Genomic DNA, 61,619 nt, shown 5'->3' with positions numbered 1-61,619 from the left:
TGCACTGATAGGTTAATCGGTTAACCTAAATTGCCCATAGGTGTGAATGTGAGTGATTGTCTCTATATGTCAGCCCTGCGATGAACTGGCGAAATGTCCAGGGTGTACCCCGCCTTCACCCGTAAGTAGGGATAGGCTCCAAGCGACCCCCGTGACCCTAGTGAGGATAAAGCGGATTCAGATAATGGATGAATGAATGGCACCAGGGTGAGTTCCTGTGCAGTTGTGATTTGAGTTGAACAGTCTCAGCTGTTTCTGAGCCGGGTGGTTTGGCCTCTGATTCTTCGGAGTCTCCTGCCCGATCCTTAGGATGCACCACAGATGTATGGTTTGGAATGCCTCCAGCTTTTGTTCGATGGTGGTGGTCATCTTCCTGCATTCTGATCCATACAAGAGGACACTGAGGATGTTGCTCCTGAAAATTTTGACCTTCGTGTCGATGCTGAGGTTGGTGGATCTCCAGAAAGACTTGAGCATTGTGAAGGCTCGGTCGACTGTGTTGATCCTGGTGTTAATCTCCTGGTCACAATTGCCATCTGTTGTCACCTTGTTGCCCGGGTAAACAAATTCCTCCATGTCTTCAAGTTGCCTTCCACTCACCATGACTGGATTGTTGGTTGTGACACTTCTTCCCTTATTGAGGAAGACCTTTGTCTTTCTGTCAATGACCTCCAGTCTTATGGTGCTGGCTATGTCACTGAGCCTCTGTTTTCTGTTGTATGTCTTGGTGCCTTTCACTAAATATTGTCCCTCAAGACAATACAAAAGAAAATGTGATTCTTTCAAATAATTCTCACAATTCACACAGTATCAGTCATCTAGAGAGTCAATAAACAGACACAACGGCCAGAGGAAGGATTCCTCTTCTGAACAGTGAAACTAATGTCATTTGAGTCTTTGTTTAATGTTGAAAGTTTTGAATAACAAAATTTGACAGTCTGAAAAATGTCTTATAACCATATTCAAAGCAGCCAAGTTCTAGTCTTGAACTAAATATTACTTTATTTACTTTACTTTAGTTAGGGTACAAGATGACTGTAAAACTTTAAAAAGTCATTGTGTCAGACATTGTGCGTGGTTAAAAGCCAAAAATGGTTTATGGTCTATGCAAATACTTTCCAGTGAAAAATAAGCAAACACATGTAATCCAAATACAGGCATCAATATAACATATAAAAGAAAAAAAAATATATCCCTGAATACATGAACATGTAAATGTACATCTGAGCCCAGGGTGTTCAGAATAAAAGAATGAACCAAATTACATGAGTCAAATTAGTTCCTACAAATTAAACAAATTATCATGTAAAACTCAGACAGAATGATAAATGTTCACTCAACATTTAGATATTAACAAAATGCTTTCCTCATTCAGGTTTTTTTTTTGTTTTTTTTTTTGTTTTTTTTACCATTTGTTAGTTTGTCCTGAGAAGTTGGACTCATGTTAACCTATTTTACCTGCATGACAGAACAAGCAGGAATGTAATCTGTGTCTAGGGTTACAAGGATCGAACACCAATCTGGTAAGCGATGATATCAAATGGCAGTTCGCACAAAGCAACAGATTTTTTTTCTATTACTAAAGCTCTAAATCGGCCTGACTTGAAAACACAGACACATTTAGTGGGTGTAGATTTACTTAAAAAATGTGACATTACTGGCGAAATTTGTCTCATATAGAAGGAAGTAGTCAAATAACAGGAAAAACAAGGACCAAAATATTATACTGAATCACCAGATAATTCCAGTGTCCAAAAATAAACCATGTGAAACCCAGTGTAAGAAAAGCAAAATATATGTCTAAGCTTACAGAGACGACGACCCAGCAAGATGTAAAAATACTGCCTCAAATGAAGGTGAGCAGACATAATTTCACAGTAAAAAACACAACATGATCCAACTCTCTTCCTCACTGGCGAATGATGGCACACAATTTATGCCGTAGGGGAACACGAGTGAAGCCCGGGACTGAAGTCAGATCTAGTTCATCTTCTTTCACCCCAGGTGGAGGGGTGAACTGAAAACGCTGCAAGAGGGAAGTGAAGAAGAGGAAGAGTTCCATCTTGGCCAGACTCTCTCCGATACACATCCTCCAACCTGCATGAAGACAAGTAAACACAGTCACATGGTACACCTTCATATTACGTGTAATCAGAAAATCAAACTTTACCAATGTAGATTACCTGCAGAAAGGGGCAGGAAGGCATCTCTCTTGATAAATTTACCCTCCTCATCCAGGAAGTGACCGGGGTTAAAAGTGAGTGGGCTCTCCCATTGAGTCTCATCATACAGGACGGAGGTAAGAAGAGCAAACACAGTGGTCCCCTATGGACACAAGAAGTCAGTAAGTCTAAGACAAAAGACACTGGTGTTATAGATACACTGAACAAAAATATAAATGCCCCACTTTTGTTTTTGCTCCCATTTGTCATGAGCTGAACTCAAAGATCTGAAACTTTTTCTATGTACACAAAAGGCCTATTTCTCTCAAATATTGTTCATAAATTTGTCTAAATCTGTGTTAATGAGCACTTCTCCTTTGTCCTTTGCTGAGATAATCCATCCACCTCACAGGTGTGGCATATCAAGATGCTGATTAGACAGCATGATTATTGCACAGGTGTGACTTAGGCTGGCCACAATAAAAGGCCACTCTAAAATGTGCCCTTTTACTGTATTGGGTGGTCCAGGGGGGTCAGAAAACCATTCAGTATTTGGTGTGACCACCATTTTCCTCGCACAGTCTTCTTCATGAATTCTCTGAAACAGCTTTGGAGATGGCTTATGGTAGAGAAATGAACATTCAATTCACAGGCAAAAGCTCTGGTGGAGATTCCTGAAGTCAGCATGCCAATTGCATATTCCCTCAAAACTTGTGACATCTGTGGTATTGTGCTGTGTGATAAAACTGCACATTTTGGAGTGGCCTTTTATTGTGGCCAGCCTAAGGCACACCTGTGCAAAAATCCTGCTGTCTAATCAGCATCTTGATATGCCACACCTGTGAGGTGGATGGATTATCTCAGCAAAGAAGAAGTGTTCACTAACACAAATTTAGACAGATTTGTGAACAATATTTGAGAGAAATAAACCTTGTGTGTACACAGAAAAAGTTTTAGATCTTTGAGTTCACCTCATGAAAAATGGGAGCAAAAACAAAAGTGGGGCATTTATATTTTTGTTCAGTGTATATGGATATTTTTGTGGTTTAAGACAAAAACAGCTGACCTTCTTGATGAAGTAGTCGTGAAAAGTGACGTCTTGACTGGTTTGGTGAGGAATGGCCAAGGGAGTAACGTCTGCCAATCTCTGAATCTCATGGATAACAGCGTTAGTGTAGGGCAGGCTTTCCCGATCATTTACACGGACCTGACGACTTCCGACCACTCTGTTGAGCTCCTCATAGACCTGGTCTGAGACACAATGTTAGATAATTAACCTTTTCATGCACAGTGGCCACTCCAGTGGACAGTTCTTCTCCAGCTGTTCTCTTGTATATTCATGGATTTTGTTGTTTTTAGTTCCATATCAGCCAACACAGTGAACACTAATGCATCATCTCATACACTGACATTCACACCATTACCGTAACTTTGCTGTTCTTGATAAACCTGAGCTGTAGTAATATGTTTGAGTGGAAATCAAGTGCTAATAAAAATTGGGAATATGATAAAATGTGAGAAAACATCAGATTAGCTTCATTAAAAATGTTTTCATTTTATAGTGTTTCACACAGTTTATCACTTTCTGATATTGCATTCTTTGCTTCAAAAATTAAACACATGGTGTCTGGCGGAGTGGACATTTTTGGAACTCCACGAAAAATTATGAAGGTAGATTTGTTTCTTTATTGCTTTAACCAAAAAAATAATAATTTCAATTAAAAAAAAAAACAAAACAAAAAAAACAACTTTTCAATCAAAGAAAAAAGTATTCAAATTAAATTTTTTGGATTGTAAATATATATATTTTTTCATTCAAACACTTTTTTTATTGATTTTTTTTTTTAGTTAAAGCAATAAAGAAACAAATCAACCTTCATAAAAAATAGGTTCAATAAAAAAATTCAATTGCATGGTTTTTCCATACCTAAAGAGGAATAAAAACACTCAGGAAAAAAAATCTAGACTAAGGTTCTCATAACTGTGGCTATTTCTTAAGAAACCTGAAATTTCTTAAGAAAATAAGTGCAATTTTAACAATATTATGCCTCAACTTACCATCTGAACATGTGCATTATGGATCGGATCTACAAAGACACTAAACACTTAGTAACAGGCAGAAAATTGTTAAAATTGTGCTTAATTTTCTTTAGACATTTCAGGTTGTTCATATTTGTTCAGGTTATTCACATTTTATTGTTACAGGATAGTTGGGAAATGTAAATATTTTCATAATTTAATGTTATTTTTTGCAATAAAAAAAAAGACAAAAATTTGAAGTTGTCATTATTTATAGGCATAGTGTAATATTATTTTTTTCACATCAAACCAAGAAAAAAATATGAGGTCATTATTTTTTGTAGGTTATTATGTTATTATTTTACTTGAGATCATATTGGTCTGTATGTGGAACCTGAACTAAAATGAACCTTTGGCATTTAGCCCCTAGACCACATGTTTGAGACCCCTGCTGTAGTGTATTAAAGAGATGCCAGTATTAGTTTGTGCACTAACTGCGCACATTTTGCTTTTTTTTTTTTTTTTTTTTTTTTTTTTTTAATCAAAGTACCATTTAACTGCAAAAACCAGTTAGACTGCATCATACTATAAAGGGTGTTTTTGTGTGTGTGTGTGTTTCCCAATTCGCATCCAAACAGAAGCACACAAGTAAAGGCTTGTAACTCTAGATATCATCGCCTCAGTTCTGTCCTCACTTTGTATTTGTGGATATCTAGCCATGAACAGCAAAGCCCACTGGAGTGAACCTGCTGTGGCTCTAACACCAGCACGAAACAGGCTGCTCACCGACACTATCAAGTTCATTTCAGTGAAGTATGTGTCCTTAACCTGCGCATCCTGAAATAAAGCACACACACGTTATTGGACACTATATTAACAGTCTATGTGCAACTTCTCTCTGCCTTTGATTAAAATCATGATACCTCGTCTTTCTGCATCCGAACCAGAAAATGATCCACAAACCCACGGCATTTGTCAGGGTTTAGGGTCTCTTGTAGGGTCTTCACTACACTTCTGACTTCTTTAACATTAGTCTCAGCATTATTCAACATCTGTGTCCGGTCACTGATCCAACCAGTCAGTTTGGGAAACATGTTGTAAATCTGTAAAACAAAGAAAAGCCAGCAGAGAAAATATTAATACAACCCCATATATACTCAATAAAAACTCCTTTGACAAGTGAACCTACTGATGGAGATGCAGATATTCTGTGTCACATGATTTGTCATTGAAATAAAGGTTTTCTATCTGCTTGAAAATCCGTTACCTGGATTAATTTAGACCCAGCGAGACGGACAGACTCATCATTTCTCTCCACCATACTTGTGAATGTGGGGTCATCGTACTCAAATCTGCTTCCATACACGATGGATGCGATGATGTTGAACGTTGCATTGTTTATTGGATCTGCTGTTTCAAAGGGTTTCCCTGTAAATACAGCAAGAAACTCTGAAGTCCTTTACAACATGAGCAATGAGAATTCTGTAAGAGAAATTTTCTTAAAAAAAAAATTGATGTTCAACCATTAAACTGTGCACTGCACCTCTCCTAATGGTAAAGAAAATTTGTGTCAAATTTGAAAAGAATCAGGTGAATAGTCTTCGAGAAATTGAAGTTGGACAAAAATCTCAGATGGAAAAACACAGAATTACACTTATATACTAAATATGCTTTACTTTATATCAGTGGTTCCCAAACTTTTTCGGCTCATGACCCCATTTTAACATCACAAATTTATGGCATCCCCAGACATTCAAAACAGATATATTTTTTTGAAATTTATTTGTTTTTGATCATGTAATAGTTTGCTATACTATGTTCCAAATAAACGTTAATTTTAGGTGACATTTAGTCTATATAATGTATATTATTATGGATGGAGGCAGTAAATCCAGGTGTAGATTACTGCCCAAAGTGAGAATTTTATTTTCCTTGGTCAGGATATGTACAGTCAGTCCAGCATGGATTTACAAGGCTGACAATTAATACTGAACAAACAAGAACTCAAACTATGAATTATGAAAGAGCTGCAGCATCTGAAACTGACCACAATGAACATTTGACAGATAAAGTGCTTCATTTTCAGCTTTGAAGTTTGTCATGTCTTTTATGGATTGGGATTGTCTCTCTCAAGTCACCATATATTCTTTATTAGTAGGTTTTTTTTTTATTTTTTTATCAGTTACTAGAAATTTCAGGTGACCCCATTTGAACTCCAAGGGACCCCACATGGGGTCCCGACCCCAAGGTTGAAAAACACTGCTTTATATGCTAAACATACTTTATATACTATATATACTTTGCTTTATATACTAAATATACTATATATGCTAAATATGCTTTACTTTATATACAAAACGATTTGACCCCACTCAATGAGCAGGTGGGGGTATATAAACATTCTTTCTGTGGGAGCCTGACCTGGACTGAAAGTATCTCAGCTAAACATTGTGTGCTTTATGACATGTAGATTTTCCTCTTGTATAAACTGTTCCATCTAAACAGTACTGTGACGGCCAGCGGGTGGCCTTTATGGTGAAGCCCTTGCTGCTCATCACTCTTGTCCTGTCTGTCCAGGAAGCTGGGGGTGTTGTTCCAATCAGGCCCTCATCTGCCTCACCTGGGTGAAGCCCATAAAATGGCCGAGAGCATGGTCTCCTTACCTGACCATAGGCTGTCTTCACTTAGTTTAGGTGATTGATCCACACTGCCACACACCACATGCACCTACATCACTGCTTTCACTACTGACTTACATGTTCATGTTATTTTTATTTAATAAATCTTTGTTAAGCTGTTTGTACCTTGTGTGGTCTCCCCTCTTTGTTGCTGCTCCTGAGCTACAGTAGTAACAGTACAGAGACCTACCTTTTAGCCAACAACTAAACTGGTTGAAGAGTTTCACCAGTGGTTAACAGACGCTGAAGATGCCTCTGTGTGTATCTTGACAGTTTATGGAGTATCGTTGTAATGCATCATTAAAGAGATGCCAATATTAGTTGATACACGAACTGAGCACATGTTTGAACAAAGTACCATTTAATGGCAACAACCAGTTAGACCGCGTCATACTATAAAGGGTGTATTTTTGTGTGTGTGCTTCCCAAACTGGATGCAAACAGAACACTTCAGGTAAAGGCTTGTTACTCTCAGTGCTATTGCTCAATAATGTGTTTTGGTTGCAGGCTTCAGTTCTGGGTTGATTTAGGTCCAACAAGGTGGATTGGCTCATTGGCTCTCTCCATAATATTTGTGAATGTGGGGTCACTGTACTCAAATCTGCTTCCACACATAATTAATGAGAGGATGTTGAATATTGCATTATTTACTGGATGCGTTGTTTCAAAGGGTTTCCATGTAAATGCAGCAAGAAACTCTGAAGTATTTTACAACATGAACAATGAGAAACCTGTGGCACAATTTTTTTTTCCCCAAAATTTGGAAAAAAAAAAAAAAAGTCAAAAAAATTAATATTCAGCCATTAAAGTGTGTAATGCACCTCTCCCAGTGGTAAAAAAAAAAAAAAGAAAGAAAAAAAAAAAAAAGTATGTTAAATTTGAAAAGAATCAGGTGAAGGGAAGAAATTGAAGTTGAACAAAAATCTCAGGTGGAAAGACAGAATTACAGGTATATAATATATATGCTTTACTTTATATGCTGAAATACTTAATATACAAAATATACTTTACTTTATAAACTACATATACTTTTCTTAATATACTATATGTACTTTATTTGAGGTACCATATATACTTTACTTTATATACAATATACAGGGTGGGGAAGCAAAATTTACAATGAACATTTAGTTGTTTTTTCTTCAATTTTTCGTCAATTGTTTTGTTTTTCTTTCGTCAATTGTTTTGAAACCAAACATATATTGATGTCATAATCATACCTAACACTATTATCCATACCTTTTCAGAAACTTTTGCCCATATGAGTAATCAGGAAAGCAAACGTCAAAGAGTGTGTGATTTGCTGAATGCACTCGTCACACCAAAGGAGATTTCAAAAATAGTTGGAGTGTCCATAAAGACTGTTTAGAATGGAAAGAAGAGAATGACTATGAGCAAAACTATTACGAGAAAGTCTGGAAGATACTATTAAAGAAGAATGGGAGAAGTTGTCACCTGAATATTTGAGGAACACTTGCACAAGTTTCAGGAAGCGTGTGAAGGCAGTTATTGAGAAAGAAGGAGGACACATAGAATAAAAAACATTTTCTATTATGTAAATTTTCTTGTGGCAAATAAATTCTCATGACTTTCAATAAACTAAGTGGTCATACACTGTCTTTCAATCCCTGCCTCAAAATATTGTAAATTTTGCTTCCCCACCCTGTATACTTTACGTACTAAATTTACTTTACTTTATATAATATATATACTTTACTTTATATACTAAATATAATTTACTTTATATACTATATATGCTTTACCTGATATATTATGCATACTTTACTTGCTTACTTACTTTACTATGCACTAACTGAGCACAGGTTTTTTCCAAAGTATTTACCAGAGCCAAAAACCAGTCAGACCATGTCATACTAGGAAGGGTGTGTTTGTGTTTTCCAACCCAGATCCAATCTCAACGCCTTAGGTAAAGGCTTGTTACTCCATGTGCTACTGCTTAATAATATGTGTTGGTTGAAAGTATCTGCTCTGGATTGATTTAGATCTAACGAGATGGATTTACTCATCATTTCCTTTTACTATACTTGTGAAAGTGGGGTCATCGCACTCAAATCTGCTTCCATACACGATACATTAGATGATGTTGAATGTTGCATTGTTGTTTCAACAGGTTTCCTTGTAAATACAGCAGAAACTCTGAAGTATTTTACAACATGAACAATGTTAAGGTGGTGGGTATTGTATTTTCAAGCTAAAATATGAGTAGGTGTGTAATTAGAGATGAGTAAACTGTCACATTGTGAAGATGTTATTTGGGAGACAACACAGTTTTAAACTTTCAATTCACAGTTCATTTTTCATATTTGTATATTAGTTTTCACTCTAATTTAAAGCTGTAAAAAATAAAGGACCAAGAAAAAACAGGCCCTTCCTCCTTAGCTGTTATTTCTTTCTGCATCATAACACCCTGTAATCAATCTTCCTTTCTATTTTACTCCTTACCTTGGTGCTTTTCAAGTATTTGGATCACGTGGCTGCACTCCTCTGTGATTTTATCCTCCGCAGCTGATGTTTCCATTACAAATTCTCTGAGAACGGTGATGGCAAATGTTCTCATCTCTTTCCATGATTCTCCATTGGCAAAAGCAATCCCTATAGAATATTAAATGAAGGTCTGAAAATACCTCATGTATAAGTTATTACAAATTACAAATTATGCTTGTCACTAAGGAGAATAGTAGTTTCATGCATATTGCATGAGGGAACTCATACCATAACCCAGGTTTGTTTCGTACAAAATTGGTGAGATATCTCGGTTCCCAAACTCTTCTCCATGGTTGACCAGAGCCTCTTTGACCGTCTCGTATCCAGCCAGCACCACCACTTTATTGATTCCCATGTAGATTGTGAATACAGATCCATATTCCTTAGAAAGCTGGAGGGGTAAAACGCATTTTTGACAATTCAAAAACATTTACCAACAACTGAACATTTTAGGTAATCTGCTCGAAGTTTGGACATATTTTCAGTATGGACTACAACCGCTGCTGCTGATAAACAGTTTTGGCGTACTCAGAGAAATGTCCGTCGGAAGTCTTGACCTTACATGTGGAAATGTCGTGACGTAACTAGTTATAGATGTAACAAATTAAGACGGAATTGAAATTCCACTCGATTTTTGCCAAAATGATTATAAAGATAGTTTTGCAGCACCTGGAGGGTTCAAATTCAAACTTTATGAACTATTAGGGTCCAAATACACAAATGTACCAAAGACGAATAAAAGTGGGTTTAGCAAAATATGACTCCTGTAAGTCAAATGGGAACTACTGCTACAGACTGTGTGCACTGCTGGCTGTGGCTGCCTGTGAAAACATCCTTTGGTACCTGTTTGAGGATATTGAGTGAATCATCTCAGCCCTGAGGCCAGTCACCAGTTGTCACATGGAGATTGAGAAAGAGATCTGAGCCAACAAACGTACGTTTATTGCAATTCTAGCTAAAACACTATTGAATGTAGTAACACACAGCATGGACGCACAACCATGCACACTCACACACACATAACATGCACTTATGGCATTGCACACACACATGCACACACCCACGTCCACACATCCAAACAGACTAACAAAATTTCTGTTACCAAATGTTCCTTCCTGTTACCCAATGTTCATTCCTGTCACTAAATATTTTTTTCTAAAAAAAATAAAGACAAACCACCGTTTTGTTTTGTTTTTGTTTGTTTTTTTCAAGTATGTGTGATCCATCATTTATCCAATTATTTAATGAATTACATTATAAACATTTGGATAAATTTGAGGTCTGGGTCTCCTTAAACTGAAAAAATGGCATTACAGTTTTTAGAAAAATACAACTTGAGTGCATATATAGTGATTTCATAGTCACAAATATTAATTATTTGAACATGTAATGAACCATTTCTTTAAAATAAACACTTTGTTGAGAAGAAAACACAGGAATTAGTTGACGTGCTTTTAGGTGTGCTTTTTAAATGTCACATGAGTTTTGGTAACAGGACTGAGAAAAATGCAACCATCTTCTACTTAAAACCCTTGTAAGAAATGAAATAAAGTTGCTTTAGATCGACCAATACACATGTTGAATAGTTAAATATGTGTGTTATTAGATTCAATGTTGGAAAAAGATTTTTTAAAAATTAAGTTTCGTTGCAACAAGCAAATGTCACCCATTCAATGGAATGGCCCAAATATAAGAAAAAGACTTTGGACCAGGTGCTGAACTCACCTCACATAGGGTCTCATATGGTCTCTTGAGATCAAGCTGCAACAGGTTTCCAATCAGAGGCAGGCGCCTCGGTCCTGGAGGCTCCGTCCGACCTTGCTGGGAAATGAAGTTACTGAAAAGAAGGTAAAGGAAGAGCAAGACAGCGACAGCACCCAACAGTGTAGTGGGACTGGAGGAGAGGATGGAAACCAAAGGCCCAAAAAGACCCATTTGTTCTGCTCTTTTTATTGCACTTGTCTGACTGTGCAACAGTTCAGCAACAATGACAATATGAATGTCCCAGGATGTGCTGTAACAACAATAACCCCGCCCATTTGGCCTCTGACTACCTCAGATTCTTCTTCTCGGAATACTGACATCTTGCATAGACATGTATGAATCCTGTAAATTGGTGCCTTTGAACAAAGACTCTTCAGAAAAATTCATGTTTATTTTGCACAGCATCTCTGGTTTCAGGTACAACTGTATTATAGTTTCTAAAGCATTAAAATGCATAAGAGCCACAGAAGAGAAAGATATTTTCAGTTCTTCATCATGCCTGAGGATTAATTTGAGAAAGGAACAAAGTTAATGAGGTGAAAGTGTGAGGGTGCAGCCTAGTTTGGCTTACAGTACTGTGTACAAATAAATACTCTGTCAAGTACGCAGTTGGAATAATCCTGCCATTGAGCATTTATTTCAGTCAGGTTTTCCCCTTACTTCCATCTTTTATTTGTATGTTACTATTTTAAAAGTCAAAGCATTAGTTTGACGCAAAGGTTTGTTTAGTTATCAGCTCATCCTAATTTTATATATTTTTGCTTGATAGCCATGTCACTGTTTCATAGCAAGTGGAGATGATTAGACATGACAACAACATGGCCAAATTTTTTTTTTTTTTTTTTTCTTTTGATGGTGGGAAACACTTCATTAAAAATAGCATCTTTTACTCACCAGCTGTCCACAGGTACTAAGATAGGATAAGTTAAGATGAACTTTATTGATCCCATAATGGAGGAAATTCACTGGTTAATGCAGATAAAGTTCAGGGCAAAGAAACTGTGTAGGCATCACAAAGATACTGCAAAAAATAAAAATTAAAAAAACCAAAATAAACAAACAAATAAATAAATAAATAAAAATTCTACATACATATTTTCATAAGATTTCAAATTGCACAGTGTGTCAGACAATACAGATGGGACAAAGAACACTAGATAGATAGATAGATAGATAGATAGATAGATAGATAGATAGATAGATAGATAGATAGATAGATAGATAGATAGATAGATAGATAGATAGATAGATAGATAGATAGATAGATAGATAGATAGATAGATAGATAGATAGATACTCTATTCATGCCAAAATTTCCAGAAATGTACAGGTTCCAGCAGTATCACAAACTTAAAAACCATGTTAAATGCTTCAGTATGTATTTGACAGATGTACAGGATGCTGGTGGTTGCCATGGAAACACCAGCATTTGTCTGCCCCTGGACTAACTGACCTGCTGACATGATGTCTGACTGATAAATTTGTCCGGTTTCATTTTTATCTCTATACATAGTTGAGGTATTTGTTCTGATTACTTGTATGATTTTTTTTTTTAAAATTATTATTCCTTTTTTTTATTGCAGCCTGGAAGTATTATTGTTTTACTGTGAAGACGATTGAACCTGAGATGAAGTTATTAAATTGCCTTTAAAAGTTCAATTATATCACCTTGAATCCTTCCAATGTTTTAAAGTTTTACATCTTTAATGCTCCACGTATCCATATATGCTCCTTTTTCTCTGTATGTTCATTATTATAACTTGTATTTACACCTCCTGATTCATGTGCAATGAATAGTTTTCCCAGTAAAATCTTTGTGTGAACAGCAGTGTTATTCATTGTAGCATTAACAGGTTCTATCAGTTTCATTAATAACACAACAATGAGCTGCAGTTTGTTATTTTAGCCACTAGAGAGCAGTCAATCAATGATAATATAAATCTAAAGAAAAACCACAACTTTAACCCATAAAAACCCAACGCTACTTTTATGACAGGTTCCAAATGTTTTTTCTCTCTATGTAACTTTTCTTAAATTATTTATCACCATTTATCATAATAGTATCCTCTGGATTTTGCATTTTTTCAGTGAAAATCATGTATTTTCTTATATTTAATTTACTGATCAAAAGCTCATATTGAAAGTGAGGGTTATTATATCAGAAACAGAGAAAACTGAGAAAAAAAAGTGACTTTTTCAGCAAAGATACCAATAACTGAACATAAACATAAAGTGTCTCCATCCACTGTCATTGATCCAACTCCATGGGTTTTACTGGTGAATCAATGTTGTAGAAGATGATGACGTTTCCACGTTCACTACGGAGCTTCTGAACATCCAAATGGGTCATATCTGATGACCATGAAAAGACGATAAAAAGCATTTTACAACAATTATTTTGATATATTGATGAGATTAATGGATCAACAGGTATTAAACATTTTTGATCAGTGAATGATTTTGGTCAAAGGTAGATGTTTGGGTCTTTATGGGTTAAACATAGAAGCTGACTCAAAAATGTGCAAACAATGAAAATAAATGAATGAGGTGTATTGTAATGATAAATTATTTAAGCAGAAACATAGGATATTAAAAAGTCAATTAAACCTTGATATGGAAAAAAAAAGTGTAATTGAATTATTTTTCAAACCTTTGGAAAAAAAAACAAATGAAAACATAGAATTTAATCCATTATGATGAATTATTAAATCCATGTTCTGATGGTCATTCATTAAAACACGAATCATGAACGCTGATGTTTTATTTTATTGAATATGTCACAGTGGATGAATTTCTATTACAATGAAGATGATGGTGGTTAACTTCATTTAAAATGTATTCCAGATGGATTAAGTGATTCAACAACCAGTAAAATGTTAATCCCAAACTGTCCACTTCAGTACTGTGTCATTTTATTGAACTAGAGGTTAGTTTGTCAATGTACATGAACTGGACTACAGTTTCTATTACTGCTCCCTCATACATCATCAACCTGATTTGAATAAATTACCCTGAACTTTCAGGTGCGGTGGAAACGCAGTTACCAGGAACTTTTTTACCCCAAAAAGTTCCCGGTAAATAAGTTCCTGGTTATAAAGTTCCTGGGCCTTTTGGTAGGAAAGGGCCTATATAATGATCTGAGATTTGTTTTACAGAAATCAAGGATGTACAAGATGATAATGTGTTTAATACAGCTAATGTTCAATTATTTTACATGTAAAGATAAGTGAAGACATTAAAATAGCATCAGGTGACTTTTAAGGTCAACAAGTAGACTTTTATTTAATAGACAAATATATGGATATTTATTGGTAAATACAATATATGTCAAGGACAAATGAGCAAAAATATTCGGCATGTAAAATAGAAGTATGTACATGTTTACTTATATTTGTAAACCAGAGTTATGTATATAAAATACCAAAAATCAAAGGAACTGAGAAACAAGGTTCACCCTGCACTGACACTGGAAGGGCACAAAAAATATGTAACAAATCCACACAGAGACACAATCTTGTTAAACAAGAGATTTGACAGTGGTGATAGACTTATCAGACCTCGTCACATAATGCAATTCAGTCCAGAATTGGAGAAATGGTGGAATTTACACAGGAAGCATTAATCTACTATAAAAAAAAAAACAACAACAGGACTTACTTAAAAGACGGCAGCATATATATGTGTATATATATATATATATATATATATATATATATATATATATATATATATATATATATATATATATATATATATAGAGAGAGAGAGAGAGAGAGAGAGAGAGAGAGAGAGAGAGAGAGAGAGAGAGAGAGAGAGAGAGAGACTGCACAAAAACACAATGAACATTAAGACTGTACAATGAAAGACGACTCTGGTAGACTCAAAGCACAAGAAACTCATCTTCATTTTGGACATGATGGGATGGGAACCTCATCTGGATGTGGCTTTGGATATCTTTCAGGTTTTCCCACAATTCAGCTCTTCAGTGAATGACAGATGGAGCTTTAGGATCATGACTAGGGAATACATGTCTAATGTTTACACAAAAAAAGTCATGTTTCAGGAAAAATATTGCTGTACTGTATTAATAAAAGCATAGTACATAGAATAAAGTACTCTTCTTAAGAAGTATTTTCAAAAAGAAGTCAGAATATCATGAGAATAAAGTTGTATTTACATGTGTAGAAAATCTCTTTCAATAAGCTGAAACATTGATAGATCATGTATCAGAATGTAATGAAGCCGTTTGTTGGTTCAGCTGAAAACTCTGTTTATTAAATACAAATATCGGCTGGACTCAAACTGCTGCTTTCTGTCTTAAAATCTGTGACTCCATAAATGTGATGTTTTTTCTTGAATTGTCATTGTGGTTGTGACAGTCTGTCATCTCAGTGATCAGCCTTCATTCTGATCCGCCTCACGGTGACCTGGAAAAAACAAGGCAGCAAACATGTTCAGATTCATGTGTGTCTGACTCAGTCTAAAATCCATTGAATCCACTGAGTAAAGAAGTGAACGTACCTTATAGTAGTAGAAGAGTGAAATATCAAATATGAGCAGAGCAGGGATGAAGACCATCACCCTGATGATCAGATGTGACACAGAGACTGAAACACATTAGAAATAACCTTTAAAATAATATTTGAGGAACATGTGTTTGTCACTGTTCTGCTGCTCAGAATGTGGAAAGAACTGATCCGATCAATAATGACGTGGAAACAACTGGAACACATTCACATCTAAGAAGAAACTGTATGCAACATGTATCGATCAAAATGATCAAACTCCTCAAAGATTCAACAGAAGTTCTCTTTGAGTGTTTCTATAAATCTGTTATTTTACTATTTGATTCAGCCAATGAGGTTTATCTCAAGCTAGAGCTTCATTGCTGAATCATCAAACAGAGCCACCTGAAAGAAAGTGAGATTATTTCCTCTGTTGGTCCAAAAAGCACAAAGTTTTATTAATTCATAGACTGATTTGTTTTCGGTTGGAAAAAAAAAAGCTTTTCCATATTGACTGAAATGTATTTACTTTCACTGAAAATCATTAAACAGTGTTTTGCTGAATTGATGTAACCCAGGCTATTCTGTAAACTTAAATCACATACTTTCTCTAAATACCCCGTACTTCCTCTAGTATTGTTTTCTTATGCACCTTGACCCTGAACGCCTCACAGGTCTAGGACAAGAATCCTTTTTAATTTATCCTGCAGTTCTTGGCGAATGAACACATGACAATAAAGAAACCGCATGACAGATATATAACGAAACTTTGTGACAATTTATAGCAGTAATCTGTTGGTTCATACTGGACAAAACTGTGTGAATTGTTAAGTAGGTCCGTGAAGCCGCTCTCTGCCTTGACTGAATATCCAGGTAAGTTAGCACTGGCATTTAGCTTAGCGTACAGCTTGATTTAGCCCGGTTAATACATTTATTAACTGAATGTAAGATGTCATATGGAAATCAATATGTCTAACAGCAGTCAAAATATGGAACTTGTTCTGATATTAAGCTGGAAAAACGTTGTAAATGAGTTAAGTTGTGGTGGAGCTAAACTAACCAAAGCTAATTTGCTGCTGTCGAAGCCAACATGGCGCCCAGTGTTTAACTGCAGTGGATGTGTTGACATGACTGATAGGTATTCAACCACTCTGAATTAATGAAAACACAATCAAATGGTTGCAGGTATTTTGTACAGGTACTATACTGGAAAAGAATGTAATGTTCTATTTTATTAAACTCAATGTTGCATAGTGTCAAAGAGAAATTGGTGGTATGAGGACTGTCTTAGTGATCATCTGTACACTTGTGTGCAGGCTGTTTTTGTGGATTCTCTCCTACGGATAGAGCTGCTGCCTTCCCCGGGGTGCAATCATGAGGATATACCAGGATGCCCATCTTTTCCATGGAGGGTGGTAGGATCTTAATCAATTAAACTTAAAAGAACTAAGAATTTTAACTTTGAAACTGAATATCAGACACTGTGACACATTAAAATCATGAACGTTGATCCTTAAACTGGAGGAGTACAGTGTTAGCTAAATCAGGAGCGAGTAGTCAAAATGAAAGATATGGACATGCACTTAGGCAGGGGTCAGCAACCCTGGTCCTGGAGAACCACTATCCTGCATGTTTTAGATGTTTCCTTTTTCCAACACACCTGATTCAAATGATGCCTGTCATCAAGCGCTGCAGAAGTCTGATAACGACCATCAGGTGTACTGGAAGAGGGGAATATCTAAAACAGGGGTCACCAATCCTGGTCCTCGAGGGCCGCAATCCTGCATGTTTTAGATGCATCCCTCTTCCAACACACCTGATTCAAATGATAAGCCTATCATCAAGCTCTGCAGAAGCCTCATAATGACCGTCAGGTGTGCTGGAAGAGGGAAACATCTAAAACATGCAGGATACCGGCCCTCGAGGACCAGGATTGGTGACCCCTGATCTAAAACATGCAGGATAGTGGCTCTCGAGGACCAGGGTTGGGGACCCCTGTTTTAGATGTATCCCTCTTCCAGCGCACCTGATTCAAATGATCAGCCTATCATCAAGCTCTGCAGAAGTGATAATGACCGTCAGGTGTGCTGGAAGAGGGAAACATCTAAAACAGGGGTGCCCACTCCTGGTCCTCGAGAGCCACTATCCTGCATGTTTTAGATGTTTCCCTCTTCCAACACACCTGACAGTCGTTATCAGGCATCTGCAGCGCTTGATGATAGACTTATCATTTGAATCAGATTTGTTGCAAGAGGGATACATCTAAAACATGCAGGATAGTAGCTCTCAAGGACCAGGGTTGCTGACCCCTGCACTAAGGAGACATTCCTACAGGAAACAGCTGTGAGCTGAACTTGTTACTTTAAATTACAATTTTCTTCCAAATGTTTTATATTTAACCAGTGTTGTACCATTGCTAGGGAGAGCACAGGGAGAATTTTCCTCTTTATTCATAAATATTCTTAAAATACATTTCCATACCGTTTTTAATCTTTGTTTATTGTGTGTGTTGGAGGTCCTGTATGGTCTAATGAAGAGTTGGCATTACCAATCTTAGATGAACCCAAGGTCTTAAGATAATGATTTGTGCACTTTTGGGTGTCAGATACGTGAAACTCCTTAGACATAGGCTAGAGATACTTTAGAGCTTCCTCTATGGAAATAGCAGGACCTGGATGTGACCTACACATGTCAGACCTGAGTAATAGTTACAGGGACATTAGTTTTTATGTAAATGAGGTATACATTAAACCTGGATGGACTCATTTTAAACCTGGGTTAAACTGTGGTTAGAACTGATGTCAGGTCAAATGTTTGTTGGTTCAGCCCAATCTCTGAGAGGTTCAACTGAACTGTGTTTACTTGATATCAGTTTTAATGATATGGCTCTCTTCACACCTAATTCACACTGCTCACGTGGAATATCGATGAACCTGGTCATGTGACTTACTGATGCTTTGTGGGTGTTTTGTGTGTGAAAAGGTTTGTGTGATTCTCCTGACGTTACCTCCAACAGTGAGATAGAGGGCTGGGCTCTGAGATGAGGAGAAGCTGTGGTTGAAAACTTCCAGGTGATAAACACATATGTAGTCCCCTTGATGGGCGTAACCCATGGCAGACAACAGGAAGTGGGCTGAGTGATTGACAGCTGGCAGGGTGCGGTTCTGCGCCTTCTTGGAGTTAGACATCAGCTGGAAGGAGCCTCCTGGGTACTGGGGTTGGATAGAGCATCTGATGGTGAAGTCATACCCCATCAGCAGCCGAAACCCCTGCTTGTAGACCTCAAAGAACCCATCAGACAGGGAGATGTTTGGCTGAGGCAGCAGATCTGGTCATACACAGGGACATGATTGGACCAACTACCACATATAATCAAAAACAATCAGTCATATAATACATCATCCTCAGTGAGAAAGATGGATTTTATCCAGATTAGTTTTGGATGTGATTAATACTGATCAATGAAAACATGGTTGAATCTATTATTTAGGTGACAGCTGCTATTAAAAAGGAATGTGTGGGTTAACAATGACAAATGTGGTGGTTTTAGAGTCTCACATGTCAACATTTAGTCCTTTTTGTCCTAATTGGGACTCAGTGAAATATGTTTGTGTTTTCAGACATTAATTTGAGTTCTGGATGTTACAAAGGTCAATATTTTATACATTTTACAGATGAAACATTGACCTGAGACAAAATTATCAACTGATTAAGGAAATTAAAATATTCATTAGATGTAACTTTAAATGTCAGAAACAGAACCATCTGGCCACTGAGAATTCAGTTTAAGACACAGTTTGTGTCCATTTGTACCTGAACAGACCACGTCCACTCTAGATGATTCATTATAGGAATCATCTAGTCCTACACAGTCCCTCAGTCCAGATGTCAGTTTTACACAGGAAGATGAGACAAACCACGAAAGTCTGTTTGAAGAATCTTTTCTTCTCTTCACTGAAACAGCAGATCCACAGTCCAGATGTTGACACACAGAAGATCCAGACTTCAGGTCCCAGTGTTGATAGGGGTCTATTACTGGTCTCCACTGTCCCTGGTGTTGGATCTCCAAAGTACCAGCACAGTGGCTCGGCTGTCCCACGAACCTGACACTACCTGGGTCTGAGCAGAAACACAAAGAAATGAGTCAAAGAAACATAGTGTCATATGAAAGCCAGGGCCCCTCTGTACCTGTACAGGCGAGTCCAGTAGCTTTTCCAGTTGAGCATGTCTTCCCAGATGAGTTGGACCTTCTACAATCCAGGACAGCAGACTCATTGCCTTCACACTGGAGCTTGCTGGTCCAGACTGGAGCCTCCCCCACTCCATAGAGCACCCCCTGGAGGAGTGAAGGAGCCCCACAGCCCAGCTCCCTACAGACCACCTCTGCATCATTATGGTTGAAATCCTCTTCACATACTGAGGACCAGGACTGCTTAGACTGGACCTCCAGTCTGCCTGAACACAGACTGGAACCATTCACCAGTCTCACAGAGTCTGTGGACACACAGCACAGAGACATGTTTAAAGACACAAAACACCATCAACAGATCTGCTGAGTCTGAGGTTGGAGTCTTTTAAAGCCTCTTCTCAGTCATTAGTGACACATGAACTAAATACAACTCATGGATCATTTCAATCAGACCCACAACATCCTCGAAGAAAACAGAATAACAAAGAACACAACAATATAAAAGGCAGTTTTATGTTGAATCTGGAGATTTGGAGGTGAAGGACACAGTGAGTCTGTGCTGTTGTTTAACTGGATTCCAAAAGAGGGCATTGTCTACATTCAGACTGGACTAAAGCAGACATCAGGGCAACTGTCACCTCAGTGACAGATTAGAGTTAGTTTAACATTAGTGCTTGTGACAGAATCATCATCAAATCAGAGTAAGTCATTTAAGGAGATGGTTTAGTGTCAGTAATGTTTTCATTGTATCCTCAGAGTCCAGCAGACCCACACATATAGCTGGAGAAAGACCATAATTATTGATACAAAGTCCTGTTCAAAACAAATGGACTCAGTCCTTCTGAGCTGTTCAACAGCCTGTTGGAAAGCAGCATCATGTGACCACATTCATGGACTTAAACTGAATTCAGCTCCATGTGTTTGATGTTTCAGTTTAACTGTCCATTGCGTGGACCTTCTCTTACGTGATTTGCTTGGCAGCTCAGATAAAGCATGCCTTAATGGACCTTACTTGAACCACCAAAATACATCAGATCCTCCCTGGCTGAAGAGTCAACTATTTCTATGCCTGCTTTGCAGGAAACACATCTATACATCTATATTTGCTTCTGATGTCAGCAATGCACTATGCACATGAATGAAGGACTTTGTATGTGTCAGCCCACAGACTGTCAGAGTGGGCCTTCACCTATCTACTACCTGCCTGTCTCTCACCAGTGCACCACAAGGCTGCAGGCTGAGTATGATGCGCTTGTTCATTTATACATAAAACTGCATCTCCAAAGGCACACCAGCAGCTGTATTTTCTCAAGAAGACACACAAGAAAAAAATCTTTCTACCATCTGTTAAAGACATTTTATCTTTGCAACAGTGAGAGTGTTTTAATTCACTGTGTCACAGCAAGGTATGAGAAATCCCCCAAACAAGTCACAATACTTTAGGGTTAGGGAGCACACCCCTTGCACCACCTCTTTTCCCAGCTTCCATTTGGCCAGTGTTATAGGGCCTTCAAAACCCACACCACCATGCTTCAAAACAATTTTTTTCCAGGGCCATCTGACTCAGAAAAACTCAGACAGTATCATGACCATCTACCAGTGATGTAATCAGTATAGTTACCTGAACAAGTGAGGAACATGGTGAAAGATTCAGAGAAAACAGACATTGATGTAGCACAGTCCCTCAGTGTAGATGTCATCTCAACACAGGAGGGGCTGATCTCCCACAAAGGATAGGATGAAGCATGTTTCTGTCTCACAGAAACAGCAGAGCCACAGTCCAGTTGGTTACATATTACATCTGCTGCCTTCAGGGTCCAGGGGTTATGACGAAAATCATAAGGTACATATGCCATGTCTCTCCAGACTTTAAATTGCTTCACCTGTACTGTACCATTACAGCGACTGGCTCCTCCCACCAGTCTGGCATCACCAGGATCTGATCAATACAAGGGAAAAATAAATTAGCTCAAAGTGACTGAACTGATAGAAGTTGATGTAAATCAAAGCTCCACCTCTGCAGGCGAGTTCCAGAGCTTTTCCAGATGAGCAGTTTTCCAACACAGAGATTCCACAGTCCAGGAGAGCAGACTCATGGCCTTTACACTGGAACATCTTCCACAGAGGAGCCACAGCTTTTCCATAGACCGTCCCCTGGAGGAGCAAAGGAGCTCCACAGCCCAGCTCTGAACAGACCACCTGGGCATCAGGAAGGTCAAAGTGTCCTTCACACACTGAGGACCAGGACTGATTAGACTGGACCTCTAGTCTGCCTGAACACAGACTGGAACCATGGACCAGTCTGACAGAGTCTGTGGACACACAGATGGAAGAAGACTTGGAATAAAATTAGAATCTGCTGGAATTGGAAGTGGACTCCAAGGTAATCTAGCGAGCTGCAGTAGACCAGGGTATGGCAGCTTTGACTATATAGTGGATTTTATTGGACTGTAGTGAGCTTGCATTCATACGTGTTTGTTTCTGTTTCTTCTGTGTGTGTGATATGATGTTAAATCATCTTATGCTTCTACACATACGTCATGGACATGGATGTTATTTACAGATTGACTGATTCTATTGATCTGTTTGTGTGTGTTCATATTTAATCTGAGTTGAAGTTGTTGACCGACCAGCAGAATCTGAGACTCCACAGAGCGGGGGTGTCAAACTCATTTTAGTTCAGGAGCCACATTCAGCTAAATTTGATCTGCAGTGGGCCAAACCAGTAAAATAATAACATAATAATATATAAATAATGTCAACTCCAAACTTTTCTCTATATTTTAGAGTTAAAAAAAAGTAAATTTACATTATGAAAATGTTCACATCTACAAACTATCATTTCAAACAATGTGAATAACATGAACAAACTGAAACAATAAGTGTAATTTTAACAATATTATGCTTCAGTTTATCATTTCCACATGTTCATTATAACTTACACATCACAGCGGGTCTACAGATACAACATTTAGTATCAGGCAGAATATTGTTAAAATTGTACTTCTCTTAAAACATTTCAGGTTGTTCATATTTGTTCAGGTTATTCACATTTTTTGTGAAATTATGCTTTGTTTTAGTGTAAATGCATGAAAATATTTACATTTACAAAGAGAAAAATGTGGATTTGTGAGTATTTATTATAGATTATTATGATACTGGTCTGACCCACTGGAGACTGAATTGGTCAGAATGTGGAACCTGAAATAAAATGATTGTTAATTTCTTAATATCTATTTTTGCATTTCACAAATTCATCCCAAGGGCCAGACTGGACCCTTTGGCGGGCCGGATTCGGCCCCCGGGCCACATGTTTGACACCTGTGCCACAGAGAGTCTGGAGCCTATAGTGACAGTGTAAGGGTTATTGTGAAGTATTAATGCACTTACCTAAACACTTCAACTCCAGGGATAATGTGGACCTGGAATTTCTAAGGCAATCATGAAGTGAAGAATTACTGCAGTCAGATTTGAACCACCAGATCTTTACGTTCATCCTGCTTGGCCTCGCTACTTGTCCTACTGCAACAGCAGATCCACAGTCGAGTTCTGCACAAACCCTGTTTCCTAACTTTAAGTTCCAGTAAAATCCATCAGCTTGTCTCCAGTATCTATCCAGTCGTTTCACCTGCAGTTTTCCCTCACAACGAGTGGGTCCTCCTACCAACCTGAAGTGCACAGGCTCTGTGTAGAGATAAGACAGGAGTTCAGTCCAGAACCACAACACACTAGCGAGACCACATTCACTGGACTTTTAATACAACCTCAATTCCAAAACAATTGGGTTGCGTAGAATGTAAATCAAATCAGGATGCAATGATTTGCAAATCTCTCAAACCCATATTTTATTCACATTCGAACATAGAATACATTTCAAGGGTTTAAAATGAGAAAATGAGAGATGAAATGACCCTGTTGTGAGGGTTGGTGTATCTTTACACATCTGAACGCCTGCTTTTGTACTGGATGTTTGTCTGGTCTGCGTGTTATTCTTCAAATATGACAAAGCTCTACATTCCTGTTGTGATCTGTACAACTGTAAATACTCATTCTAATATGAGACAGTCTCATGGTGAAGCCGATCACTAGTGATAAGCTACTCAAGTATCTGAGGTACTGTCACTATGGAGCTCCCCACCATGTACTATTCGGCCTGCTGTAGATCTACTGAAAGAGCTCCAGCCACAAAGTGATCTCACTGAATGGCTTTGTATGTCATGCCAGTTCTTATGGCATTTGGCGTGCTATACGAATGAATTTTCGACCTTTCGCATGTTATTCAACGCCCTTTGATTGCGTGTCAGTTTACACCAGAGGTATTCAAATCCAGTCCTTGAGGGCTGGTATCGTGCATGCTTTAGATGCGTCCCTCTTCCAACACACCTGATTCAAATGATAAGCTTATCATCAAGCTCTGCGGAAGCCTGATAACGACCTTCAGGTGTGCTGAAAGAGGGGCATATCTAAAACATTCATTGCATTCAGTTTTAATTTTGATGTTACACAGCATCTGAATATTTTTGGAAATGGGGTTGTAAACTTTAAGAATTTATTATCAGTGGAGCATCTATAAACTGATCATCAATGAATCCTCTGCATTGTGTCCACTTTGTTCAGATGAAAATCACCTTTACCATAATGTTCAGGTTTCGAATTAATTTCAGAGCACTCCTTTATGTATTTATTACCTGTCGAAGTGTTGTTCTTTTTAGCCAGGAGCCCTGCAGGGAAAAAACACAAAGTACATCAATGAACATATGGCAATATTCTGATTAACAGAACAGGAAACTCACAATCATCAGGTTTGATCTAAATATGTCACACCTCTGTGGTTTGACTTAGAAACATTGTCTAAATAACAAACCAGCACGTTACACTGATTAAGGTTATAATACAAATACAAGACATTATTGAACAAAAGTAAATGAATGAACAATGAGAAGCTGAAACAAACACATTTAGTTTGATAAATATCAGTAAAACTGGAGGAATCATTAATAAATCAACTGAAAAATCCCAGACTTCATTAAAGTGAGTGTTGTTCACTTTATGTTTGACAGTTTATTTCAAAAAACTCATTGAACCAGAATTGGTCTGTCATTATTAAACTAATATGTTGATCATTTTAATCATTTGAACCCAAATTGTGTTCAGCTGAACAAGTTCTGTCAGTGCATTGTGTAACATCAGTTGATGGACAGACTGTTTAACCAGTCAAAGAGCTGGAATAAGCAGCTGCTTTGACAAACAGGGGCTGAAGGAGTAATGTTGGTTGAGGCCGTTCATATACTGCTCTGTGTTGAGAGGAAACATGTTTGTGTTTTCGTCTGATCCATTAATCCAACAAAGACAAGTTAAAGACATAACCTGAGGCTGAAGGAAACCATAACAGACATTTTCACTATTTTATCACATGGCATTGATAAAATAGGTTAATAATAGTCCAATCCAGTAGCTTGTTCTTCTAAATAATGTCTGACATCACTATATAAACAGACAGGATTCATGTAACCACCAATATTTGATTGGATTTACATTTATTTTTTACACTCATTCGTCATCATGACAGTCACATGACCAGCAGCACACGCTATGATTTATATCAAACACACACATGTCTGTAACCATGAAGATAATCCTGTGTTTGTACATTTATATCATTTCTTAGAATCAGAATATAGGTGTGATTTCCTGTTGTGAGACACCTCTCATCACTTGAACATGTTCCAAATGAACGTATCAGGTTTGTGAATCATCATCTTCTGATATGGTAGAAACCAGTGACCAGTTACTAATCACAGGTATTTTTCACTGAGTCTACATCCACCAAATACAACTGTATTAGAATATCAACACAAACTGGAAGAAAAACACAAATTAAACATCCAATCAAACACTGACAAATGCTGAGCAGGCATCAGTAAACCACAACATCAGCTTTTCAAGTCACCATTAAGCATCCAACATCCAAACATTATCTGGTCTGGATCCTCACAGCCCAAAACAACATCTGATCATTATCTTTTATATGACAAACTCATTAAATGGACCAACTAAACCACAGCAAAAACAGTGTTTCCACTGTAGGTGCTGTAATGCATCACTATTTACAGCGTGTAAATAGAGCGTGATCATCAATAAAACCACAGACAGACTCAGACTTCAGTGTGATCCATGATATTCCTACCTGGGAGACACATGGATATTAAAGCCAGGATGTAGCCTGCGTGAACCATGTCCAGTCAGATGGTCTTCTCTTCTCTGTGATCGTTGTCTTTACTGTCTCTGTCTCTTCTTTTATATGGACGCGTGTCACGCCCTCCCTCAGTCTTACCTCCTACCTGCTCAGTGTCACAGACGCTGTCAAATATTTCATCACATCAAACGTGTTGATACAAAGCTTAAATAAACTTAAAGTAGCGGCAATATCAGAATAAGTAGCTGAGATGTTAACAGTACTAATGCAGCCTATAGGTAATTAAGGGTGTAAGAAAATATCGGTTCTGCAATATATATCAATATTTCATTTAACAATACTGTATCGATACTAAAAAGAATTGAATCGATATTTTTTAGGTATTTATTCAAATGCAGATATTGTGGAGGTTCATTTTTGGGTTTTTTTGTTTTTTGTTTATTTATATTTTATTTATTATTATTTCACACTTATTAAATAATATTAGATCCTTTGTTGGGATTGCACAAAAATAATGTTCTGATGTTAATTCTGGACTAATAGAATATGAACATTTGAACAGGATCTTAAACTGTAATGTCTGTGAAACATAATTTAAGTTTTAAGACAGGAACATTTTGTGGTATAGCATTAGATCCTGTTGTGATCAAATAAAAATGTGTTTAGTATTTGTGCATATTTCTGGTGTAATTCAATTCTTCAAAGAAATAATCATTTAAAAAAAGAAACAAAAAAACCCCCCTTTTTAACAGTATCATGATATATCGTGATATATGGTATCATGATCCTACTAGTATTGTGATTTGTATCGTATCGCCAGATTCTTGCCAATACACACCCCTATAGGTAATAGGTGCACAAATCCAGTCATCCTCTTGACAAGTGGTAACATAAACTTATTGAAGAACACAACAAGCATTCAGCAATGTTTATCGTCTTTCTCTTTACAAAGCGAAATATGCATTTTCTATGTAGTCATTTGAGGAAGATAATATGCTTTTTCTTTAGAGCTGAAATGATTAATCAACTCGAATCCAGTAAAAATGTATGTGATAAAAATTTTCTTAAATCAAAGCTTTGTTTCCTTAATTTCGTTGCCGCTAAACATTAGTTCTACTATTGTGTTTAACACAGATGCTTATTGTGACGCTACAATCACCACAAAGTTGTATGTTAGTTCCATCCTAAGTTGTTAGTAAGTTGGATACAAATTTGTCGAAGACTCCAGTACACATGTTGTTTGTAGATGTCGTTTAGGTTATTTGTTGTTTCTATCTATAGATATTTCTATATATGTTTTTTTACTGTTGTTATTGTTGTTATTTCTATAGACTTTATTTATATCCTTGTACTTTTTGTGGTTGTTCTTTCAGCTGGTTCTAGAATAAAGGACAAGTTGTCATTTTCAGACATGTCTTTTTCACATTTTTACAAATGTTTCCAATATTAACATAATCATTTGATTGAAATTATGAAAATCATTGATAGATTAACAGATTACAAAAGTAATCGATGGCTGCAGCTCTACTTTCTACCCCTCGCCCAGCGGCCACAAGGATATTGTCCAATGGTGTCTGTCCGTCTGTCTGTCCATCAGTGTCGACGCAATTACACTTCAACAAATCCTTCAATTGCTGTCATTTTTGATATTTAGGTGCAATTTGTGAAGAGTTCTTTACGTGTCAACCTTGACCTGTATTCTATCTTTTTATTATGTTTTTATTGTGTTTATTTTACTGTACAGCACTTTGGAAATCTTTGTGTTTATTTAAATTTGTGCTTTATTAATTAAAATGGATTGGATTAATTTTCAAGGTAAAATCAAGGTCAACGTTCCAAATTTGGACAGGAATGTTGACCTACATTTTTCAGGAGTTTCGGGGGCAGTGATTGAAAGCTAGTTAGCGACAGGAGTGAAGGTGCATCATCAAATGGGGCTGAGGGGTCTATACAATGTTCCACATGGGTCTTGTTAAAAGATTTTGGAAATAACATTAGTAGTGCAGATCCCATTCAAATCACAAGAAGCAAAGACCTGCATCATCATTCAGACTAGTTCAGTTCAGACCTGAGTGAAAAACTCAAGGCAACTGAATTATGAGATGTGTTTTTTGTTGGATTTGAAGACATATTTATTTATTTATTTATTCATTCATTCATTCATTTAATTAAATTCAACCATTATTTAACCAAGAAAAATGACTCAATGAGAGTAACTCCTGTGAATTCCAGCCATTTTTGCATAAAACACGTAAAAAAAAAACCCCAGTCTTACAGAATTAAATTGAGAGCTTTTTATGAGCCATTTATAGTACAGACATGGTCTAGGCCACTTTTGAAAAGTAAGAGTCTGAAATTTCACCCACAACAATCAGCATCACTGCAACTGGTACTGAGTAATAAAAGTCTTAACAACATTGAAAAAAAAAATATATCTAAAAATTACGCTATAAACGTAAGCTTAGTGATTTTTTTTTAGAATAAGTGGGAAATAATGGATGAGTGATGCAAAATACAAAACGGTGCAGCAGTGGACTTATGGATGTATGAATGAATTATTTCACAGGAGTGAATTAATTGGATGTTTTACAAATTTATAGGACTGATTCTGTTAGACTTCTGTGTTTTGGTGGAGAACTATGAGACTTCATTGGTTAGTTGTATTTGTTTGTTTGTTCTTGGTCTGTAAACAAATGCTTATTGATCCTGTTGCTATGCTTGAATGGTGAAATAACATGCATTGTTGAAATTTCAAGAAGTTAAGCTTTCCAATGATTTATAATATGGTTATTCAAAGTCAAACCCAGTGTTGTTTACAAGAAAAATAATTAAGGACATTGGGCCCTTAGGCGAGTTTCAAGGGGTCAGAGTTTTTAAAGATCTGTTTTGCTAGAATGTCCTAACAAAGACAGCAGACGGTCTCAGGACAGAAATTTTAGCCAAAATAAAACATACATAAAACACAAATACAATTCAGTACTAAAAACAAATAAAATACCACTGGTAATTAAAAAGGTACTGAATGTATAAAGGTTCCTCAAAAGCATGTCAAAGCAGAGCCCTTTTCAATCAGAAAAACATCTAGCTCCAGATTTCTCATTTTTCGCATTTATGTAACTCATCAAGGTGATAAAAAGACTTGAGCCAATCACAGTGAGCCTGTATGTACAGAGAGACAGGAACTGTGTCATGATAAAAATCAGCTTATTCTATTTCAGTACCCTGAATTTCATAACAGGATGCTGTGATGTCCTGTTAATCTAACGCCTTAAACACAACTACAGAGCTTCCTGTATGGAAATAATTATGTTTTATTCAAGACACAGACTCTGTGAAAATCTGAATCAGCAGCTAATCAGATGTCTATCACAGCAGGAATACCCTTAATGATGCAGAATTTTAAACCTTAATATAATGGAAACGTGAGTTATATATAAATTCAAGAGTGGAAAAATAAATTGTAAACATGTTTATTTTCCTGTTAAGTTGGACATTTTTATGTTGGGTTGATGGGGACTCCGTTTTGGAGCCACTAGTTGTCTTTCAAGAACTGCAGGTAATGACTTCATCTTTCAGTCACCAGAGGTCTCCAGCACTGGGCTTCCTCAGTTAAAAGTTTTTATGAAAATATATCAAAATCACACACTAAGTCCAATGAAACATGAATGATATAAAAAACCAACAGGTCTTAGTTCTTATTAGTCCTGAGAATGTATGATAATTAAAAAAAAAATGTAATGTTAAATGGTAGAAACAGTTGGATCTTCAGAGTTTTTTTCTCCAACTTCAAATGACTGAATGTTTTATTTTAGACATATAGCAAAAGGATGGGGAGTAGCCAACCAAAAACTAAGCAGGGATGCAATAAGACTAAACAAAAAAGGGATGTTGAGTTGTGGACTGTTCACAGCCAACTGAGCAGGAAGCTCCAGGGGCCTCATGTATAAAGAGTTGCATGGATTTCATACTGAAACCTGGCGTACGCTTAAATCCAGAAAAGTCTGCACGCACAAAAAAATCCAGATGAATAAAACTGAGCGTACACCTGAATCCAAGCACACTTCTTTTATACATCCCAATCAGCATGGAATTGAGCGCATACGTTGGAGTACCTGACTCCACGCCTACATTTAAATATGCAAATTAGTATAAACGGGGCCTGTAGGTGGGATTCCCTCTGGGATTCCCCTCTCTGCATGATCAGATGATGACATCAAGGTGGACACGAAGTGGAGGCCAAAACAGGCGAAAGGAGAAAAGAGGACGAACTCAGCCCGTTTGTGCGGAGACTCGCTGCTATTGTGGGTGACACTTTTCTCACAGGGCTGATGCGGATCATCCCCAAGTTAAACATATATTTAACATTTGTGTAAGTCACACATTAGTTCATTCTACGGGTCATACAATAGTCTGATCACAGCCAAACAAGATAAAGGTTCATGCGTAGTCATGTCAGGATATCAAAGAGGAAATCAAAGACTTTAACTCATGTTTAATCAATCAAATTATTATTTTCCAACAATGAGGCAGAAGACGGTGAGATGCAGTATCATCCTCCTGTCACAGAGGCTTCCTGTTGCCTCCCTGGCGTTAGCCGATCCTCTGGTCCACCAATAGACAGCTGCTGATGCCTGTCCGACCGGCATAGGTCCGTGCTGACCAGTCACCAGAGGACATTGAGAGGACGATCGGCGTCGTCAGTGAGCGACTGGACTGACTAATAAATGTTCTCACAGACATGAACACTACATTAAATGCATTTATCAACTAACTAATTTTGTGTCCTTGTCTCTCTCTATGGTTGTTGCTTAATGTTCTCCCGGACAGGATTGCCATTGATGGGTCCAGGGTCTGGTTGGTTCTGGTTCTGGTTCTGGTGGTGGATGTGCTGCTCTGGCAGTAGGATGACATGCTGGTGTGTTCATTGTTCATCTGTGTATCTCTGATGTGCCCACAAATCAGAGGAATGACCTTTTTCACATTATTAACAGTTTCTCAGTGTCACCTCTAAGTGTCGCCAAAGGTTCCAAAGCACTAGAAACGTGCGTACGCCAGCTATGGACTTGGCGTGGAGGACCGCACATTTCCATGGTCATTTCACTCTTTATACATCTGAATGTGAGCGTGGAAAAGGGCGTGCGCCAGGTTTTTGTGCATACCCACGCTTTATACATGAGGCCCCGGCTCCTTTTAAAGTCTACCTGACTAATTATAGCCCGGTGAGGGCACCATTGCAGCTGAAAATGATAATCCCAAACAACCTGTGGCCAAGGTCCTAACCCAGAGGGAAAAAACAATTGTGGGGTAATCTGTGCTCGTAAAACTTTAGAAACTACAATACAACTGTACCTGAAACCAAAGATGCAAAAGGACATCAACTTATCTGAAGCTGTCTTTGTGTTCAGAAGACCAATATACAGGATTAAAACCTTTCTTTGCTGTTGTAATCAAGATGTAAAAGCTGCTGCTTCTCCTTTAAGAGTTTTTGTGTAGTCAGAGGCCAAAAGAGTGGGATCATTTAAGGAGTTGTTGCTCAGTCAGATGAGTTCGATCAAGAGCGGAACAAATGGGTGTTTTTGAGCCTTTGGTTTCCATCCTTTTCTCCAGTCCCACCACACTGTTGGGAGCTGTCACTGTCTTGCTCTTCCTTTACCTTGTTTCCAGTAACTTCAGCTCTCAGCAAATTGGGAATGAGCCTCCAGGACCAAGGCCTCTGCCTCTGCTTGGAAACTTGTTGCAGCTTGATCTCAAGAGACCTTACAAGACCCTGTGTGAGGTGAGTTCTGCTCCTGGTCCAAAGTCTTTTTCTTATATTTGCATTTTTTAATGTAGAAACGCATCCAAATGTGTTTGAATTGTTAAAAAAAATTAAATAAAATTTCCCTCCAGATTTCTAAGGAATATGGTTCTGTATTTACAATTTACTTGGGAAGCAATAAAGTGGTGGTGCTGGCTGGATACAAGACGGTCAAAGAGGCTCTGGTCAACTATGCAGAGGAGTTTGGGGACCGAGAAGTCTCACCAATTTTTGATGAAATAAGTCAGGGTCATGGTATGAGTTCCCTCACACAGTGTGTATGAAACTACTATCCTCCTTAGTGACGGGCGTGCATATTTTGTAATTTGTAATAACCTATACATGAGGTATTTTCAGACCTTCATTTAATATTCTACAGGGATTGTTTTTGCCAATGGAGAATTATGGAAAGAAATGAGAGGATTTGCCATCACCACACTCAGAGACTTTGGAATGGGCAAAAGAGTAGCAGAGGATAAAATCATAGAGGAATGCAGCTATCTGATCCAAATGTTTGAAGAGCACCAAGGTAAGGAGTAAAATATAAGGAATGATTCATTACAGGGTGTTATGACATAGAGAAAAGTAACATATGAGGGAAATGTACCTCATCATAATGTTTAACTTTGCCGTAGAAATATTTGCTATATGAAAACACAAAGCACTGTGATATTTTATCCAGTGCACAGATACATTTTCCTTGATCCTAAACAAGGATGAAAAACAAACGGTGTAAATTTACCAGTTAAATCAAAGGTTTATGGGTAACATGTAACTGTACTCTGATAACCAGTCCTGTTTTGTGTTCTAAATCCAATACACATAATTTTTACATTGTTCATTTTATGATTTACTTCAGTCTTTGTAAGTTTCTTGCTGTATTTACAGGGAAACCATTTGAAACTACGTGCCCAGTAAACTATGCAACATCCAACATCATCTCATCTATTGTGTATGGAAGCAGATTTGAGTACAATGACCCCATGTTCACAACTTTGGTGGAGAGAGCCAATGAGTCAATTCGCCTTGTTGGATCTAAATCAATCCAGGTGATGTGTCTCTTTTATAAGCAGATAGCTCCATATCTCCATGAGAATGCTGACTTTACCTTTTCTTTGTGTTACAGATTTACAATATGTTTCCCTGGTTGGCCAGCTGGATAAAAGACCGGAAGCAGATGTTGAGAAACATTGAGCTAGATATTAAAGACGTCAAAAATTTAGTGAAGCCTCTACAAGAGACCCTAAACCGTGACATATGCCGTGGGTTTGTGGACCGTTTTCTAATTCGGAAGCAGAAAGACGAGGTATCGCAACTAGGGGTGTAAGAAAATATTGGTTCTGCAATATATCGCGATATTTCATTTCACAATACCGTGTCAATATTAAAAAGTACTGTATCAATATTTTTAGGTATTTATTCAAATGCAGATATTGTGGAGGTTCATTTTTGTTTATATTTTATTTATTATTTAACACTCTTTTATTAAATAATTTTAGTTCCTTTGTTGGGATTGCACCAAAATAATGCTATAATATTAGTTATGAACTAATAGAATATGAATATTTGAACAGGATCTTAAACTGTAATGTCTGTAAAACGTCATTTAAGTTTGAACACAGGAAAATTTTTTAACAGTATCATGATATATCATGATATATTGTATCGTGATCCTAGTATTGTGATTTGTATCGTATTGCCATATTCTTGCCAGTACACACCCCTAATCGCAACCACTGTGTTTTTTGTTTAATTAAAGGCAGAGAAAAGTTGCTCACACACTGTAAATACGGATATCGTAATAATATGTGTATGCTTTGTTTCAGGACTCACATGTTAAGGACACACACTTCAGTGAAAAGAACATGATATTCTCAGTGACCAACCTGTTTGGTGCTGGTACTGACACCACTGCAGCTACACTCAAATGGGGTTTACTGTTCATGGCTAAATATCCACAAATACAGGGTAAGGACAGAACAGAGGCCTGCAAATGAACATACAAGTAAGCATTGACACCCACAAGGAAGCTACCATGTTAAAGGAGTGATATTTTGCTTTTTTAAATGGAAATATGCATTTTAAAACCTTTCCCTGTGGTCTACATAAACTAAATGCTGTACTTGGGACTGAATTCTTCATTTATTAAACTCCACAGGTTCAGTTCACTTCAACCCTATTTCTGAGCAATGACACCAGAAAGGTTGTTTTGAGTGCTGACCCCTTTAAATGCAAATGCCCCACCCCCTCTAGGTTATTGGCTGTGCTGCTCTGTCCTGTTTAACCACTTGTGTTCATTAATAAAACCAACAACTGAACATGTTAGGTAATCAACTCGAACTTTGGACATACAGTATTTTCAATATGGACTACAACTGCTGCTGACAATTATGTCGTACTCGGAGAAATGTTCATCGGCAGTCTTGACCTTATATGTGCAAATGTCATGACATAACTACTTATAAAACGTAAGAAATTAAGCAGGAATTGAAACAAGTTGTAGAAATCTACTTGATTTTTGCCGGAATGAATATAAAGATAGCTTTGCAGCACCTGGAGGGTTCAAATTCAAACTTTATGAACTATTAGGGTCCAAAAGCACAAATAAATGTACCAAAGACTAATAAAATTTAGCAAAATATTTAGCAAAATATGACCCCTTTAAAATATGTGCTAGGTTAGTGCACAAACTACACAGTACGGACAAAAAAGTCCTGAAAAAAGGTAAACGACACGCACATCCAAAATAGGAGGTGTGCAGGATCCCAAAAAATTAACCATGAAAAAATAAAGGAAGGTCCACACAACCTGTGAGCTCCCAAACCATTTATTCAGCTACGTGATGTTTCGGGCGTTCCGAAATGTCACGGGCGTATACCATGATATGCTATCATGTGTTGCATGCTGTTTTCAGCCTGGGCTTAAATATTGTCAGAGTAGAGTAGAGCTGCAACCGATTAATCGGCTCAAAGTGATCCAAAAAATCATTTAACCACAAGTCTCCTGAATCAAAGCTTTGTTTCCTTCATTTCTCTGCTGTTAAACATTGGTTCAACTGTTGTGTTTCACACGGACACTTATTGTGATGCACAAAGAAGCTTCAATTTAGGAAAACTGCAATAGAATACTTCCATTCAATCAATTCGAGTCGATTAATCAAATCGTTAATTTTTGCATTCACTTTAAGCACCTAATTGATTAATCAGTTGCAGCTCTAGGGTAGAGGCCTGTCTGACATCATCAGGAAGACTAGAAACCTGAAATTTTCCATGTTTTTGAGAAAACATTCACCAAAAACTGGCTTTTTCATTGCAGTTAACCTATGAAGCTGCAGCTGGGAGCAGTCGATCGTTCCCATTGACTTTTTGATATAACAATCACAGCAAACTGTCTGCATGCTCCATTTCAGCATCTGCCAAGACAGAAAGGCTCCGTCACAGTAGACTGTGCCCTTACACCTCTTCATAAAGGGATATTACTCTTTGAGCATTAAGGTAGTTTTTCTCTAAAGGTATACTTACACCTTCAGGCACATGTTTTATGTCACAGTCACATGGTTTTACTTTTATTGCTTACAGAGTTAATTTGTATTTTCTGTTACACAGTCAATTGTACAGAAAGTTCTAGATATAATGAAAATATGGGTAAAAGAGTATTCCATAAGTAGTAGTAGTAGTAGTAGTAGTGACCCTAGTTAGGATAAAGTAGGTTCAGAAAATGGATGGATGAATATTCATTATCTAACATTGTGTCTCAGACCAGGTCCATGAGGAGCTCAACAGAGTGGTAGGGAGTCGTCAGGTCCGTGTAAATGATCGGAAAAACCTGCCCTATACTGACGCTGTCGTCCATGAGACTCAGAGAATGGCAAACGTCGTTCCCATGTCCCTTCCTCACAAAACCAGCCAAGACGTTGCTTTCCAAGGCTACTTCATCAAGAAGGTCATCTGTTTTTGATTTGATTTGACTTTATTTTCATTGCGGTCACAAGTACAAAGCAATGAAATGCAGTTTGCATCTAACCAGACATGCTTAAGCAGTGATTAAATATTATATGTTACAAAGTAAAATAGCACATGATACTGTATTTTACATATTATACAGTGTATACAGGAAGTGTGGTATGAGTGCTATAGTATGCGTCTACCTGAATGTATAGTAGTGCAATGGGATAATTACAATATATACAGAATATATATGTACAGAATGTATATTTACACACAGAATATCCACAGAGAGGGGGGTGTTGGGTTGTTGGGTGGTTGGTGGGTATGTGTGTGTGCAGGGGGGGTTGGGGAGTCATGGGGCAGAGTTCAGCAGGGAGACAGCTGTAGGAGAAAACTGTTCCTGAATCTCGTGGTTGTAGTCTGTAGGCTCCTGTAGCGCCTCCCTGAGGGCAGGAGGGCAAACAGTCTGTGTGCTCGATGGCAAGAGTCCTTGGTGATGTTTTTTGCCCCTTGTGAGACAACGCTTCCTGTAGATGTTCTCAATAGCAGGAGTTTTTGTCTTAATCCATAAAAATATCCATATACCTATAATACCAGTGTCTTTTGTCTTAGAATTAATGACTTCTTGTGTCCATAGGGGACCACTGTGTTTCCTCTTCTTGCTTCTGTCCTGTATGATGAGAGTGAATGGGAGAGCCCACACACTTTTAACCCTGCTCACTTCCTGGATGAGGAGAGTAAATTTATCAAGAGAGATGCCTTCCTGCCCTTTTCTGCAGGTAATCAACATTGGTAAAGTTTGATTTTCTGATTACACATAATATGAAGGTGTACCATGTGACTGTTGTCTTCATGCAGGTCGCAGGGTGTGTCTCGGAGAGAGTCTGGCCAAGATGGAACTCTTCCTCTTCTTCACTTCCCTCCTGCAGCACTTTCGGTTCACCCCTCCACCTGGAGTTAGAGAAGATGAACTGGATCTGACTCCAGCTCTTGGTCTGACCCTCTCACCTTCACGTCATGAATTATGTGCCGTCGTTCGCCATTGAAGAAGACAGTCGGATCACTCTAAAAACTGCTGTACTAAGGTCTGAGGTCTGCTTTAAATCCAGCAGCATGGAGCTTCTGCACTCAGCACTAGTTGAAGCAGTACCTGTATGCTCATTGTCTTGATAAGCACAAGTGTAGCCAAAATCAAACAGCTACAACTTGGCATGTATAATTCTTTTGCTTTTCTGTTACTGTTTTTTCAAATACTGAAAATATATTTTAATTTATTGTATTTGCCTTCAGTAAATACTGATGTTATTCAATCACGTCCAGTTACAATAAACTCTGTCCAATAAAACTGGCAAAACTCAGTGTCAGTATTATTGGTAAATATCAAACCCTAATAAAATGTTGAAACATCTACTATAAACAGTGGCAGCTGCAACAAAGAGACATTTGATCTACTGCTGATGTATTTGTCTGACAGAGGCAGGTATGCAGTTACAAACTTATTACCCTGTGGTTCCAATAGGGTTATGTTGAAAAATTAAAATGCATTTTTGTTGGCCAGGACTAACTGTGTTTAATTTTTAAATAATCATGGGTATTAAGTTTAATTTTATTCAGTATTTAAACAGAGTATGTAACTCACTTTACTGCCTATATGCAAATGAACTATCTCATCTGTAGCCTAAAACTAGAGCCTTACTCTGAAAGAATTGTCTTAGAAGGGCTGAAAATGTCTTGGGCCAAATGGCATCTCAGGCATTTTTTTAATCCTGTATGGGGCAAAACATAAACAAGCTGTACACAATGACAGGTTCATAAAATGACTTGTTCTTTAGGTGCAGCATCTCTGGTTTCAGGAATGCTGAATTGCATGCGAAATACAAGTGACCTATGCTGAAGGGTAGAATCCCAGTATGATTAGACCAGGGGTGTCCACTCCTGGTCCTCGAGAGCTGCTGTCCTGCGTGTTTTAGATGTTTCCCTCTTCCAGCACACCTGAAGGTCATTATCAGGCTTCTGCAGAACTTGATCATAGGCTTATCATTTGAATCAGGTGTGTGGGAGGAGGAATACATCTAAAACATGCAGGATAGTGCCCCTTGAGGACCGGATCTGGACACCCCTGGATTAGACAGTCTGGTTTAATTTAGTGTGACAGTCTGTGCCAGATTGACTGTGGTTATATATTACATTTACAGTTTCACTTATTTTGTGCACATCTACCTGGCATTTGTCAGAGACTTGCTCTCTACTTGTCTATAAAATATTTACCATATCACAAAAGTCAACTGTGTTGTAGTATTTCAAGTCCTTAGCAGTACAACGGGGTGTAGATGCAGTGATTACCACAGATGTTGCAGAGTGGTAAGGTCTGGCTTCAAACAATCGTGTAAACTCTGTATTTGTCTTGTGTGCTGTTGCTCATTATGATTATTGTGTTGCAGCTGTTCGATATTCTCCTCACAAACAGCCAATGACTGGTCCAATGTTTATCCATATTTTGTTTGGATATTATCTAGAGGTGAACTTTTCTGAACCACACATAACTGACATATTTGTCAAATCAGGAAGAGATCACGATTGAATGCATTTTGTTGTTCACACAGTCTGTTGATACGAATGTGTTAAATGTTTTTAGAAAAGTGAGCAATGGATTGAGATGAGTATGCCAATTATTTGTAAGTTGAACTGTTTGTAAAACTCTTCAGTGTGACTACAGATTGTCATTATGAGCCTTCCCTAAATTGAGTTTGACTCAAGTGTCTCTTTACTGCCATCTAATGCATGTTTTTAATGGCAAACTCATTGTGACTACAAATGAAGCTATTGATAGTACCAATGAGTTATTACTGGGCTCTAAATTATTTTCTACAACCTTCAGCTTTGTATTAACTATGGCTTTTATTTATATTAATTATTGAGCTAAACATGTACATTGAAATAAATAAATGAAAGTGTAAGTATTGACCTAGAAAGAGTTGGAGAGAAACTTTTTAAAAGATTTCCTGTTTTCCCCTGATGCTAGACTAAACAGTGTCCTTTACCTCCATTTGTGATAACTTTCAATGATACAAATATAAACATAATAATAATAAATAACAAGAAATAAACATTATAGGACTGCAGGTAAAAGCGTTTTGTTTTCAAAGCATTTGTGTTTTATATTTTAATGCATTTGTCAAGGTGCTCAGTATATAAATAATTAAATATTGTACTATGATCTGTGGTTGTAGCACCATGAACATACCACATCATTTACATCTGGCATCCAAAACCACAGGGTTTTCAGGATAATCAGAAAGAAACAAAAACCCTCATAAATACAAATTATCTGCAGTGATACAACAGCATCAACTGACCAAACAATATTGAATAAACCTTAGATAAAACTGTAAAAATAAATAAATAAATAACTGTCACAGAAAACACAATAGAAATATACATGTCCTTACTTTAAAAAAATAAAAAAAATAAAAAAAAATAAAAAAATTGAAAAATCAATTCCCAATTCTGGTAAAAGTGCAATTAGAGAAAATGAGAAGATAACACATGAAAATAAAGAAAGTGGTAACACATTACAACAATAAAAGGAAAATGGGACAAAAATAAATAAAATTATTAGAACTAATAAAACCTATAGAAGGTAAAAACAGTTATAAAATAAGAAATGCTAAAGCAAAAATTAAAAAGGAAAATTAATATGAATACTAAAATCACATAAAGGTAAGCCAATAGAAATACATTTTAACAAGTGATTTAAAAGAGGAAAAAATATATAGAAATCTAACAAACTGTCTAAATAAAACAAATACATCAAACCAAGATGATAGAGTGAAAAAAAAAAAAAACGATGCTGCATTCACGGTGAGTCTGATTTTACACCATCGGCGGCAGGTCGTGTTGGTTTTGTGTGTTTAGTTTGCGGACAGTGTCGCTGTTTCTCCTTTTCACTTTAATAGCTTGCTCCGCCCAGACAGGAAGCAGAAATGAAAGCACAAGGAGTCTGGAAGGGGACGAATCAAAACAAACCCTTTTTCTCAAATTGATTTACGCTAAAGAATAATTGAACTCTACAACCACTCTGAAATATCCGATATTTTTAAACCCATCTGTCTGCTTGAATAGTTGACCTGTGTTATTCTTTCATGAGGCGATGGTCGTTTATCAATGGGAATAGTCAGGAATCTTGTGCAGCATTGGAGTGTTATTCGTCAGAGACCGGTTACAAAACACCATAAGGTTAGTGCACATAGCCTATTTAGGTTAAACTTGTGACACTTCTGCAGGTGCATGTCTTATGACTAACTAAAAATAAAATGAATTTCAGATCATGTCACGCCAACTTCACGCACGGAGAGTAGAAGGTGTAGACAAAAACGTCTGGTAAGTGAACGCACCAAATGCAACAGTATTTGGATTGTTAATTACATGACGCACTTTTAGTCGTTTTTAACCTTCCTCTTGTGTTAGGGTGGCCACCGACCCATTTTAGGTTTTAAATGCATAAAAGAACCACTTAAAATTAGTTTATTGCATCAAGGCTTTTTTTTTTTTTTTTGGCTTTATCAGGATCCTCTAATATTACAAACTATATATTTTTTTCCACTAAATTATGAAATGCTCTGGTTGAAATTATGACCTTTGTGTTTTTAATGTTGCAACTCAGTTATAAAAGTAAGATTTTGACCTTTGTGTTATTAATGTTTCAACTCAGTTGTGAAAGTAAGATCATAAAGTAATAATTAGAGCCAAAACTGAAATCACTGCCATTAGAAATAAAATCCATCTCAGAGTTAAAGATGTTCACCACCAGAACCAAAACCTGGTTGAAGACAATACATAACTGTTCTCATCTGTAAATATTGTGTAGGAGAGTGAGTGTGAGAATAAATGCCTCATATATAAATGCAACACTGGATTATCGAATTGTATGGTATGATCATTTTAAATGATGTCTATTTTATATATATTATATTTACCTCCGCCAAGGAGGTTATGTTTTTGCCAGGATTTGTTTGTTTGTTTGTCTGTTTGTCTGTCTGTTAGTGTGCAACATAACTCAAAAAGTTATGGACAGATTTTGATGAAATTTTCAGGGTTTGTTGGAAATGGGATAAGGAAGAAATGATTAAATTTTGGTGGTGATCGGGGGGGGGGGGGGGGCGGGGGGGGGCGCAGACCAGAAAATTTCATCAAAATCTGTCCATAACTTTTTGAGTTATGTTGCACACCAACGGACAGACAAACAGACAGACAGACAGACAAACAAACCCTGGGTGGGGGGGCCCACGGGGGTGGCCACTGATCAGCCTTGGCGGAGGTCTGCGCTCTCCGAGTGCTTCTAGTTTTATGTATGGTATGATCGTTTTAAATTGTGTATATTTTTTACTTGTACTGCAGTGTTGTGCTAGAGCCCAACCGAGGACTGGAGTTGAGAACTAGCTCTAGCTATAAATTCTATATGCATCACATCAGCTGCAAATTTTTAACTATGTTTGATTGCATTGTCCCTGTCAAATAAATAAATAAACTAGAAGCACTCGGAGAGCACAGACCTCCGCCAAGGCTGATCAGTGGCCCCCCCTGTGGGCCCCCCCACCCCCGATCACCACCAAAATTTAATCATTTCTTCCTTATCCCATTTCCAACAAACCCTGAAAATTTCATCAGAATCTGTCCATAACTTTTTGAGTTATGTTGCACACTAACGGACAGACAAACAAACAAACAAACAAACCCTGGCAAAAACATAACCTCCTTGGCGGAGGTAATAAATCATAAGTGCACTGTCAGCCAACACACGGACAGCCAGCTCTTCTCCCAATTATGTGAGCTTTTGGAGATTCTCATTTTGCCTTATTATCCAGTATACCTGCACAAAAACAAAACAAAAACTCGAAGCACTCGGAGAGCGCAGACCTCCGCCAAGGCTGATCAGTGGCCCCCCCGTGGGCCCCCCCACCCCCGATCACCACCAAAATTTAATCATTTCTTCCTTATCCCATTTTCAACAAACCCTGAAAATTTCATCCAAATCTGTCCAGAACTTTTTGAGTTATGTTGCACACTAACGATCAGTGCCCCCCCCCCCCGTGGGCCCCCCCACCCCCGATCACCACCAAAATTTAATCATTTCTTCCTTATCCCATTTCCAACAAACCCGGAAAATTTCATCCAAATCTGTCCATAACTTTTTGAGTTATGTTGCACACTAACGGACAGACAAACAAACAGACAGACAAACAAACAAACAAACAAACAAACAAACCCTGGCAAAAACATAACCTCCTTGGCGGAGGTAAAAATATGGGCATGTCCTCACATGTGTGGTCAGTTCAGTATAGAGTTGGTGACTTGCGGAGTGCACATCAAGGGGTATACTGACAAAAAAAAAAGGCCCAGAGGTCCCCACCAAAAATATTAAAACCAATATTTTCGTGGATAAGGAAGCCTAACAGGGTAACCAAGAGAGGAGAAACAAATTACATGGTAGATAATTGTTTTTAGTGTATTTTACAGCTGATTTCAGACGCGGGCCAAAACCGACCCATCACCATAAGAGATGGTTATACAGTGTTTTTCAACCTTGGGGTCAGGACCCCACACAGGGTCGCCTGAAATTTCTAGTAACTGATAAAAATAGAAAAAAAAACCTTATTATTTAAAAAAAAATATGGTGAGTTGAGAGAGACAATCACAATACATAAAAGACATGACAAACTGAAACTGCAGCACTGTGGTTCTGTTTATCTGTCAAATGTTCATTGTGGTTGGTTTCAGATGCTGCAGCTCTTTCATAATTCATGGTTTGAGTTCTTGTTTTTTCAGTATTAACTGTCAGCCTTGTAAATCCAAGCTGGCCTGACTGTACATATCCTGACCAAGGAAAATCAAATTCTCACTTTGTGCAGTAATCTACACCTGGATTTACAGCCTCTGTCCATAATAATATACATTCTATAGACTAAATGTCGTCTAAAATTAACATGTATTTGCAACATAGTATAGCAAACTATTACATGATCTAAAACAAATAAATTTGAGCAAAAAAAAAGGTCTCCGTTTTGAATTTCTGGGGTCGCCAGAAATTTGTGATGTTAAAATGGGGTCACGAGCCAGAAAAGGTTGGGAACCACTGCTGTAATAGAAAGCGAACACAAGGGGAAGGTTAACCGTTCAAAATATGAATGTTCTGTCTTTTACATGTGTGTTCACTCTGTCCAGTAGCCCATATGACCTACTAATCATTACCTTTGTCCTTGTTGATTGGCTTTTATGTAATAACAGGGTTGAGTTCACTCAGCTGGCAGCGGACTATAAAGCAGTGAACCTTGGACAGGGATTTCCAGACTTCTCCCCTCCTAAGTTTGTCCAGGATGCCTTCTGTGAAGCTGTGAGAGGAGGACCCCAAATGCAACAGTACACCCGGGCATTTGTGAGTGGAGAAAACAAACAGCATCCTTCTTCTTTATTTTTTTAACGGCAGCTGCAAACTTTATTTGTGCATTTCTGCCATCCTCCGGATGTGAATAACCAACAAACAGCATTGGTTATGATGCTCTTATGAATAGGGGTGCGTATTGGCAAGAATCTGGTGATATGTTACGAATCTCAATAGTAGGATCTGTTACGGCACAACACTCGGCGTGGACCCAAATGCACAAGACTTTCAGGGGTCAGTGGTAAAAAGGATTTATTTGAACAAAAATACAAAAAGGCAAAAACGGATGAACAAAGGGAGGATGCACAATGTGCTCATAATAAACTAATAAAAACCTATTAAACAAAAGGAGAAGCACAACGTGCTCTATATAAAACTAAAAAGCCTGAGACAGATAATAAATGGAACCAGATTCTAGATACAAGATACTTAACATGGGAAGGACTTCACAAGAAAACAGAAACGACACACTTACAAGAGACAAAGGGAGCGAGGAGAATATGTAAGGAAGGCAGGGATCACAAACAGGTGTGGACAATTACAAGAGGAACACCAGGTGCAGGCAATGATAGGATAGGGAAGACAGAGACAAGAGTGACAGAGTGCAGACAAAACAGGAAGGAGACTACTATCACCAAAATAGAACAGGAAGAGGCAAAAACCCAAAACTAAATCAACATAAACGTCGACACATGACAGGATCATGATATGATATATCACAATACTGTTAACAAAGCCATATTTTTTATTTATTTTTTATTTTTTTAAAAGATTGTTTCCTAGAAAAATTGAATACCAGCAGAAATCTGCACAAATAAAAAACATTTTTTTATTTAATTAGAACAGGCGGCTCTAATGCTATATCACAAAGCTTTCTTCTGTAAAAACTTAAGCTTTAAAGTCCCACTTTACCAGTACAAAAACACACGCACACAAAAAAAATCTAATTATGTTTAATAGACATTACAGTTAGATCTGCTTAAATGTTCATATTCTATTAGCTGTGAAAAGAATGCCTAGTGTACAGTCCCAGAATCATCCTACATCATAACATTATTTTTGTGCAAACCCAGCACAGGAACTAACATCTGCTTCTTTCAGACAGTAAAAATTGCTTGTAGGATGTTTGAAACAAATATTATTTAACTAAACAGTGTTATCAATTTCAAAAAGCTACATGCCTGACCTACAATATCGCAATATTACTTTTTTAGTATATAAATAACTGAACAAAATACCCATGTGAATATATATTCTCCAAAAAAGACAAACCTCTGCCATGTCTGCTTCTGAATAAATACCTCAAAATATTGATACAGTACTTTTTAATATCGGTACAGTACAGGGAATGAAATATTTTCTTACACCCCTACTTATGAAAGCATATATATGATTTATTTTCAGTAAGGTTCTCCTTGTGGTTTGTGTTCTCAGGGCCATCCCCATCTTGTAAAAAGTCTGGCTAAATTCTTCAGCAGGATTGTGGGACATGAGATCGACCCATTTGAGGACATCCTGGTCTCGGTCGGAGCTTATCAGGCTCTCTTCTGTGCGTTTCAGGCACTGGTTGATGAAGGAGATGAGGTAAGGAGATGCTATTTTGGATTATTTTTGTTTAAAAATGAAAACCAGTAGTGTAAAAATAGTTATTCAGTAAATGTAAAACTGAATAAAAACTCCACTAATGCAACGCACAGGAAAAAAGGAGAGCTGCACCTAAAATTAGCTTTGGTTTTTAAACTTTTCAAAAAACAGAACATTATGTCTACATCTCATCCACAACCTAACATTATGGATAAGAAACAGACAAAACTAACCATGACTGGAGCTACATACATAACCAGTAGTTGATATTTTTGAAAGAAGGTCTTGACTTTATCTTTCAGGTCATAATTGTGGAGCCGTTCTTCGACTGCTACCAGCCCATGGTGAAGATGGCCGGTGGAACACCTGTGTACATACCTCTGAGACCTGTGAGTGTGTAAGGTGTAATGGATGGGATGTATTCTTCTGTGAGATGAACAAAAGCAGCTGACAAGTTGATCTTCAGATGAAACAATCTTTATTACAGCACTGGGAGAAGAACAAAGGATCTTGTAGAACAAATACATGTGTGATCTTATAGAGCGACTCCACAATGAACTCCTTGACCACAATAATATCATCTCTGGCTCATTCCTCAATTATTCCACGTCATTCTACATTTTTTATTCCTTGCCTCACTCTATATAATGTTAGTATTCTGTAATCTTGTGAGATCTTCATACAGTAATATATTACCATGATTACTGATACTCCTAGATATTACATTGATTATGAAATATGTGTACATGGACAAAAACTCCATGTGAAATCCAATTTAATCCAATCTAATTAAATTTTAAAGAATTGAGTCAGTATACAGCCATACTTATGTAGTTGCAACTATACTTAAGTATTGCAACTATATTGTAAATATGTAGATATTTAAATCTAAATTTATATAAATAATATAAATGGCAGATTTATTTTTTTCTCTCTCTATGTTTTCTGTCTGTCTTCACTGCACTTTGTTTTTTGTATTATCCTGGTGTTAACAGTGAAATTTCCCCATCTATCTCATCTTATCTGATCTTATCTTATTACCTTACCTTATCTCATCTCACTTCACCTCACCCTACCTTACCTTACCAGATCTATTCTTATCTTATCTTATCTTATCTTATCTTATCTTATCTTATCTTATCTTATCTTATCTTATCTTATCTTATCTTATCTTATCTTATCTTATCTTATCTTATCTTATCTTATCTTATCTTATCTTACCTTACCTTACCTTATGTGGCTCCTGAATCAACGTTATTTCCACACCTTCACCTAATATTTGTTAATATCTTCAGTATAATTTTTGCATTTCAAAAATTCATCCCAGGGGCCAGGTTGGACGGTTTGAGGGGGCCCATTTTGGCCCCGGGCTGTACATTATCTTATCTTATCTTATCTTCTTTGGGAGGTTTTCTAAATCCACATTGATTTTGACCTACAGGGTGGGGAAGCAAAATTTACAATATTTTGAGGCAGGGATTGAAAGACAGTGTATGACCAATTACTTTATTGAAACTCATGAGAATTTATTTGCCACAAGAAAATTTACATAATAGAAAATGTTTTTATTCTATGTGTCCTCCTTCTTTCTCAATAACTGCCTTCACACGCTTCCTGAAACTTGCGCAAGTGTTCCTCAAATATTCAGGTGATAACTTCTCCCATTCTTCTTTAATAGTATCTTTAAGAAAGTCGACATTGCTGTGTGATGTTCTATTGGTAGCATGTTCTAAAACGCCCCAAATAGCAGAATCCAGAGGGTTTAGATCTGGGCTAGAAGGCGGCCATAAACATAATTCCCAAAAATTGCTAAAGTTGGATTTGTTGCTGTTGTCAACAAGTGTTTTGGTGTTCTTGTGTAAGATTTTAACTTCAAATCATATTTTACTGCATTTCTAACGGTCTTGTGGTCTACCTCAAGTTCAATTGCCATTTTTCTCATGGATTTGGTTGGATCCTTTAGGATTTTGGATTTGAGAGCTTTAATAAAAGCTTTGGTACGTTTTTTGTTGCTTCCTCCACTTCCAGACTTTCTCGTAATAGTTTTGCTCATAGTCATTCTCTTCTTTACATTATAAACAGTCTTTATGGACACTCCAACTATTTTTGAAATCTCCTTTGGTGTGACGAGTGCATTCAGCAAATCACACACTCTTTGACGTTTGCTTTCCTGATTACTCATATGGGCAAAAGTTTCTGAAAAGGTATGGATAATAGTGTTAGGTATGATTATGACATCAATATATGTTTGGTTTCAAAACAATTGACGTAGTGCCTGCTGAGAAAAAACAACTAAATGTTCATTGTAAATTTTGCTTCCCCACCCTGTAAACACGTTGATGCTTATATCAACTGTAACACCTGTCTTTAAATACAGATATTCTTCTTTGTGTATTTTCAGAGAGCTGAGGGGAATAGTGTCCTGTCAAGTGGAGACTGGGTTCTTTGCGCTGAGGAGCTGGCCAGTAAATTCACCCCACGCACAAAAGCTATTGTTATCAATACTCCCAACAACCCATTAGGCAAGGTACGACTCCGGCCACGGTGGTCTCATGGGTTGGGCACAGACAAACACTGAGAGTTTGGTCAAATAAGTGTGAAATGTGTATTTTTAATGATAGGTTGACATTTCTCTAAACAGGTGTACAAGACTGAGGAGCTCCAGATGATCGCTGATCTGTGTATTAAACATGACGTGCTGTGCATCAGTGATGAGGTGTACGAGTGGCTGACCTATGACGGAGCCAAGCATGTAAAGATAGGTGAGATGCAGCCAGACATCAGAAAACCCACAAAGTATTAATAATAGGGTTTCTGCAGGTCATTAAAGAGTATTAACCCTTTCATGCATGAATTAGGAGAACTTTAATCAAGATTTTTTTTTTCCTGAGTGTTACTATTCCTCTTTAGGCATTAAAAATAATGCAATTGAAAAAAAAAATTGAAGCTTTTTTTCATGGAGTTGCAAAAATGTCCACTCAGCTGGATACCATACATTTAATTTTTGAAGCAAAGAAACATGTATTTACTGATATATTGTGTGCAAACAATGCTGCTAATCTGATGTTTTGTCACATTTTAGCATACTCTAATACTAGTTATTACTCACTTCATGGAGATAATTTGCAAAAAAACCCACATTTTTGTTAGAAAAACCCCTGTTAATTACAGTCTAATAACAATATCAAGCAATTTTTTACACTTAAGCATGTTAGTGCAGATCAGGTTTATCAAGAACAGCAAATTTACAACTAGAAACACTCGGAGAGCGCAGACCTCCGCCAAGGCTGATCAGTGCCCCCCCCCACGCCAAGGAGGTTATGTTTTTGCCAGGGTTTATTTGTTTGTCTGTCTGTCTGTTTGTCTGTCCGTTAGTGTGCAACATAACTCAAAAAGTTATGGACAGATTTTGATGAAATTTTCAGGGTTTGTTGGAAATGGGCCCCCCCGTGGGCCCCCCCACCCCCGATTTTGATTTTCATCAAAATCTGTCCATAACTTTTTGAGTTATGTTGCACACTAACGGACAGACAAACAAACAAACAAACAAACCCTGGCAAAAACATAACCTCCTTGGCGGAGGTAATAACGGTTTGAATGTCAGTGTATGTGATGATGCATAAGTGTCCACTGTGTTGGCTAACATGGAACTAAAACAACAAAATCCATGAATATACAAAAGAACAGCTGTAGAATGGCTGTCCACTGTAGTGACCACTATGCATGAAAGGGTTAAAATAGATTTTGTGAAAATTAAGGCCTTAAATAGCATTAAAAAGCATTAAATTTGAGGTCCAGAGGCATTAGAAAATTAAATACACTTGATGGAAAAAAAACATCGTTATTCACAATTTATTTTGATTATGTAGACATTTAATAATTTTGATCAGAAGTGTAGTGTGATGATTGACAGGTGGAACCCTTTAATTAGATATTGTTTATGGCTGATACACGAAGTCACAATGCCGGATGCTTGGAATGCAACGTGCTCTGAGCATGCTCAAAGAGCGGAGGGAATTTTAGCAAGTGTCGAAAAAATGGGAAAATGCAGGTTTCAGCAGAAGTGATCGGAGGAGGAACTATTCAGAACCTGGTTAAAGCCTGTTGACGGTAAACCAACATAAAACTATATATAAAACTGTATCTGCAGTTGGACACGGGAATTAAATTTGTTTAAAGTGACATTAAAATGGGTATTGAAAAGCATTAAATTAGATTAGCTGATACCAGCAGAAACCCTGAGTAAACCTTTAAATAAAATGTCTTATGTTGTTGGCAGCCAGTCTTCCTGGCATGTGGGAACGAACCATCACTATTAGCAGCGCCGGAAAGAGCTTCAGTGCTACTGGATGGAAGGTTGTAAACACAGCAGTAGTAACTTTGTTTTTGACAACAGAAAGTAATAAAGACATGAAATCAGACTGGAATGAATGGTGTTTATTACTGTGTTGATCTGTGTTTGTATTTCAGGTTGGTTGGGCTATTAGCTCCGGTCATATCATCAAACACTTGAAAACCATCCATCAGAACTCAGTTTACCACTGTGCAACTGCAGCTCAGGTAAATACACAAGCTTTTCATTGTCCTTCATACATTTGTTGCAATAAGATCTGATGTCTTAACCCTTTATAAGGCACTCATTGAAATACCATACTTTCTGGACTATAAGCCGCTACTTTTTTCTTGTTTTGAACCCTGTGGCTTATACAGCGATGCAGCTCGAGTATTGATTTTTACAGTTTACCGGCCTCCAAAGGGCGCTCTAGCAGAAAGCGGAAAAGCGAGACAGACAGGTGGAAGAGGTGATGAAGAGAAGTTTTAAGCTTAACTTTTAACAATCATTTTGCGTGTCATGCACAAACCCTCATCATGGAAAACACATGAAGAAATGCATATGATGCAGCTTTTAAGTTAAAATCAATCGATGTGTCTGTTTAAGAAGGAAATAGAGCTGCTGCACGGAAGAGACAATGAGAGAGACAATGAAAGAGACGTAGAAGGTGTGTGACCGAACCTTTCTGAGGCTGTTCAACTCTGACACTGAAGAAGACGACTGCAATGGTTTCAATGAGCAGAAGGAAGATGAAGATAGAGATCAATGACTTTTCTGGGTTTTTTAACCGGCCGTTTTACTGACATGTTACAGGCACTGTTTGGAAAAAAGTAGTTAAGGTATTAAATAATCTGTCTGTTTACCGTCTTTCTGAGTAAATATCTCATGTTACAACGTGGACACCTGCGGCTTATAGTCAGGTGCAGCTTATAGCCTGGAAAGTATGGTACTAGGAATTATCTTCTTCCAAATAAAGTCCAAAAACAGATTCTTATGTGCTTGTCAAAATTATGTTGGGATGTTGTTCAATTCACACATTTTCCTTTTTTTTTATTTTAACACACTCACATTTGACTCCACATGTGATCATTTTACACAGCTAGTACGACCTTCACTTTTAAAGTCCTGCTCCTTTGTGATGTGTTTAATGCTACCGTATGAGTCACGAGTGAGGGTCAAGGAGGCACAAAACAGGGAAATGTGAAATGTGAAGAGCCTCTTGAGCCTTTTGAATGATTCCCTTTTCACCATCCATCAGGAAGCGGTAGCTCACGGTTTTGACCGAGAATACGAGGTGTTTGGGAGTCCACAGAGCTACTTCCAGCAGCTGCCTGCGATGCTGCAGCACAAACGAAAGAAGTTGGCCATGTGTCTGGACAGTGTTGGTTTGAAGCCCATCATGCCAGAGGGAGGATATTTTATGGTGGCAGACATCTCCTCTCTCAGTGAGTACAGACTAAACCTCTGATGTGGTTGCATCCATCATTGCTTTAACCCTTTCATGTATACTGGTCACTACAGTGGACAGCTATTCTACAGCTGATCTCTTGTATATTCATGGATTTTGGTGTTTTGTTTTTTTTTTTCTTTTACACATATCTTTATTAAAGTTTTAAGACACTACATATCTTTTCTGACATGAATTGGTAACATTATGTAGATCTCCCCTGAGCATAAACCCCCAGAATCACAAGCCCTCCCCATAGTTTTCACACAATTTATCAGCAAATACATGTTTCTGTGCATCAAAAATTAAACGTGGTGTCCAGCTAAGTTGACATTTTTGCAACTTCATGAAAAATAGGTTCATATGAATTTTTTTTCATTACTATTTTTTTTAATGTATTTTTATTTATTAATGTTATTTTAGTTATTTGATTTATTTTTCAGAAGAAAAATTTCAATCGCATTGTTTTTTTCAAGGCTAGAGAGGAATAAAAACACTCAGGAAAAATGTTTGATTAAGGTTCTCATAATTCATGCATGAAAGGGTTAAAGGTGGGGTATGAGATCTTAGAAAAACAGTTCAAGCAAGCTACATTTTGAAAATACACAATTCAAAAGTCAAAACCCCTTTCTTCAGACATCCCCCCCGAAGCCATGCCCCCAGAGAACTGGAACACGCAATGCTTGTTCTCAAGGGTTCACGAGCGCTGTAAAGCAACATTTCGCCCAGCTCTGGCGCACCTGATCCATGCATACCTCATTCAATCCCCTCCAGAACAGCCCCAATTCATACCTATCTGTCTAACGTTACATTTCCTAGTGATTTATGTTAGTGACAAAACAGTTTGCCATTGAAATTTCCATCCTAATATAGCTAATATAACCAAGATCTGGCTTCGTTTCCTGTACAAGTGCTCCAAGTGTCTGAGACAAGGTTATAATAGTTTTGGACTTTTCATTATAGTTTAGTTTTATTTAGTTTTGACTTTTTTTTTCTCTAATTCAGTTAGTTTTAATTTGTTTTTAGAGCAGGTTTGCTAGTTTTTATTAGTTTTCATTTTTTCTAAATGCTTAGTTTTAGTTTAGTTTTAGTATTAATTTTACTTTTGTCGTATCTTTTATCTTCTTCGCCGTCGTATTCAAATAAATCCCAGACAGGACTCTGCTGCTTTCTCACACCTTTAGTCTCCATGTTTCCAGGTAGAGCAGGGACCAGAAGACGACTGTAAACCACAAGTGACAAGAAGTGACAGACCGTGAAGTACCGTATGGTGCCAGCAGCTAAAATTGCTAGGGCGAAATAAATCGCTTTCGTATCAATCCGACATTGACAAACACGAAAACGAAGGGAATTTTATCCATAATTTTTATCTGTTATAGTTAGTTTTGTAAGCACACAATACAGTTTCAGTTAGTTATCGTTTTTTTTCTTTTAATTATTGTTTTTATTTATTTCAGTTAACGAAAATGTTTTTTCAATTCTAGTTTTTGTCATTTAGTTAGTTTTTGTTAATGATAATAACCTTGGTCTGAGAACGCACGATTCATGCACTAAGAAGGCCCGGGGGGTGGGGGGGGATAGCAGTTCAGTTTGATAGACATATCACCGTTCAATCATTTCAACTGGGCACTTAAAATGATTGGATGGTGTTTTTTCAGTGACTACATTTTTTTTGTGTGTGTGTGTGTGTTAGAGCATTTAATTGATTGGTTGTAATCGGGGTGTGAAGGGGATTTTAAGCAATTTAGTAAAAATGCTCCAGGAAAAGATCTCGCACCCCACTTTTAAGTGACATTTTCTCTTTTTATTTCCCTTTTTTTTTTTTTTTAGAGGTGGACTTAAAAGACGAGAGCAGCAAAGATGAATCCTATGACTTCAGATTTGTCAAATGGCTAACGAAAGAGAAGGTACAAAGGAAAGTGCAATGAAAACTAGGAATCACACAATTACATTTAAACAGCTGCACAAATAATTGTGTTTCATTTCCAGGGTTTAGCCACCATCCCTGTGTCTGCATTCTACAGTCCAGAACACAGCAAGGACTTTGACAAATTTATACGATTTTGTTTCGTCAAGGTAACCTGAATATTGAAGTATTATTTTGTATTTGTATTAGTTTCCCCTCTTTACGTACCTCACACACTCACACTCTTCCTTTTTAAAGGAGGACGCTACCCTGGATGCAGCTGCGGATATATTGAGGAAGTGGAGTTCTACAAAGTAACACTTCCCACAATATCATTGCTGCTATTTACCTCCCGTCCATCCTGATTTGTCCAGGGTTAAAGTAATATTTTAATTCATTGTGTTCTGTTTGTGACAGGTACACAAACTCAGTATTCACTTACATTTCCTCCATGAACTGCACTACTGTAAAATTTTAAAAAAGCTTTGAAAGAAATAAATATATATATTGAGACAAATAGAAAATAATAAACAAATGTGATTTTTTTTTGCTCTGTGCAATAACTCTAAGCAGAAAACTGTACAAGTTCTATTTTTCATAATAATATTTTTGAAATATTTAGATGCTTCAAGTTGAACTGAACCTGTTTTGCTTATTACACGTTAAGTGCTGAGATTGTAGTTCTGGATCAAACTGCGAAAAACATTAATAAAGTTTTACAAATTCCATACTCTATTAGTCAGAATTACTTTTCACATTAAAATGTATTTGTAGTCGTAAAGATTTCCTTTTGTTTTTTTGTCAGACAGATAAAAAAAGTTGATTTTTACCTTTACATGTTTCGTCTACAACTTGACAAAAAAGAAAAGGAAATCTGTGTATTGTCAGTAAACATTATGAACCCGACTGAAGTATTTGTAGTTGGTTGTACATCTTAGTTCTACAGGAAACAGTTAATTATATGTAACAAATAGCATTTTAGCATAAACTCAAAGTTAATATTGATCCATAGCAGTGAATTCTATTTGATTGTCAAACTCAAAGTCAGCTTTATTGTCAGTTTTGCCACATGTACATCGCATACAGAAAACTGAAATTGCAAAACTCTAAGGCCCCACAGTACAAAATGAACATAATAGAAAAAATACAAAAATATGTGATAGAATATAACTATAAACATAGATATAACTGTAACAGCAGGGGGCTGAGATAATGAATAGACAATAAAGGGGCAACAGTGAAGTTAATAGAGGAGGTATTGGGTTAAAGCAGGGGTCCCACACTCATTTTCTTTCAGGGGCCACATTCAGCCTAATTTGATCTCCAGTGGGCCGGACCAGTAAAATAGTAGCATAATAACCTATAAATAATGACAACTCCAAATTTTTGTCTTTGTTTTAGTGCAAAAAAAATCCCCATTAAATTATAAAAATAATTACTTTAATAAACTATCCTAACAAAAAAGATGTGAATAACATGAAAAAAATGAAATTTCTTTAGAAAACTAAGTGCAATTTTAACAATATTATGCCTCAACTTATCATTCATACATGTGCATTATGGATCAGATCTACAAAGACACAAAACACTTAGTAACAGTTAGAAAATTGTTAAATTTGTGCTTAATTTTCTTCAGACATTTCAGGTTGTTCATATTTGTTCAGGTTATTCACATTTTATTGTTACAGGATAGTTTGTAAATGTAAACATTTTCATAATTTAATGTTATTTTTTGCGCTAAAACAAAGACAAATATTTGAAGTTGTCATTATTTATAGACATAATGTAATATTTTTTTCACATCAAACCAAGAAGAAAATATGAAGTCATCATTTTTTGTAGGTTATTATGTTATTATTTTACTGTAGATCATATTGGTCTGTATGTGGAACCTGAACTAAAATGACTTCGACTGTGGAATTTTTACACTTTACAAATTCATCCCACAGGCTGGATTGGAACCTTTGGCAGGCCGCATTTGGCCCCCAGGCCACATGTTTGAGACCCCTGGGTTAAAGTGATATATGCAGTAAAGTGACAAGTGGCTGGAGCATTGTGTGAATGGGTGGGTGGGTGTTGAGTGTGTGAGGGGTAGGAGGGGGAGAGAGTTCCGCTTCCTGAGAGTCTGGTGGATGAAGCTGTCCTTCAGTTGGCTGGTCCTGGCCCAGAGACACCGCAGTCTCCTCCCCGATGGCAGCAGTCTGAAGAAGCTTTGAGACAGGTGGGTGGGATCACCTGGAATGTGGAGGGCTTTACAGGTGAGACGGGTGAAGTAAATGTCCTGAAGGGAGGAGAGAGAAGCACTGATAATCTTCTCAGGTGCTCTCACTATGCACAGGAAAAGATACATTTCCTGCGCAGAAATTTATATACAGAATAGAATAGATTTACTGTCACAGGAACAATGAAAATCAGTTTTGCAGCTTTGGTTTTTTTTGTTTTGTTTTGTTTGGCAGCAAAAAACACTGAAATATCGCAAAAAATACTGAAAAATGTAGGCATGTGCAAAAATCTACAGGATAAAGTGTTAAATATACGCTACTGGTCAAAAGTTTTATAACACCCTAATTTTTCCAGCTTTGTATTGAAATTCAAGCAGTTCAAGTCCAATGAACAGCTTGAAATGGTACAAAGGTAAGCTGTGAACTGCCAGAGGTTAAAAAGAAAGGTAAGGTTAAACAAAACTGAAAAATAATGTACATTTCAGAATTATACTAAAAGGCGAACAAGAAATGGGTGGACAACTTAAAGCAGTTCTGGAGGTTGATCAAGCCTCAAAAGTTGGCACTACCAGTTCTGACAGGTGTCCCAATGTTTGTGAATTCCTTCCAACCCCCTGTGTCTGCATAAAAGTAGTGTTGGAACACACTTTGGTACCATACCGTTGGGAGCATTATTTGAACAGTATTGTACTGCGGAAAGTAGTGTGTTACTATAAAAATGGAAAAGAGGAAAAGGCAATTAACAATAGAAGAGAGACGGAGCATCATAACACTGAAAAATGTAGGTCTGTCCTACAGAGAAATGTCCAAGAAAGTCAAGAAAAAAAAAGAAACAACAACTTATGAATAAAAAATATAGGGTGAGTTGAGAAACAATCACAGTACATAGAAGACATGACAAACGGTTATGTTTTTGCCAGGGTTTGTTTGTTGGTTGGTTGGTTGGTTGGTTGGTTGGTTAGCAAGATAACTCAAAAAGTTATGGACAGATTTTCATGAAATTTTCAGAAAATATTGATACTGGCAAAAGGAACAAATGATAAAATTTTGATGGTGATGGGGGCAGGGGGGAGGGAGCTGCCTTGGCGAAGGTCTGTACTCTCAGAGTGCTTTTCTACTTTGACTTATTGTTTGTTCAGTATTAATTGTCAGCCTTGTAAATCCAAGCTGGACTGACTGTACATATCCTGACCAAGGAAAATCAAATTCTCACTTTGTGCAGTAATCTACACCTGGCTTTACTGCCTCCGTCCATAATATACATTATATAGACTAAATGTCATCTAAAATTAACGTTTATTTGCAACATAGTATAGCAAACTGTTACATGGTAAAAAATAAATAAATAAAATTTAAAATAAATAAATAAATAAATAATAATAATAATAATAATAATAATAATAATAATAATAATAATAATAATTTTAGCAAAAATGTCTCAGTTTTGAATGTCTTGGGTCACCAGAAATTTGTGATGTTAAAATGGGGTCACGAGCCAAAAAAGGTTGGGAACCACTGTAACTAAGTCCCTCTTTTTGGGATCCCTGGACTGACGCTCAGCGCCACTGTCATGCTTTTATTTTGAAAGGTTGTCACCAACCCGGAAGTTGTGTAAATGCACCCTTTGAATCCACACTCCGGAACAATAGGTGGCGGTAATGCATGTTAAAGCTGATTACCAACCGCCAATAAAATGAAAGAAGAAGAGACCCGGAAGTTGATAATATTCACGTGCTGTGTGTGAAAATGTCTGATATTGCAGTCAAGAGACCCAAAATTGTATCTTCTCAGGTACCATTACACGAGTGTTTAACATAAATACATCTTTATCATCTTTTTTTTTCTCTATAATTTCGTTTTCCTGACTTTTTTCAGGCCGAGGAGCGCGTGGACTGGAAGAAGCGGAAAGCAGAAAGTGAGTAAACAGCTAAACGTGGCTAACGTTAGCTACATGGAACTAACTAACAGTATAACTAGAATAAAATAGAATGCCTTTATTGTCATTATATTTATGTACAACGAAATTAAACGAGACAACTCTCTAGTGGTGCGTAGTGCAAAATAGTTTTAAAGAAAGAAAAGAAAAGTGTAAATATATATAATATACACAATAAAAACAAGCAAGTCACCAACCAAACAGCAGAGATAAATCAGCTAAAATCTGCGTACAGGTCTTATTTATATTTTTGTGCATAAGAAATCAATATAAGTGAATCCCCGAAAGAACTTTGTGTTTGTAAATGCAAGTTATGCAAATTTACAGGATTTCAGTTATGTTGCAACATGTTGCTGGTCATATGAACTATGTTTTCAGGTCAAAAATGTCAAATTTCATCACAATTAATGCTATATTTTCATGTCACAAATGGCCAAGTTATATTTTAACTGAATTTACCTGAAAAACAAATATTCTGTACTTTTAGATTCCCCAATTTTCCTTACAAGATTATATACTACATATCACATGTTTTATTTTTACAAGTTCAATATAGAGTATGGTGCTGAGCCATCCTGCTTATGTTACACCAATACATACATTAAGAGTGTCACACGTCACTTTTTAAATCAACAGTTTTCTAATAATAAGCATTTTTATAAAGAAATAACAATTCTATATTGTTATTTACTCTTTAGTATGAACTTTTGTATAATCTATACAATAAATAATTATGATACTAGTTTTTGCACAGGGATCATTTGTGGAAATGGTGACATGGCTGCCGAGCATCAGTATGATGGGATCTGTAACAACCATGTCACATCCGTCCACTGCCACATTTTGTGTTTTTGTGTCAGCTGTTATTGTTTTAGATCCACAATACTAACATTTATGAATAAGAGGATAATTAGCAATTGTAAGTATAAAAGTTTATCACTAATAAAGTACTGGTACTGACCAGATCATCATGGGTAATGTCACGTCCATCCCCTGTCACATCCGTCCACCAGTTATTTATGTTCTTTCTAATGTTATTTTAAGAACTCTATTCTAATTTATGCTATATCCTGTTCTATACTGAATTTATTAATTTCAGTGCCCCCCCGCCAGGTGTTAGGGTTATTATACCATATTAACCCTAACCCTATTGTACCATATTGAAAATCCAATATTTCTGAAAATATAGCTTCCACCGTCAAATAATGTCAGTAGTCTGTGCACAAATGTATTAGCATTATTTCAACACAGTTCTATGCATTTTGTACAACTTTTTTTTTTTACAAAAATGGCCACTTATTTGACTCCCTAAGTAAATTTTAGCCAACATATATATTGTACTTTGACTCTGGCTGGACACTAAGGATATATGTTAAATATATATCCTTATTTGAGGTGCAGAAATGCATGAGAAGAAGCTTGTTTAGTAGAAATCAAACACAGAATTCATGTGAAAATACATTACTATTCAGAAGAACTAATAAATCTATGTTTCATCAAATAACCATTGTATCTGTGGGTCTCTGAAATGTAACTAAAGCTACAATGTTGACCACTGTAAAGATCTGCTTATTTGATGTTGCTTCCTTCACGTTACATAATTTTAGCCATTTTCCAGTATTATCCTCTATTATAAGTGTAAATATGTCTGTACTTCTCTTAGCAGTGTCATTTATTTTTCTTGACAGTTAAGGAGGCTAAGAAGCAAAGGAAAGAGGCCAAACTCATCAAACAGCTTGAAAAGCAAAAAGAGGAAGAAGCTGCAAAGAAACAAAGACTTGAACAAACCCAGGACAAAAAAGGTTCCGTATCTTTATTACCAATCCTGGGTTTACCTCTGTATGTATCTTAGACTAAAGGACTGTAATGTGTGGTGTGTGTCTGTCAGGTCGGGACTACACAGTGAGTGTGGCTCTTCCTGGATCTGTCCTGGACAACGCTCAGTCTACTGAACTTCGTACATACTTGGCTGGACAAATCGCCAGGGCATGTGTGGTGTTTTGTGTTGATGAGATTATTGTGTTTGATGAACAAGGAGAAGATGTCAAGTAAGTTTGAGAGGGAGAGAGAAAGACAGCAAATTGGTAAACTCTCTGTATCTTATCATTCAGAATCAGAAAACTAATGGTAAATGTTTGTTTTTGTTTCACAGGAGTGTTGAAGGAGAATTTAAAGGAGTTGGGAAGAAAGGACAGGCTTGTATTCAGCTTGCCAGAATACTTCAGTACCTGGAATGCCCACAGTAAGCACATTAAATTATTAATTTGACCCATGTAGATCCAGGGTGTCAAACTCATTTTGTTCAGGGGCCACATACAGCCTAATCTGATCTCAAGTGACCAATAAAGTAATAGCCTAATGAGAACTACATTTTCTTTCTTGTTTTTTTTTTTTTTTTTTTTAACTTTTTAGTGCAGGAAAGTTAAATTATGAAAATGTTTACATTTAAAGCCTATCCTCTCACAAAAAATGTGAATAACCTGATAAACATGGACAACCTCGAATTTCTGAAGAAAAATAAGTGAATTTTAACAATATTGTGCCTCAGTTTATCATTTACACGTTTGCATTACAACTTACAGATCACAGTGGATCTACAAATGCATAAAACATTTAGTAACAGGCATATTGTTAGAATTTTGGAAATTGGAGATTTCACTGTTAATATCTTCAGTGTAATTTTTGCAATTTGCATATTCATCCTATGGGCCAGATTGGAACCTTTGGCTGGGTGTTTTGGCCCATGGGCCTAATGTTTGACACCCCTGATTTAGATGCATTGGCATGTTTTGTGAAATTGTAATTCAAGACATCAAAAGTTAGGGAAAAACATGAAAATGAGATGTTGTGGAATAGTCTTGGATTTAATTTTATTATCTGTAATGGAAACCAAAAGACCAAGACCTGTAAGATGTCGAAAACAGTGTTAGCAGATGTGGTGTGCAAACTGTGTTGGTTCAGTAATTATTCAGCTATTTTAGTTTACTTTGACCTGTCGCTCAATTTATATTTTTACAATATATTTAAATCTTAATATTTCTTTTTATCATCATTCTGCATGCAGTGTACACAATCTAGTACCAAAACAGTGGGTTGTGACTTGAGAGCAAAACCATAGTAGTACAATAAATCTGAATCTGATAATATAGACTGTATTTTTAAATAATTAAATCACATCTTGGGGGTAATGTATCATCTTAAAGCCCTTTTTGTATTGGTAATACTTTTAAAGTTGGTTGTTTTCCATGATGCTTAAAAATCATTGTTAGTCTTTGTTACATGGTTTCTGCAGGTCTTTAAAAGCCAAATGTTTTAAAATGTGTTGAACGAGATTTTTTGGGGGATTGCATTATGAAGTTACAGCAACATCACTTTGATGAAGCTGTGTTAGCTTTAGTCTCTCTTTTAAAAAAAATCTAAACCTTACACTGTTGCGAAACTACAGAATATATCCAACATGGAACCAAAATGTAGTAATGCAAATTAATGCAAAGTCAACACTAAAAAGCATATGGAAATAAATCTAGAATCAAAACCATTTATTTATCATAACTGTGATGAGTAAATAAATTAGTGTATTATGAAACATTGGTAATCTCTTATTGTTTGTACGTTCAATTATGAGCTAACAAATAAAGAAGATTGCATTTATCTTGCTGAACTGACTTATCAGTCCTTTTTAAAATTACTGTTTCGAGGACAACATGAGCCAATATAACCTTTGGATAATGTTAAAGGTTGCTTGTTAATTTTATTTTCAAACTAGAAAAGCACTTGGAGAGCGCAGACCTCCGCCCATCACCACTAAAATTTAGTCATTTGTTCCTTGTGCCAGAATCAACATTTTCTGAAAATTTCATCCAAATCTGTCCATAACTTTTTGAGTTATCTTGCTAACAGACAAACAAACAAACAAACAGACAGACAGACAAACCCCAATGAAAACACAACCTCCGCTGTTTCACTTGGCAGAGGTAATAATCTACCGTTGTATGTTGAAGTATGGAAATCAAATTGTTGGTCCTTGATAAGTTTTAGATTTTGTCTCTGAATATGTATGGGAGTCCTGTCGATTTAATCTCTGCTTCTTTGACAGATACCTGCGCAAGTGGTTTTTCCCAAAACATCAAGATTTACAGTATGCAGGTAGTGTTAAACGCCAATGCTGTTGTAATATCAGGTATAAATAGGACTTTAAATTGAGCACTGTATACAAAACTTCTCCATTCTTGTCTCCTCGACAAGGTTTACTGAACCCTTTAGACAGCCCTCACCACATGAGGATAGATGAGGAATCAGAATACAGAGAAGGAATAGTCCTCGACAGGCCGATGAAACAGGGAAAAGGCTCGTTTGTCAACTGTGGAATGAGAAAGGTGAGTGTTTGAATTAGGCACACCATTGTCATCAGAGGACGTGTTGGTTATTTACTGGTGATTAATAGACTAAAATATGTCCATCTGCTCCCTTAGGAGGTTCGGATTGACAAGCAGCTTCAGCCAGGCCTGCGAGTCACTGTACAACTCAATCAGACACAGAATCCAGGTGAGTTTAACTAGTGCCTTTCCGGTGTTATCATTATTTTGTAATTTATGGAGTTGTAACATTTAATATGTTGTAATTAAAGGGTACCTGTAGTGCGATGGTTCTCAACCTTTTTTGACTCGTGACCCCATTTTAACATCACAAATTTCTGGCAACCCCAGACATTTAAAACTGAGACTTTTTTGTTGCTAAAATTAATTTGTAATAGTTTGCTATATTATTTTGCAAATAAAGGTTAATTTTAAATGACATTTAGTCTATATAATGTATATTATTATGGACGGAGGCAGTAAAGCCAAGTGTAGATTACTGCACAAAGTGAGAATTTGATTTTCCTTGGTCAAGATATGTAGTCAGGCCAGCTTGGATTTACAAGGCTGACAATTAATACTGAACAAACAAGAACTCAAACTATGAATTATGAAAGAGCTGCAGCATCTTAAACC

At 37.0% G+C, this 61,619-nt stretch overlaps 6 protein-coding genes across 7 annotated transcripts in view; 3 read left to right on the top strand and 3 right to left on the bottom strand.

Annotated features, from left to right (window-relative positions):
* Nucleotides 1–880: 880 nt before the first annotated feature.
* Nucleotides 881–11,351, bottom strand: LOC115430125 (cytochrome P450 2K1-like). Its single transcript, XM_030150019.1, has 9 exons — nt 11,090–11,351; nt 9,593–9,755; nt 9,323–9,472; nt 5,449–5,609; nt 5,105–5,284; nt 4,877–5,018; nt 3,229–3,413; nt 2,184–2,325; nt 881–2,097 (listed from the first exon to the last, which is right to left on the bottom strand). The coding sequence occupies exons 1-9, from the start codon at nt 11,297–11,299 to the stop codon at nt 1,910–1,912; spliced, it is 1,521 nt and encodes a 506-aa protein (XP_030005879.1). The 5' UTR covers nt 11,300–11,351; the 3' UTR covers nt 881–1,909.
* Nucleotides 11,352–14,949: 3,598 nt separating this feature from the next.
* LOC115430085 (CD5 antigen-like) lies at nt 14,950–22,233 on the bottom strand. Its single transcript, XM_030149973.1, has 7 exons — nt 21,838–22,233; nt 21,444–21,761; nt 19,822–20,127; nt 19,447–19,752; nt 18,641–18,961; nt 15,650–15,735; nt 14,950–15,555 (listed from the first exon to the last, which is right to left on the bottom strand). Exons 1-7 carry the CDS (start codon nt 21,935–21,937, stop codon nt 15,517–15,519), a joined length of 1,476 nt encoding a protein of 491 aa, XP_030005833.1. The 5' UTR covers nt 21,938–22,233; the 3' UTR covers nt 14,950–15,516.
* Nucleotides 22,234–23,186: 953 nt separating this feature from the next.
* Nucleotides 23,187–26,064, bottom strand: LOC115430347 (scavenger receptor cysteine-rich type 1 protein M160-like). Its single transcript, XM_030150309.1, has 3 exons — nt 26,010–26,064; nt 24,511–24,543; nt 23,187–23,506 (listed from the first exon to the last, which is right to left on the bottom strand). The coding sequence occupies exons 1-3, from the start codon at nt 26,056–26,058 to the stop codon at nt 23,187–23,189; spliced, it is 402 nt and encodes a 133-aa protein (XP_030006169.1). The 5' UTR covers nt 26,059–26,064.
* A 5,511-nt stretch (nt 26,065–31,575) lies between these two features.
* LOC115430781 (cytochrome P450 2K1-like) lies at nt 31,576–36,808 on the top strand. The gene is made up of 9 exons (XM_030150983.1): nt 31,576–31,794; nt 31,908–32,070; nt 32,195–32,344; nt 32,704–32,864; nt 32,942–33,121; nt 33,642–33,783; nt 35,573–35,757; nt 36,400–36,541; nt 36,621–36,808. Exons 1-9 carry the CDS (start codon nt 31,585–31,587, stop codon nt 36,806–36,808), a joined length of 1,521 nt encoding a protein of 506 aa, XP_030006843.1. The 5' UTR covers nt 31,576–31,584.
* A 2,930-nt stretch (nt 36,809–39,738) lies between these two features.
* kyat1 (kynurenine aminotransferase 1) lies at nt 39,739–53,196 on the top strand. The gene is made up of 13 exons (XM_030148463.1): nt 39,739–39,998; nt 40,087–40,142; nt 43,047–43,194; nt 44,635–44,784; nt 45,087–45,173; nt 47,186–47,311; nt 47,426–47,546; nt 49,064–49,140; nt 49,255–49,344; nt 50,376–50,562; nt 52,395–52,471; nt 52,554–52,640; nt 52,729–53,196. Exons 1-13 carry the CDS (start codon nt 39,927–39,929, stop codon nt 52,786–52,788), a joined length of 1,338 nt encoding a protein of 445 aa, XP_030004323.1. The 5' UTR covers nt 39,739–39,926; the 3' UTR covers nt 52,789–53,196.
* Nucleotides 53,197–56,399: 3,203 nt separating this feature from the next.
* The window catches only part of spout1 (SPOUT domain containing methyltransferase 1), an 8,027-nt gene continuing 2,807 nt past the window's right edge, over nt 56,400–61,619 (top strand). The window contains exons 1-8 of one of the 2 annotated variants that reach the window (XM_030148465.1): nt 56,400–56,483; nt 56,574–56,607; nt 58,317–58,430; nt 58,517–58,676; nt 58,781–58,870; nt 60,725–60,774; nt 60,874–61,004; nt 61,101–61,173. In XM_030148465.1, the coding sequence (XP_030004325.1) occupies nt 56,439–56,483; nt 56,574–56,607; nt 58,317–58,430; nt 58,517–58,676; nt 58,781–58,870; nt 60,725–60,774; nt 60,874–61,004; nt 61,101–61,173 (697 nt within the window). In that variant the 5' untranslated portion in view covers nt 56,400–56,438. Of the gene's footprint in view, nt 56,484–56,567; nt 56,608–58,316; nt 58,431–58,516; nt 58,677–58,780; nt 58,871–60,724; nt 60,775–60,873; nt 61,005–61,100; nt 61,174–61,619 lie in introns of both variants that reach the window. The other variant, XM_030148464.1, reaches the window with a different exon arrangement.

Source organism: Sphaeramia orbicularis, chromosome 12 (genome assembly GCF_902148855.1).
Source record: "Sphaeramia orbicularis chromosome 12, fSphaOr1.1, whole genome shotgun sequence".
Lineage (NCBI taxonomy): Eukaryota > Metazoa > Chordata > Actinopteri > Kurtiformes > Apogonidae > Sphaeramia > Sphaeramia orbicularis.
This window is presented reverse-complemented; position numbering and strand designations above follow the sequence as displayed.

Excerpts from the sequence above, each read along its gene's own strand:
- kyat1 (XM_030148463.1), top strand. The coding sequence starts at position 39,927 with ATGGGAATAGTCAGGAATCTTGTGCAGCATTGGAGTGTTATTCGTCAG. Across the intron at positions 47,312-47,425 it reads CCAACAACCCATTAGGCAAG|GTGTACAAGACTGAGGAGCT; the intron begins GTACGACTCCGG and ends TTCTCTAAACAG. Across the intron at positions 50,563-52,394 it reads GGCAGACATCTCCTCTCTCA|AGGTGGACTTAAAAGACGAG; the intron begins GTGAGTACAGAC and ends TTTTTTTTTTAG.
- LOC115430347 (XM_030150309.1), bottom strand. The coding sequence starts at position 26,058 with ATGGTTCACGCAGGCTACATCCTGGCTTTAATATCCATGTGTCTCCCA. Across the intron at positions 24,544-26,009 it reads AATATCCATGTGTCTCCCAG|GGCTCCTGGCTAAAAAGAAC; the intron begins GTAGGAATATCA and ends TTTTCCCTGCAG. Across the intron at positions 23,507-24,510 it reads AAAGAACAACACTTCGACAG|AGCCTGTGCACTTCAGGTTG; the intron begins GTAATAAATACA and ends ATCTCTACACAG.
- LOC115430125 (XM_030150019.1), bottom strand. The coding sequence starts at position 11,299 with ATGGGTCTTTTTGGGCCTTTGGTTTCCATCCTCTCCTCCAGTCCCACT. Across the intron at positions 9,756-11,089 it reads CATATGAGACCCTATGTGAG|CTTTCTAAGGAATATGGATC; the intron begins GTGAGTTCAGCA and ends TTACCCCTCCAG. Across the intron at positions 5,610-9,322 it reads AATACTTGAAAAGCACCAAG|GGAAACCCTTTGAAACAGCA; the intron begins GTAAGGAGTAAA and ends CTGTATTTACAG.
- LOC115430085 (XM_030149973.1), bottom strand. The coding sequence starts at position 21,937 with ATGTTCCAGTGTAAAGGCCATGAGTCTGCTCTCCTGGACTGTGGAATC. Across the intron at positions 20,128-21,443 it reads CATGTTCCTCACTTGTTCAG|ACTCTGTGAGACTGGTGAAT; the intron begins GTAACTATACTG and ends GTGTGTCCACAG. Across the intron at positions 19,753-19,821 it reads TACTGGACTCGCCTGTACAG|ACCCAGGTAGTGTCAGGTTC; the intron begins GTACAGAGGGGC and ends GTTTCTGCTCAG.
- LOC115430781 (XM_030150983.1), top strand. The coding sequence starts at position 31,585 with ATGGGTGTTTTTGAGCCTTTGGTTTCCATCCTTTTCTCCAGTCCCACC. Across the intron at positions 33,784-35,572 it reads TAAATATCCACAAATACAGG|ACCAGGTCCATGAGGAGCTC; the intron begins GTAAGGACAGAA and ends ATTGTGTCTCAG. Across the intron at positions 36,542-36,620 it reads CTTCCTGCCCTTTTCTGCAG|GTCGCAGGGTGTGTCTCGGA; the intron begins GTAATCAACATT and ends GTCTTCATGCAG.